General features: G+C 39.2%; 3 protein-coding genes across 4 annotated transcripts; 1 reads left to right on the top strand and 2 right to left on the bottom strand.

Moving 5' to 3' along the window:
• The first annotated feature begins 821 nt into the window (after positions 1-821).
• gltpd2b (glycolipid transfer protein domain containing 2b) lies at positions 822-7,773 on the top strand. Its single transcript, XM_047378836.1, has 4 exons — positions 822-1,383; positions 4,726-4,784; positions 4,953-5,137; positions 6,576-7,773. Exons 1-4 carry the CDS (start codon positions 1,314-1,316, stop codon positions 7,192-7,194), a joined length of 933 nt encoding a protein of 310 aa, XP_047234792.1. The 5' UTR covers positions 822-1,313; the 3' UTR covers positions 7,195-7,773.
• Positions 7,774-10,704: 2,931 nt separating this feature from the next.
• atp1b2b (ATPase Na+/K+ transporting subunit beta 2b) lies at positions 10,705-25,992 on the bottom strand. 2 transcript variants are annotated; one of them, XM_047378837.1, is made up of 8 exons: positions 25,588-25,992; positions 18,474-18,602; positions 18,274-18,381; positions 17,876-18,081; positions 17,573-17,632; positions 16,838-16,864; positions 15,112-15,207; positions 10,705-15,003 (listed from the first exon to the last, which is right to left on the bottom strand). In XM_047378837.1, the coding sequence occupies exons 1-8, from the start codon at positions 25,676-25,678 to the stop codon at positions 14,836-14,838; spliced, it is 885 nt and encodes a 294-aa protein (XP_047234793.1). In that variant the 5' UTR covers positions 25,679-25,992; the 3' UTR covers positions 10,705-14,835. The 2 variants fall into 2 exon arrangements, with proteins under 2 accessions (XP_047234793.1, XP_047234794.1); XM_047378838.1 differs by lacking the exon at positions 16,838-16,864 and having other exon boundaries at positions 25,588-25,987.
• Positions 25,993-27,655: 1,663 nt separating this feature from the next.
• Positions 27,656-51,133, bottom strand: LOC124876849 (neuronal tyrosine-phosphorylated phosphoinositide-3-kinase adapter 1). Its single transcript, XM_047379869.1, is given in 7 exon segments — positions 27,656-30,317; positions 30,865-30,971; positions 32,094-32,336; positions 33,089-34,891; positions 34,970-35,337; positions 44,530-44,769; positions 50,928-51,133. Coding segments are annotated over 7 exon segments (3,402 nt in total). The 3' UTR covers positions 27,656-29,882.
• Between the last annotated feature and the right edge of the window lie 9,815 nt (positions 51,134-60,948).

Genomic DNA, 60,948 nt, shown 5'->3' with positions numbered 1-60,948 from the left:
TAAATGTAAAAAAAAACACAGTGAACACAACAAAGAAGGTCTTCCACTTCAGCCTCTTCAAAATGGTCTCTTCTGTTTAAGTTTATACTTGCAGAGGCTTCACAATGGTTACAAAGTAATGCTGTGGAATCTGAAGCTTGTGAATGAGTGCTTTCAGCTCCTTTTCATCAGGTTAGTGCCTGTTGAGATCGGATCCTCCATTGGCTGAACTGAATAAAAGCCCAGTAATAAGCCCCCACACAGTCTTGTAATGAATGCCCCCTGCTTTCATTTTTTTCCCGCTCCTTTGGAGGAAAACACAATTGTTAAGCCCTTCTTCATGAGCAGACATGTGGTTCAGCTTGAGCGTAGAGTTCAATGTCTGTTTAGCTCCCTGTGGATTGCACTGATTGAACCATTGGAGGCGATACTCTTGTGAACACCATTAATGAGTCACATTAGTCAGTTTATCAACATAATTTATAGACTTTAGACTTTAGTTAAATTAAATAATGTTCATAGGTAACATTTTTATTTAATACAAGACAAGTAGAGTTAGATTTACACTATTAACATCATCAGCCTCCAAAGGGAGATTTTGCTAAGCTGTAAATACATGTACACCCCTAACCCTAACCCTACACTTTTCTAACCCAAGTTGGCATGACCTTAAGACACGGCTTGACTATTCATGCTATATTATCATAAACCGCGATGTTTTGCAGATCTGTGTTTGTGTGGTTCAGTGTTATTGTGGCTGGTGTCAATTATTTTTGAAGCAACAAGGAAGAGAAAGCAGGGGGGAGGGAGGAGGTAGCATGGTGGTGGGAGGAGAAGTGGGGGAGTGAGCATTTTTCTGCTCACCAGGAATATAAAGCTGCACAGAAGATGAATCCGGAGGAGGAAGGTCACTGTCAGACAAGCTGAGCTTGCTCTGCTTTATCAGCTACAGGCTGCTCCCGGCTGATCTCTGGACCCTCAGATTGAGCAACTCGCCAAGAGACTGGCAGCTAAAACAAAATCAAACAGAAACAGAGCCTAGACAGAGCAAGGGAGCAATTTCAACAGAGGGGATAACGGCTGCTTGAAAATGCAGGAAAAGTAAATGGAGCATGCAAAGAGTTTTTGAAGGTGCGATGACTGATGGAGGTTTTCATTAGAGGTTTTGAGGAAGAGTATGATAGTTTTCAGAGGACAAGGGGGGATCAGACGAAGGGGTCTGGGGACAGCCAGTGAAAGGGCACAAGCCCTCGTGAAACACGGAAGAATTAAAAGGTAAACAGCAGAGAAAAAGCTACAGAGGCAGACTGGCAGGCCCCAAACTGAATGTCAGGATGGGTGTGAAGCGTAAGGCAGCTGCTGCTATCTTGCTCCTGCTGCTGTGCCTTGGTTCACTGTGGTTACGTGAGTATATTTCTCAGCTTGTGGTGTCAGCATGTTGCTATTAGTTTTATTCATTCTGCTGAGTTTGAAACTAATCTGGTTCAGATCAGAAGTATTTCACAGGCACAATAATCAAGCCTATTATTTTTGTCTAAAAAGGGACTACCTTTTTCAGAAAATTTAAATGTACGATCTGATGTACCTTTTTAAATTAAATTGTAAGGGTTTTGACTGTAATACACTCAGATTTCTTCCAATCTTCAGTGTTACAGGTGAAATAAAGAAATTCTTTAAGCTTCTTCATAGTAGTTTCTAATGTTAAAACAAAAACAAACTATGAGAGATTTTATGACTTCTTCCCTAAAAAACAAATGTTCAGAGTAATGTTTTTCAGGAAGGTCTAAGCTGAGACCATGTGACATCTACTCCAGTATGGATTAAGAGCTGATCCTGGTTTTCTGATGGAAACTGGAACAGCCACCTCCACACATTCATATTAACCCACTTAAATAGGTTCAGAGCTGATTTGGTTCTAGGTTCCAAAAATGACTTGGCAATGGTTTTATATTAACTCAGGCACCATGTTTCATGTGAGCACTTTTTTCACATAAATTGAGTCATACTGATAACTGCCCTTTGACACAGAGGAACTAACAGGCTCAAACTATATCAAAAAGTACAGTGCCCTTCAAAAGTATTTACTTATTCACATTTCATCACATAACAACAACATTTTATTTTCTTTATTGGGAATTTATATAACAGACCAACTCTTTGACTTTTGAATGCTGGTTTAAATAAATGGGGGGAATCAGATTAAACTGGGCTGAATACATGCAAGCCACACCTTTTAGAAAAAAAAACGTTTCTTTCCACTTCACAACTATGCAATACTTTGCATTGGTCTGTCACATTAAACTCCAATAAAATACCATGGAGTATGCAACTGTAGCACAGACAAATGTGAAGAAATGTCAAAATGTTTTAGAGGTATGAATATTTTTCCAATGTACCATAAATGCCTTGATTTTACAAATATTATTTTTGGACAGATTTTGTGACCCTATATGTAAGCATGTAGAGTTTGTTACAGTGTTGACTTGATTCAACAGGCAGGATGTACAGTTGTGTTTAAAATAATAGCAGTGTGTTTAAAAACATGAGTAAAGCTCAAAATTATTGGAATAGTTTTTATTTCCATGCCTTGGAAACACTGAAGAAAAATGTAACAATCTCTCAATCACATTACAGAAAAAGAGAAAGAATGAAAGATGGGGTTTTCAATAAAATATCATTGTCTACATTTCTCCTTACAAACTCATATTTACATATTTACTCATATTTACAGCCCTAGCATTTATCATTCCAGTAAATCTTTAAACTAATAAGTTGACCAACTTCTAGCACCTGTGACCAGGTATTCCAGCCAGGATGATTTGACAACATTCCACAATTTTTTGGTTTTGCCTCAGAATCAGCATTTTTGATGTCACCCTACAAGTTTTCAATCGGATTAGGGTCCAGAGATTAGGCTCACCACTCACTAGCTGGAATTTCTTTGTTCTGGAACCAAGATGCTGCTTGCTTACTGATGTGTTTGGGGTCGTCTTGTTGAAACACCCATTTCAAGGACATTTCCTGTTTGGCATAAGGCAACATGATCTCTTCAAGTATTTTGACATATGCAAACGGATCCTTGATCCCTTGTATGCGATAAATAGGCCTGTCACAACAATAAGAAAAACATCCACATATCATGATGCTTGAACCACCATGCTTGACTATCTTTAGAGTGGACTGTGGCTTCAGTTCAGTGTTTAGGGGTCGTTTGACAAACTGTCTGCAGCCCTTTGACCCAAAAAGAACAATCTTACTTTCATCAGTCCACAAAATGTTTCTTTATTTCTCTGGAGGCCAGCTGATGTGATATTTGGCAAATTGTATCCTCTTCAGCACGTCCTTTTTTTAACAGTGGGACTTGGTGAGAGTTTTCTGGCCATAGATTGGGTTTACACAGACATCTTCTAATTTTCACATTACTCACCGTTAACTTCAGACCCTCTTTGATCACCCTTGGAGCTGATTATTTGGTGGCTGAGTCTTTGCCATTGTGATTATTTTTTAATTCATTTGTATTGGTTTGTATTGGTTTGTTCTCTTCCACTTCTCCCTGTTTTTTTGCTATATATTCTAAAGCACTGGAGATCATTTGAGTTGAACAGCCTATTATTTTCTGCACTTTATTATATGTTTTCCCCTCTCTGATCAATGTCTTAATCAAAGTACACTGTTCCTCTGTAAAATGCCTGGAACATAATTGAACTCCACACTGTTATTATTTTGAACATGCCTCTCTCACTCAGTTATTCAGTTACACAAACTTAGGAGCATGTATGTAATGAATGTTGGTTCTGTTGGTTTTCTATGACGTATTTGAAGTATTTGTCACGTGGTAATATGATTTCTACCAAAAACCATGATTGATCTGGTTAGTCTAGTTGGACTGCTATTAGTCTAAACACAACTGTATGCAGATTTTGTTAGGTGGCGTCACTGGGTTTGCTGACTCACAGACAGACTGAGGGAGCTAGAATAAAATGTGGCACTGTGTTTGCTTGATAATATAATATAATATAATATATAATATAATATAATATAATATAATATAATATAATATATTATAATATAATATAATATAATATAATATAATGCTTGCCTTACATAGTATAAAATTAAAACTTAAACCTAGAGTACATTGTAAAAATATTCATACTCTTTAATAATTTTCTGAATTCACATTTAAAACATTTGTTACAAAAAAATCTACAACTTGGTGTGTATTTCAGTACATTGCTTGCTTAAAATAATGAGCAATGTTTGAGAGGCCAGCTGTTTCCTACTTTGTTTCTTGGTAATAGAATTGCTGCAGCACATGGGAACAAAAGCAAGCTACTCTTAAGTAATTTAAAATAGTTAGAGTCATTACTACAACAGCAGGATTTAACAAATTAATGCATTGCTCACTTGATCACCTCTTTGCAGATTTATTCCACTATAACCTGTCTATGCTTGTTAATCTTGGCACCAGCAGCCACCTTTTTTCTTGGATAAACTCATCCTTAAAAAAAGCACCTAACAGCAGCCAAAAGCTAATGTCACGAGCTGCTGACCATGGTAAAAGATCTCCCCTCCTGGGAGTTCAGAAAGACTTGAAGCAGAGCAACAATAACTGCACTTGTTATAACTGAGGCTTGAAAAAATGCTACATCAACACAATGTGAATTTTTCTTTTAAATGATACTTTAGATGACGTCATTGCCAATATTGTATAACATGTTCATGTTTTTCTAATGCTTTGTGCAGATGGAGGTTTGGATTACCAATGGGATTCATGTTTAAAAGGTTACAATCAGATTAACAAGGTAAAGTACACAGGTTATGTGGAAATAATTAAACTGCTAACCCAATACATGGTGGATTTTGTGAAGCAGACAGGCAATGAATGAATAAATCAGATGACCTTTTTCTTTCTTTGTTCCCTGTTGATTAATCCCTGACCATAAACCATAAACTCCCACCCCCTACTCTAGGATCAGCTTCACCAGCTGTCCAACAGCAGCGAGGCAGACGGGACTAAGGGCCCGCCTGTCCTCTCTCTGTGCCCCGGCCAGACTTTCCAGGTGTCGGTGTTGGTCTCCCACCTGCTGGCTGCCCGGGCTTACACCTCTGATGTGCTGCTGCAGCCATATCTGTCCAGCTGGGATGAGCTTGTAAAGTAAGAGCTTTAGCTGAAGCTGTGTCATTGAGACAGATACAATGCCTTGCAAAAGTATCCATACCCCTTAAAGTTTTTCACAATTTGTCATGTTACAACCACACACCTCAGTGTATTTAATTAGGATTTTTATGATAGAGTGGCACAAAGTCTGGCATAATTGTGAATTGGAAGGAAACTGATGCATAGTTGTCTAAACTGTTTATAAATTACAATCTGAAATGTCTGGTGTGCATTTGTTCTGTGCTCCCATCTCTCTGATACCCTAAAATCCACAAATTGAAGTCACCTAATTTGTCACCTAAATTGTAAATTGATTCCACTTGTGTGTAGGATTAAATTTAATTTCCCTTTGGGATTAATAAAGTATTTTTGAATTGAATTGAATTGAATTGAAATTGTAGGGAGGTGTAACACAGTGTTGGGTTATAAAACAATATCCCAAGTTTTAACAATCTCAAAGAGCACAGTTCTGTAAATAATTTTACAATGAAACAATTGCAAACTTACCAAGGTGTGGCTGTCCTCCTAAACTGACAGACCAGGCAAAGACAAAGCAACCATGTGGAAGAATGTGATATGACCAGATTCAGCCAAAATTAAATGATTTGGCCTACATGCAAATACTATGTCTGCAGGAAAATTAACACTGCACATCATTCTGAACTCTCCATCCCCACCATCAATGAAATATTGGCATGGCAGCATCATTTTGAACACATTCTTGTCTTCAGCTGGAGCAAGAAGCTAGTCAGGGTTGATTGCAAAATATATGGAGCTAGATAGCGAGCAGTCCTGGTAGAAAACCTGTTAGAGACTTCGAAAGACCTAAGAAATGGGCAGAGGGTTACCCTCTAATTGGACAATCACCGTAAATATAGAGCCAAGGGTACAATGGAATGTTTTAGTTCAAAGCATATTCATGTGTTAGAGTGGCCCAGTCAAAGTCCAAACCAAAATCCAATGTGAATCTATGGCAAGACTGATGTTCACAGACGTTCTACATCAAGTCTGACTGAGCTTGAGCTATTTTACAAAGAAGAATGGGAAAAAATGTAGACTCTAGATGTACAAAGCTCATAGAAACATGCCCCAAAAGACTTCCAGTTCTAATTGGAGCAATAAATGTTTCGACAAAGTACAGAGGATTGAATACATACATGCATGCAACAGCTTTTAGATTTACATTTCTAACATTTTTTAAACCATGTAACACTTTCCTTCCATTTTATAGCTATGTAACAGTTTTATTTTAATCTATCACCTAAAATTCCAATAAAATGCATAGAAGTTTCTGGTTTTTAAAGACAGAAAACATTAAAAATGTCAAGAGACATGAGAACTTCTAGAAGGCGATGTACATTTGTTATGGTAGAGGGGAATGAAACCATTTCTGTCTCTGTAAGCTGACTCTTTCTGTTCTTTGTCACTGTTCCAGGTTCATGGAGTCTCTGGGCCCTATGGTTAGTCTGATATCAAACGAGATAGAGACTAAAACCACTATAATACGCCAACTGGCCCTGCTATCTGAGAGGAGCCCCGAAGCAGAGGTTGGCCCAGACATGCACTTACGAAACTCTGAAAACTCACAAACTGAGGAAAAAAATTTTGTTAGGGTTTCACAGGGTAGAGGGGCCTACAACTCCGTGCGCTCAATGATTTGGATGGAACTGAAGCAAGGCATAGTTGATTTCAACCAACAGACGGACTCTGGGTGCAGAACTCTTCTGCGACTGCACCGGGCTCTGCTCTGGTTGAAGCTCTTCCTGCAGAAGCTGGCTGAGACACCAACTTCCGGACGGCTCAGGAGCCCCTCTGATCTGTGTCGAGAAGCCTACCAGAGCACCCTCTCTCACCACCACACTTGGTTTGTCCGCAGGGCTGCTGAGTTGGCCTTCATTGCCCTTCCGGAGAGGGGATTTTTCTTCAGGCTGGTGTGTGTGCACAACCAGGAGGAGCTGAGTGAGGTGTTGACCAGAGTAGTTGTTGCCATTGGGGAAATCTATGACAGGACTCAGAAAGCACTAGAGGAAAATAAAATGCTGGACCTACCCTAAAAATGGGAATCATCTTGTATGCCTTTGGTATCGCCATGAACTTTCGAGTTCAACCCAATTGAAGTACACCTATCAAAAACAACTGAGCAGACTATTTTTGCAGTCAAAAGATAAATGTTTAAAGCTTAAGATCAAGCTGCTGTATTTTTTACAACTTATAGATACTTCAATGCAGCAGATGACATATGGAAACATTGACTCACGTAATCTGGTGAAAACACCACTATAAAAGCATCAACGCCACAGAATTCCCAAAGGAAGTAGTGTTCTGTGACTGAATCAGATTTAATACTTCTTGTATCTTCCTCTGCTGGTTATGGTATTTTTATATGGGTTAGATAATTACTTCCTGGTTAAGTGCAAACAAATTCATGCTCATGGATTTTGCATGCTACCTCATAACTGGCCAGATGCCTAGAAATTGTTGTAGGACCAATCTCGCTTGATTAAAGAGGTCTCATATATGTTGCACTTGGTACTACATGCTGCATTTTAGAGTCTAAATTTGTCCGTTTAACAAAAGTTTGAACATTTTGTATCATGTTTAGGAAAATAATGAAAAAATTAGATAAGAATGAAGTGTGTGTACCTATTTTTTAAAATACATTCCTAGATTCCAGCACTGTTTGGAAAGGTATGAAATTGTATCTATTATAAAGAATGATCCAGGTCTGGGTGAGTATGGAAAAAAAGTTCCTTCCTTCTGGTTTGTTTCTTTTTCTTTTGAGGTTGCAGATTAAAAGCATTGTTAAAATATAGACAGAAGTTTAGTATTTAAACTTAAACTGGGCTATAAAAAGAGAAGAGAGGCAATCTGAATCTGAAAATTTTTGAATCATTATGGTGATCAACTGTTGTGATGTTATCATCCATCCAGCAGAGGCTCCAGTTCTCAATTCCTGACTAATCTTTCCTATTCTAACCACTTGGTGGTCTAAACTCTGACACTTGTCTGACATAAGTTATGCTGTAGATAAAAAAAAAACTTTAAAATGTAAAATAGGCTTTATGAATAGAGCTTTCTTAAAGAAAATGGCATGCAACTAACATCCTCAGGTTTTCATCAAACTATTTTAAAACCCCTAAATACCTCAATGCTTCATAATCCTGTCCGCCTGCCTTCCACAGCATTACTCTCTTTCTCTTTTGAAGCGAGAAAAGAAACGAGGGATAAAGACGCAGATTGAAGCCGTGGAGGAGAAACAAGCAGTACACTTTGATTTTAGCTGTAAGAAACCAGTTTTAGAAGAAAAACAGCCATTACCAGGATTTACATGAAAAACGTGTAGGCTGCTTTTACTACAACCTTATATCAGAATGTATTTCTGAGTTTAAGCTGTTTTCTATGAAAAAAAACAAGCCAGTGAGTGAACTTTGACTTCTGCTGTAAACACTTGAAAAAGTATATATATCAAGATTTTCTTTCTCGATTTAAGGAATGTTTCAGTATTTTTTGAGTGAGGTTCTGTTGAGAGGTTATAATCAGTCAACATCTTATCTGCAGTAGATTAGCATCTTGACGTCATCATTTAGTATAGATTCAGATTGTTTGGTGCAGGAAGCTGAAGCTAGTCCAAGAGGGGCCGAGACCAAAGCAGACTTCTGACTTCTTAAAACAACTCTAATCTTAAAAATGTCACAGTGGTTTATGTGAAGGCAATTTTATGAACCTTTAAAATGTTGCACTGGACTGTTATTTACAGAATCCATGATAATTATTTACATGAGAAAAGTAAGTAAGAGTCGGTGCATCGCCAATGATGTTTTTGTTTGAAACACATACTGAAAAAGGAACATGTAAAGCATTCTGGACAGAGTAACTTCCTGATTTAAAGATAAAGGTGTGTATAAAGGAAAATTTCAGAGGTGTAGGTCAACTCTGTTTTATTTATTTTTACACTAACTTATCTATTTTGTCTTTTATTACATGACTTGAAACACTTTGTGTTCTGTTCTTAGTATGCGTTCACATAGGAAGCTCATTTTTGGTGCACCGCCTCCAACCTTTATTTCCCATTAAAGTAACCATCATCTTCTAAATAAGTTAACACCCAATGTAAAAATGATGACAGATTGAAGGTACAACAAACAACATAGCGTAAACTGCTATGACGTTTTTGGTCTTGGTCCCTCGGATATGACATTAGGTTTAGTGTCCAGATCAACTATTCTGAATTTCTACTACATGAAGACTAACTAATACAACTACTGCAGTTAAGGTATATAATACTTTCAAACACTTAACAGAATCTAACATTAAAACTTTTGAACTATTGCTTTTAAAACAAACTCTAATCCCAAAACTAACTGCAGTGAATGCAAACAAGACTTTCTGAACCTTTAAACAGCTGTCACATCTGTGTTGGACAATTATATAAACAGAAGCTGATGTGTTTTATAAAGGAAATGGACAAAGGTGTGCCCCACTTATTTTTTATTTGTGAAACAGAGACCTAGAAGTGAAAACCTCTGGTTGGAGTAACTGTATGAAATAAACGTAAAGTGATCAGAAAAGCAAAAATATTATAGCAGTTTAAGTAAACAAAGTAAAATATTGAGTTTACTCTTCTTGTTCCTGCAGTTATCCGGCCTCAAGAAGAATATTGGTGTTGCACCACTCTCTCTTTTCTTTTCCTGTGTATATATCCATCGGCTTCTTTGTAAGCAGCCATCAAATGAAAATGAGACATCGGTTTAAAGGTTCATGAAATCCCTCACTCCCAAGTGGTGGTAATGGCCCGCTCTCAGAACAGCCAGTAAATTGAGCCTCTGGGACTAACTATCCAGTCAACATGTCTATGTGGGCCCTATAAGAATTTTGCTCAGTCTGGATGTCTACTCAGTGCTCACTATGGATATTTTTGTATGGACCTTTTTGGGTTGATTAACTACAACCCACATAGTACATACATAAGACCACTGTAGGTTTCACTTTTTACCCAAAGTAAGGCATCAAACCTGTATAGGCAGCAAACTTTATGTAATCTATGGACAACCCCATATGGGGCCAATTTTTCATCCCAATTCCAACCCAAATGAACTCCAAAAGTAAATGTTGTTTGGGTAATCTGAATTTGCACTAAATAAAGACATCAAGAGAGTTGTCTACAGGAGGTAAGATAATAAATGCTTATAATCCTTTAACAAAACCTTACTTCAGAAATTCCTTACCACGTCTTTAACAGTAAATAAGAAAGGGTAACTCCTGGTATCCACTAGATCTATACACAACTGAGACTATGTTGAGTGACATTACAAATTATACTTACCTGAAGTCAAATTGAACATTTGCTGACTCCCTCTTCCTTTACTTGCAAATATGTTATCATATCATATAAAATCAGTTGATCATTTTACAAAAAAACTAAACACTGAAGTCAAAATAAGGCTGAGATGCAAGAAATAAAATCAAGTTTTAAACTTTAAAACTTGCCCTTAAATTACATGTATTTATATTTTTTACCTTGATTTAAACATGAGCAAAAATAGACATAGGGTAAGAGCCAAAAATGAGGATCCAGGATATTTAATTTATTTGTTTAGGTAGGTATTTTTAACAAGTTTCATAAATGTATATTTTAGGACAGTCCTTTGAAACACAATCATAAGTAACAGTGCAACGTTAAGAAGATATGTCTGGGTAATGATATTTCCTGTATTTATTCACTGTTTGAAGCATGAATTTCTCTCCAACACAGCGCTGTGCAGCGTTGTAGTATCTGAAAGTGCTTTGGTTAAAGTCCTGTTAGAACTTTGATTTCAAGCTTTAAAATGTCCTTCTTATTAAATAAACAGAAAAAAGAACAGACTCAAGTGATGTTAAAAACATTACAGCATAATGCAGACCTAAACAAATTACTAGCATTTTGCTTTTTTGATAAACTAAATTAGAAAATCACACCATTTAGCTTTCATGTCACAATGCAGTTCAATCCTTACATTCTCTTCTCTTTTCAGCAAAAATAGTCTTTTATACACAAAACATTTTATTGTTTACTTTTTTTTAATATCACACATAATTGTGTGGATGTCGTTCCTTTTTCTCCTTTCTTTTTTTTCCCTATAACGAATTTTGCTATGGCCTGTCTTCTACACAACCACACATCTGCACAGGAGATAAATATATATTTCTCTATAACATCTTTAAATTAGCACAGAAAAATAAAGGGATAAACTGAGATAGCAGGAAAAAACATTCTGTGACCGGAGAACAAAGATGTCTGTCCACCAGGAGGCACTGTTATGGTGCGGGGAAACATTTTCCACTTTTGCGCGTTTTTATTATTGTGTAAACAGGAGGCCTTTATGATTCTGTGAGATTTTTGTTAAGAACTGCAGAAAAGGATCTATCGGAGCTCCAAAACTGAATGTGTAAATTACCATTAATATCACTAGCAGAAGAAACTATTTTCAAGTATATATGACAAGAAAAGAAAATGAAATAAATGGATGTGGCCAAACATTTGACTAGATAGGTTGCAGTATTGAGGGAATGTGGGTTTAAATGTGGGGAAAGCTGGACTGAGAATGACGTTTTGAAGCAGTGAACAGGGCATTTGATGCTTGGAGCATGAACGACAAAGTAGGGTAAAGAAGTTCAGCGTGCCTGCTTTGGATTAGTTGACCAGATTAAGAGATTACAATGAAATTAAGTAAGCACTGAAAGCAGGCCAGAAGAGGAGTGTACATGTGAAACCGTCAGAGAAGTCCCAAAAAGCTAAAAGGGAAGAGCCCGTTAAAGCACATCATTTTGAATTACGAACTTAGATAAAGATGAGGTGATCATGTTCATTCTGCTTGTCCTTCTAGGATCAGATCAAAGGTCCTGTTTGGTTGTTTTACACGTTTTCTTTCTACCAGCTGCCCCTGGTAAAGATTAGTAAAGAGCCTTAAAACAAATTAATTTTTAATTACAGTAGCATAATCTAATACAATTTTTTTTTTGGAAAATTCAACCTTTCATTTGAACACATTTATACACTGGGTGGAAAAACACACCTATGAAAAATCATGATTTTTGTAAAAAAAACTTTTTACACAAATCATGGGGCTGATTCAGCAATGTAGTAAACATTTGAACTAACTTAGATCAATTAAGATCTATAATACTTAAACAAATCTCAACTGGAAATAAAATAAAATCTATAAATCACAGTTTTTGAAACTCAGTTTCATAAAATAAAAAAATAGGCAATACCATTGCCTTGTCTGGCAAACCATTTTAAAACACAGAATTCAAATAATCGAAATGCCAAAAATGAATGAAATGCCTTTTGAATTTCAGAATAAGTGCATTATTATCTGTTAGTAACTCAAAAACCAAAATGATAACATGTGTAAAACTATAAATAAAGGTCATCATTTAAATATAAATAATTAAAAGGGATTAATTATTTGACCAGATTGTTATCTTTTAGACAAAGAAATAGGAAAAAAAATCTGTAACTCAGTTTTCATTTTTCTATACGTATCATAGAAACTGATCAAATCAGATTCCTTACACCGTCATCAGAAGTATTTTAAGTTGATCATATTATCAAGAAACATGTATTCAGTAATCCATTACCCCTTGTTTCCTAGGGTATAAATATGACGTGACACAGAGGTCAATTCCTCTAAGCCACTATTCAAAATGGGAAATACAGTCCATGCTATTCAAGTAAGGCAGATGATGTATTGATCTACAAAAGCCAGGAAATAGCTACAAGACACTAGAAACCCTCCTAAACATACCCATATCTACAGTTTAAACAAGGATAAGTGAGACATCATATGGTCACCAAGTCTATATAGCAATATCCCCTTTTTAAAGGCCAAAAATTGTGGAGGGTGCTGTATATGGCTGGAAAATATTACAACTGAGTGAAACAGTTTACAGTGTTACAGACTCATCAGCCTTAAAGTAGATCTTTCAGGCAGGTTTATGGAACAACACAGCACAGTGAATGTATATCCAGCACCAAACTCAGGAGTGATTTATGACTTTAATGGTAGTGATAATGGTTAGATATTCATCATGGTTGTTTTTCTTTCAAACAGTTGAGAATAAAACAAGAACAACAAAACAAATAAATAACTTATTGGTCAGTGAAGTACATCTAAATGCTTATTGGGCAATTTTAAGTTCAGGAAGATAAACACTACACACTGATATTCCAGTCCAGATGAATACTTTAAAGGGTGACCATGATAATAAAAGAGAAGTAGGGAACAAAAGAAAAAAACATCTACAACTTCCTCCTCCTCCAAAAACTCCAAGTGGTTTTATTAAATTGACTCTGCTTCACAAAAGAAGGAATAAAAAGCACACTTCCAGTGCAAAACAATAAAAAATTTGACAATGAAATCTATTCCTGGTATAAAGGAAATAGATGCAAAACACTCAACAACAAAAAAGAGAAAGAAAACTACATATTTAAGTTTAAATAAATAAATGTAAAATGTATACACAAGACATATAGCTTTTGGTTTACGTTTAGGAATGACAGTGTACAAAGAGAGAATATGAAGCTAAAAACTGAATAAATGGTGTTAACAAATAAAATTCATTTGGGTGACTTGGATAGAAAAATACCCTACATGATGGGAACCAGTGAGCTAATTCTTTTTATCTATTGAACATGTCTATAGCCTTAGAACGTGTTTTCCAATGATTAGTCTTATTATAACGGATTCAGTGTTAAAACCATACCAGATATGCTTTCTGTTTGTTTTATTAGCAGCTGCTCTGAGATCAAAGCTGAACCATCCAGAGTGACTGTACTGTAATAAGAGTCATCTGATGAATGGATGCACACATTCATTATGTATGCCTGTTAATGAATATTGCACATTGCATGCAACTTCCCGACCTACAATAAGAGATGGGATCGGAAAATGAAAAGCACACACTCATACACACTGGCAAAAAAAAACATCCATTCACGCATTTTTTTGGAGATATGCTTCCAAGTACACATACGCATAGTGCATGAGGGTTAAAGCTTGTATGGTGGTCCCTCCTGGTGGTGAGTCACTTAACCTGTCTTTAATTAACAAGAGCTGAGAGGTGGGACACAGTGTGCCTTTAAAGCACACTTAAGAGAGCACACACATGCAAATGGCTTCATCTCTGGATCCATCGATCGAGAGAAAAGCAGGTTTGTTGGAATATTTTTTTAAGTGCAATAAAATAGACAGACCTATATAAGGTTATGATGCTGTATAAATACTGTCGATATACACTTTTTGTATTGTAGTTTGTGTATATTCAGATACATAGAGGGACACTGTTGAACGAGGCAGCGGGAGGTGTGCAGCAACTGTGTAACATGGTAAAGTTGCTGGCAAATTTTGAAAACACATCCTGTTTATATTCCCTAGTTTATCATGCAGTATAAATAGAGGTCACCTCAAATTAATTTACAGAAAATCATTTGTCAGAACGTTTACCGACAGAAACAATGACATTACCATCTTCTCGTGCTCGATTTACCCTGTCGCACAATCCCCTTCCCCTTTAAAAAAAATTGGAGCAGGGGCAACCAAGTCACGCCAAGGGTGTAAATGCTGCGGTTTTACTTTTCTGTGTATGTGCAGTGGTGCAGAAGATGGGGTGAGGACGGAGGGGTCGGGGGAGAAGAGTTTTCAGTTGGGGTCAGGCTAGTTGTCAGAGTTGATCCTCAGCTTGAAAGACACTCTACCGGCAAACTTGTCTCTTTCACTTCCAGTGGGGATGTTGTTTGCGTTGATCTTGCACTCAATGTTGATGTCTTGATTGACAGTGATGTTAAGGAACTTGACAGCGACCAAAGGCTGAGAGTAGTTCACCTGCAATAACAGACCAGAGGCTATCTTTGAAAGCACATTTTCTAGAAATCTAAAAAAGCTGAAACTGTTTGAGTTTAGACTGTCCATTGATTAGAAATACTCTCCTACCTGAGCTTTCTTGCCATAGTAAGGGTAGTACATTAGATCGAAAGTGGCATTTGAAGGGAAGTAAGCCATATCTCCAATTTTGTCAGAGTCGTCTCTCTAAGAGGGGGAAACAGCTCTGTCAGTTATAAAAATACTTTAGTTATCTACTTCTTTTTCTAAACTTTTTCAAAAGCATTGCCTGCCAGCTATCTACTATGCCCCAACCCCCGGTACTAGGGGATAAATTCAACTTTTTTTTCTACTTTTCTACAAGCAGTTGAATCGGAAAGTAAACTCCACAAAATTGCATCACCACAAAACTCGGTCTCAGCTGTTCACCACACAGCTTCTGCTGAAAGCACAGATCCCATAGATTATAAAAATATAAATTTTGCCACAAAGCACCACAATCCACCCAGTTTTTAGTCAACCAGCATTATTAACATCATGATTATTTAAATAGAGTTTGTATTTGCTGAGAAAAACTAGATTTTAGCTTGTTATTTTGAGCACAATTTCTATGAAAACCTCTTGAGGCTTAATAGCAAATTACAAATGTTCTAAATTCTTTACACATTAACTCTCAAAAATGTAGATGTCGTAGAACCACAATTTCCTGAAATTACACCTGCAGTAGTATTTTGAAGGAATTTTAGGAAATGTCTCTAACAGCTTTGCAGACTGATTTTTTTGGCTAATCTTTCTTTATAAAATATCTCAAGTTCAATCAGATTGGATAGATGATGCATCTATGAACATCAATATTCAAGTCTTACAGATTGTCAATTGGATTTATGTCTGGACTTTCATTGGACCATGCTAACACCTGAAAATACTTTGATTTAACTAAACTAAACCATTCCATTGTAGCTCTGGCTATATGTTTAGGGTCATTGTCCTCCTGGAAGATGAACTTCCACCACAGTCTCAAGGCCTTTTCAGTCTTTTGCTGTTTTATTTAAAAGATTTTCCTGTACTTAGCTTTATCTATCTTCCCGTCGACTCTGACTAGCTTCCGTTTCACTTCAGCAGAATACCATATTTCATTATGGAGATGGTGTTTTCAAAATGATAAGCAATGTTAGTTTTCCATTAGATTTGGTCTCATTTGACCAGAGCACCTTCTTCATGTTTGCTGGGTACCCTAAATGTCGTGGGACCCTGTCCCTGCTAAAAAGAAGCTTTCCAACAGCAACCACGTCATTTTCCCGCTGCAGTTGGTTGTAGGCTGCGAAGCTGCTTTGGTCACATCTGACCAGAGCACCGTCTTTCAAGCTTGGGATATTGCTTTATAAACTAACTCTGGTTTAAACTTCTCCACAACTTTCTCCCTGACCTGGGTCTTCATGATGCAGTTTGTTCACTTATGTTCTCTAACAAACCTCTGAGGCCTTCACAGAACAGCTGGATTTATACTGAGATTAAATCCCACGTGGACTCCACTACTTGGTTACTACTAATGGTAACTGGATTCGATTTTATTTAGGCGTATCAGAGTAAAGGGGGCTGACTGCATTTGGATGCCATAGTGTTCGGCCTTTTATTTTCTCAAAAAAATCAAAACTATGTACCATTTTTCTTCCAGTTTACAATTATGTACTACTTTGTGCTGCTTTGTAACAAGAGAAAATGTGGAAAAGTTTGATGGGTATATATTTTTTTGCAAGACACTGTAGTTTATCACTACATTCTAAGCCACTTCTAAGCATCTACATTTCACTATATGGAACTTCACTGCTGATCTTACCCATTCATCTTTGCCAACTTTGTATTTCTGAGAGGGAAAATAATATTATGGAGCACAATGAGGAAAAAAAAAACGTCAGCAAATGTGCAAATGAACAAACAGTACAGACCAAACGTTTGGACACACCTTCTCATTCAAAGAGTTTTCTTTATTTTCATGACTTTGAATATTGTAGCTTCACACTGAAGGCATCAAAACTATGAATTAACACATGTGGAATTATATACTGAACAAAAAAAGTGTGAAACAACTGAAAAAATGTCTTATATTCTAGGTTCTTCAAAGTAGCCACCTTTTGCTTTGATTACTGCTACACACACTCTTGGCATTCTGTTGATGAGCTTCAAGAGGTAGTTACCTGAAATGGTTTTCACTTCACAGGTGTGCCCTGTCAGGTTTAATAAGTGGGGTTTCAAGCCTTGTAAATGGGGTTGGGACCATCAGTTGTGTTTTGCAGGAGGTGGATACAGTACACAGCTGATAGTCCTACTGAATAGACTGTTAGAATTTGTATTATGGCAAGAAAAAAGCAGCTAAGTAAAGAAAAACGGGTGGCCATCAAGGTGCTCCAAACTTTTGGTCTGTACTGTATATATTGCTGAAACAATGGAGTCATTAAGAGGAAAATAAAGGGGAACAATAGGTAGGCATACTGCAGGTGAGAGTAGCTATGAATGGGCTGGACTCCAATTTGTCATGTTAAGCCCTTCATTGTGAAGGAAAAAAAGGGATTACCTTTGCACCACAGGTGACAGACGGTGCCTGCCCATCCTTTCCTGGCAGCAATCCAATTACCTGGCGTGATAGAAAAAAAAGAACCAATTTTTGTTTCACTCTCACACCACAGAGAAAAAAAAGTAATCTTTTATGTTGCTATGAGGCATAATGGATGCTACTGATAAGTGCCACTGTAATCCTAACCCAGACCTTTCAGGGATATTTTTCTGTTTCCCAGCCTGCTTTTTTTAATATCCTGTGCTCAATGTCTCTTAGCAACAGCATCCATTTTCCTTGCCTTATTTTTCCTTTCTTTCATACCCGATTCAGCTTGATGATGATGCACGGCTGGCCCATCTGGTATCCATAGTAACGGTCATCGAGTCCGGAGCATGCGTCCAGAATGGTGCGGTTGAACTGGCAGGAGCGCTTCGGGTTGTTCTTCACATCACCACTGTCCTCCTGCAGAAAATACTGGTCCGGGGTGCACTCGTGGTTTTTCTGGGCCTGGAGGGTGTTGTTGTAAGCTGCAGGCGGAGAGGAGCGCGGGGGTGGGGGTTACTTAGTTTGTGAAGGCTCATGACTCAAAAACTCTGCCGCAAGGCAACCTCCTACTCACTGACTCTAAAGGAATGATCCATTGTTAGAAAAAGCAATTGGATAATCCACAGCTGTACATCTGTTGAGTAAGACCAGCAAAGGACAGGAGTCTGACTTACGTGACAGGAACTTGTCCAGAGCCTGGGCGTACAGGTCCCAGCTCTCAGTGTTCTGGATGTTGTAAACAATCTCAAATGCTTCATCCGCATGGGGTCTAATCACCAAACCTGTGAAAGACAAAGAGGCAGCACGAAGGTCATGACGGCTCACAAAGAGTTGGCTCTGCACCCAAATTGTTTGAACTTGCAATATCTGGCACCTGGTGTGGAAAGGCGGTCCTGCCAGGTGGGTTTGTGGTCATCCAGGGTCTGCAGCATGATGTACATGGTGAGAGCAAACAGGCCCCCCAGGAAGAGGTAGAAAACTATATAGAAGAGAATAATGAGACCTACAAAAAAAAAAAAGAAAAGAGCATTATATTATATATATACTATTTTGTTTAAAAAAAACTCCAAGAACTTTGTCACAAAAAAAAAGTTTATGTGCTAAAATTTACTGTTTTTTTAGGGAAAGCAAACACACTAATTTATAGTGCAAGTCAGTAGTTTAATATTTAGTTACACTGTATGTGTATCTGACCAAAAACACATTGATTTGAACAATTCGAAATTTATAAACAATACAATTTTAATCAACATTTACTCACTCTTTAGGAAACTGGTAATTCTTAATTTTTAGCAATAAAATGCTACAATGGCTTTGGTCTAAGACTCTTTTTAAATTTTCCCAGTATTTTTTTTTTTTGCACTTTTGTTATTTTATACTGTTGTATTTGGTTCTATTAATGTATGTTTTGCATATTGGTTTAGTCACAGTTCGTAATATACTTGTCTACTTTTGTCTTTTTTTCTATTCAATTTTCCCAACTTAACTTTACTTAAATCCTAAAGCACCAAATAAAGGCTGTTTAAACAACATCTCTGTCTTAAATGTTATTTTGGAAACAATACAGACAGCTTAATTATCATCACTTTTTTTATTTATTTACTTTATTTTTGTTATTTTACAAAAGAAGGCATACAGGATGTGGTGTGGAGAGAGGCGGACGACACACAGAACCCCAAAAATTTCCTTTTTGCAAGCTTTTTTTTTTTAAAGACATTTGTTTGGCACTAGTGGCCTTTTTATTTTATTTTTTTGACAGTAGGCAGACAGGAAAGAGGGGTAGAGAGAGGGGGAGACATTCGGCAAATGCCACCGGGTCCGGGACTTGAGCCTGGAACAGCCGCTTTGAGGACTGCAGCCTCTGCATATGGTCGTGTGCTTTAACCCCTATACCATCAGCCCCACACTTTTTGCAAGCTGTTAAACTCCACATGAACGCTACAACTTCTCTTACTCTCTTAAGTCTTCATAATTTTGTAATGCAATAATCGCTCCAAGTAATAATAATCTCAGACCTGAATGAAACATAAGACTGGTTAATTTTGTCCCTGCGGAGACAATCTAAACTGAATTCAAACTAGTTTGTTCAATTCTTGCCCTTAAAACTGCTAATGTCTATACCATTATTGTACAAACCTCTATTTTTCAGTGAACTGGACCCCTTACTGCAGAACGTCTATTTTTTATTCCTCTCTGATGTTTAACTTAGCAACTGCCCACCATTATCTCAATAAAATATATTTTGCCAAAGAATGAAACAAATTGAACCATGCTTTATGCTCCCTTGCATATTTGCTTTTTTCCCTAGTCTGTAATCTGGTCCTCTATATTTCAGCATATGTTGACTGAGAAATAAAATTCAACGGGACGATACCACAGATGTCCAGTCTCAAGTCTAAGTCAGGTTTTAAGTATCTAAAAGCTGAAGGAAATACTTTCTTATTAATGTAATTTTATCTAGTCAGTCTATGAAACAATATGGCCATAGCCAGGATTTCATATGGTGTACAGTGTATTAGTTATTTTCCTTTGCAAAAAACTGTTAAATTATTTTCAATGTGAAGATAATAACAAGTGTAATAATTAACCCCATGGAAATACAAAAACACATTTATGTTTCAAGAAGAGAAAAGAAATAGAAATAAATCAACAACTCTCAGTGTTGAATCAAAGTTCCTTTATTTTGTCCTCATACTGATACATTTAACACCTGCTATTTTGTTTATATTATCCACTCTTTCACTGTATACTGCACTGTAGTATTTGAAGGTTTTTGTTCTCCTCACACTGAGTCTGGGAAATTTGAACAATATTAAGAACCATGTTTCATTATAAATTTTAAAACTGTCTTGTCAAAAATGAAAATTAAATATATTTTAGGGTAAGCTATACATTATAAAATTTTTGAACGAACAGAACAGGAAGTGGTTTCATTTTGATAAGCAGGAGGTTTGTAATGATGCAGTTCAACAATGAGAGATTTTTGAAGGTTGTGTTTAAGTTGTTTATTTTGTTTTGAAATCGGTTCACTTAGAAAGACAACAGGAAATAATTCTTATGATCCCAATAATTATTTAGATCCCATAGCTGACGTACCAGCTGTTTTAATTCCTGATAACGTGACTTACAGATAATGTTGATAAGACTCAATGCTTAGACTTCCTCTCTAAGTCACCTTGAGTCTTCAGAGCACAAGTCTAACTCGAATCCAAAGTTAGTTGTTGTGACTTCAGCTCATCTTGAGTCCAAGTCTACAGTTAAGTCACCATCTGTGCACCATAGTGATATTGTTGTATGTGGCTCAAAGAATAAAGATTTTACCTGACCTGTAATCTATTAATGCTAAGTTTCCTGTGTGGCTTTAAGAGATAGTTTTAAAAATCTCTTGCTAAGTATTTTTCTGTTCTTGCAATGACCCAGACAGCAGAAATAGCATTTTCTGTGACGCATAAGCACCTGAGGCCAGCACTAGGAAGCAGCTGAGTACCCTGACCCTGTGCTTCTGCTGGAAGCCTCCAGCGAAGCGCTCCATCAGCAGCAGTGTTGTATCTGCCTCCCTGCACAAAATAACATTGGCAGTAATCCATGACAAAATGTCAAGGGGAAGCTGATCCAAGGGAGGGCAATTACACAAGGGTTCCTTAATGATTCAAAGCCCATGTGGGTGTGTTTTTCATCCAATTGTTTCCAGAAATATTAACCTGTTTGTTAAATTAAATCAAAATAAAGTTGACTTGTTTGTTGAGGAAGACGCTACAAGTCACTGAGGAGATTAGGAGACATTTAGAAGAAACAGTGACAAAACAAAGTGCTGAGGCATTTTTCTTTGTCTCCCCTGAGGCAGATTGTGCTGACTACAATATGACACCACCCAGGGGAGATTGGAGGGCCACAATGCTACATACAGCTAAGCATGCGGGCATCCCTGACCAACGTAAAGAGGGTGTTAGGTTCACAATGTGTCCTCTGAGTACGCACTGATGATGGACAGTGAAACATCTCTCTTTCAGCCTTTTGCAAGCGGCAAAAAAAAGCAGTCAAGTGGTTTGCACCTCAGTTGTTTTTCAGGATTGAAAGCAGGAAGTGTGTGGTTTTCTTTCAGAAAAAGCTGGACAATCATGCTGGGTAATTGCTTTGTAACTTGATATCAGTCTTCGGAACTCAAATTTAAAAAGCCTAAGGAAAGACATTAGAAACTAAAATCAGGGCTTGTTATTTACAAAATTAACCTTGTATAAATCTTCAAGTCTCACTATAAAAGAAACAGAATAAGTATTTTAACTTTTCTGACCTTGCATACAGTGTCCTACCCGCTTTTGTTTTCAGAAACTGGATGTGCAGAGGACCAAATTAGCCTTGTTTTCAGGCCAGGCTCAAACCTGTTTCATCAGCTGGTGGTCCTGTGTTTTATCAAACCTCTATCAAGGCTGTTTTTATTTCTCTGCAGCCCTGTGCACAAAGAAGAACACGCAATGGTGTGCATTATGTTTAATCCTCAAAGAAGGCTTTGATCCAGTGCTCTGAAGCAACATTACACAGCTTCACGGGCCCATACGACAAGATGAAGAACAAATTCAGCTTCTAAAGGAGCCGACAACCTAAATAACATGTTAAAAAACATTCTCCTGAATTGGGTGAAAAATAAATAATGTGCCTTCTACCAATTGTTGTTTAAATTGGGAAACAAATTGAGAATGCGTCTATATATTTTCACAATCCTAATGCCGTAACTCTATTCCCAGTGTGGCTCTCCGAAATACCAAACGTAGCCGACCTATAATAACTCACAACTGAAATAGACTAATTACTGAGCCTTAGAGAGAGCACAGATTAAAAAGGCCATCGGACCTTGGCGCAACGGGAACAAACTGAGCTGGATTAAATTTGCTCTGTGGGAGAAAGAGCTGGCCCAAGGCACCAGCAAATTTAACTTCTCAAGGCCTCCAGGCCAGCAGGGTGTGCTCAGGAGCAATCGCTGATTTTTCTGAATTAGCCAAAAATCTTTTAAATATGACTTTTTCAGAACTGACAGATGTAACAGCTGTAATAACACAGAGAAAAAGTTATAACAGTCATAATTAATTTATTGTCAATTTTATCATTTTGGCTGCCTGTGTCTGAATTGAAAGTCTTTCATGCTGTGTCAATTAATCAATGCATAAATTATGACACAACAAAAGAAGGCCATGACTACTGATTCTTTACTCTGTTCCAGTAGAACAAGCCAAATGAGCAACAATTCAAAAGTAAATTTATTGTTGAATACATATGAATTTATTCCATAGTGGGCCACAGGGGAGCAGGTGCAGGGTTTAAGGCTGCACGGTGGTGCAGTTGGTAGCACTGTTGCCTGATAGGAGGAAGGTCCTGGGTTCAACTCCCAGCCGGTGGTCCTTCTGCATGGAGTTTGCTTGTTCCACCTGTGCATGTGTGGGTTCTCACTGGGAACTCTGGCTTCCTCCCACAGTCCAAAAACATGACTGTTAGGTTAACTGGTCTCTCTAAATTGCCCTTAGGTGTGAATGAGTGTGTGCTTGGTTGTTTGTCCTGTATGTCTCTGTGTTGCCCTGCGATGGATTGTCCAGGGTGTACCCCACCGCTTGCCTGTAGACTGCTGGAGATAGGCACTAGCTCGCCCATGACCCACTATGGAATAAGTGGTTAAAAATGACTATATGTTTTTTTTCCAATTTTATCAAATTGTCACATCTATAAATATTTATTTAACATATTATTTATTTATCGGACTGTGGCACTTTTAACTTTCTACATCAGAGTTGACTATAATATTGTTTGTTCTCTATATATATATAAGTTATAAGATTTTAACATTCTATTATAACCTGATGGGTGACACTGAGACCTATGCAGTCCAAAGATCAAAAATGATAGTAGAGACTTTGAGTCTCTTGCTTTGCCAGAATGTCCTGAATTGATACCGTTTTCATCAGCCAGTGAAGTCATTAGATTAGGATTAAATCCCTTTGCTGAACTACACAGACCGGGAGGGGCCAGGTTGAGGGGGATACAAATAGCATTTGGTCCTCAGCTTTACCCAGATTAAAATGCCCCCAGTGTCATTAGAACAGAGCCATATGCGTCCTGCTGTTTCATGAATCTTTATAATAGTAGCAAGGTCTCTGTATGCTGGGGCGCCTTTTCAAAGTTTAAAAAAGGTGGGTCTGGGGCTAGGGTGGGGTGGGTTAGGGGTTTCACTGATAATCTAGTGGTAAGCAGACTAAAAATCGAAAGCAAGAGATGAATTTCAAGGGTTTTTCTATCCTGTGGCCCTATGTAGTGGGTGGGGAATGGGATATGCAAAAGTGGCATGCTATAAAACAGTAGAAAATTGACACATATAAATAAATGCTGCAACAGCTATTGGTCAAATTGCTCCTTGGTCAGTTCGCACCCCAGTTTCCTACTGCCATGTTACCCATAAATAAACAATTTTGTACCAATGTACAACTGCATATCAGTTTATTTCTCTTGGTGGTTAAACATTTAGATATTTTACAGAGATTAATTATTATTGGGTTTTTTTATGAAAACATTTAAATCAATGGAAATACATCCTACGTCCTTTGGTTGTGGAACTGAACCCATTCGCACCAATTAATTTTATGTAATTTACAAGATTATGACACTTTATCAAACTAAAATAACTCCTACTGGTCGATATTATTAGTCGGAGTTATAAAACTATTATTTTAAACAGGATGTATAGTTTTCCTATCTCTTTCATTTAATATCTTAGAAACCTTTTTATATACTTAATCAAAGCTTATTTATTTTTCTAGCTACTGAAGTATTTTGAGCAATTATGGAGAGTTATCATAAAAATGCTTAAATCTCGTGTATGATTTAATTCAGTTGCATAATATTTTCTGCTATACTGTAAAATGTATTTATAAATTACAATAATTGTAAACTGCATATCACACCATATTTGGTTTATTGTGGTTACGAACATCCTTTAGACCAATTTACCTCTATGAAATATAACAGATTATGACGCGCATCAAAGCAAAGCCCTGAACCACCTCCTGAGAATTGGAGCTGGAGATGTTTTGGGTACAGGAGACTATAATTGGAATATTAAAAAAATTGCTTTCAACCATTGCTTGTCAAGGACGGGGACAAAACATATTCTGAGTTTGTACAACTCACGCGTGGCTTTCAGGAAATAACCCACAGCAGAGGACTCCATTTTGAAAATGTCTGGTACAACATGATCAAAACTTTAAAAGTAAATTACCAGAACCCACTGAAACTCGTTAGACTTTAAATTCTCCTCTTTTGAGTTCATATTCATAAATAACATTAGACACGTAAGGCTGACAGAGGGCAGCGAGTTCATGGGGGAGGGGGGCCACTTTGCCTCCCCTTGCTCCCACACTGGCAGAACCCCTGTCTAAATGGCATTAAATGAAGTTGAGGGAGAAGTTTGAAAAAAATGAATCAGGCTGCATTATGGTGAAAGCACATCTAACAAAGATACATGTATGGAAAGCAGTGTCTGCACAAATTAAAACAATTCAATTCCCAGAAAAGGGCTTATCTGCAGCAGGGTTCAGAGTAAACCAATGACAAGCACTTTGCCTACAGAGTAGAGCTGCTCTAATCTGGACAAATCACATGTAAAATGGAAGGACAGAGCATGACTTCACCCTTATGAGCGGCGCATTAGCCAGGAAAAGCTCTGTCCTACATTAGTAATAACCCGCCATGGGGGGAATATTGTACCGGCTTCTGCATGAGCGGTGCCGCAGTCACATTTCAGCACCACGGCATTGAAGAGCGAAAGTCTCCTCATTACCTGAACACTGTCAAGGATAAACTTCTGCAAAGGTAGCATTCTAACGCTGTCACATAGATTTGGGATATTTTAAAACACTCCATGTCGCCTGAGGGATGTACTCCATAAGAACGACCTGTTACAGAGAGCTTGTTTGCTGCATTGCTGTAAGCTGGACAGACTTACTCACCCCAGCTGCTCGCCGTTCTGCCCAGAAACTCCCTGGTCCTCGGGTTCCACACAAAGTCCTTCCACTCGCTTTTTTCCCCATCCTTTGCCATTCTGTCCTAAATTTATGTTTGCTTGTTTGTTTGTTTTTTACCTCCTAAAGTTGCGAAAAAATTGCTCTACAGTAGAGATTGCAACAATTGACCTGGCACCGGTGAAACAAAAATAAGGAAATAATCGACCTAAACGCTCACTGCAAAACGGATGGTTGGAAATGAAAGTAAAAAACTGTACAGTGGCCTGTCTGATAAGAGAGCACCCAGGACAGACCTAATAATAAGTGCCCTCCCCCCAAGCTCTAGCCTGCATGCCGCAGAGTTTTGATGAGTGGTGCAGAAATGTAGTGATACTGCGGTAAAGCGCTCCCTCCGCCTCTCTCTGTACGCTTCTCACACTCATCCACACACTCACAGACAGACACACACACACACACACACACACACACACGCGCGAGTCTCGTCCTCCCTCCCTCCTCCTGCAGGCTTAGCCAATCATCTGTCCTCCATCCTCGCTCCTCGCTGTCCCAAATCATGAGAGACAAGCCTAAAAGCAAATTGTATGACCAATATGACCAGCGCTTCCTTTTGTCGGATTCGATGCAAGAAGCATCATGTCTCCGCACAACAATCAACAAATAATATCCATCTGATATTCCCACAAGGCTTACTTTAAGAGGGGGGTCTACTCTAAGATAATCAGATTCTGGCTGCTGCTGTCACAACGTTAAAGAATAGTTTACACATATTTACGAACTAAATTAAATTTAGAGGTTCTAGGCTTAATAAATGAAAATGAATGTCAGATTAGTGCTGTATTTTTAAAAGTATTACATACACTCTTATCGACCGGTTAAATAGACCGTTTCAAGCCTTGTGTGTTGAAATCTAAGACATTATGTCAGAACAAAATTAGCTATTTATAAAAAGAAAACAATATTAGGTTGAAACTACTATCATCCTATGTGACAATTTAACGTTGTAGTTTGCATAGAGCCACAAACATGAGGAGTGAAGGTAGCGCCCTCATTTGGAAATAGTACGTAATGCAGGAGTGCAGAAGGAACACAGTGTCCCCTTCTCCTCTTGCTGCTGCTGCTGCTGCAGTGTAAAGCCTGATTCAAGAACAATTTTCCAACAGTCGGTCAAACGTTGTACGGGACCCTAAACATAAATTGTTTTGGGTGACTCCCAACTACAATTAGGCAATACAGCTCAATCAATACTCCTTTTTATAATAATTATTGTAATTTATACATTAATTTTACAGTATAGCAGAAAAGTGATGTTAGCCACTCAATAACAAAAATGTGTTGCTTGAATCAAATCTACCTCACTGTATTTTTGTGTGGTAGCACTTGGGATAGTATGTGCATGCTTAAAAAATAAGAAAACCTTGTTCTTGTTTATTCTTAAATACATTCTGTTGTGGTATAGGAATTGAAATTATCTAACACAATGCAGGTTATTCTGTTTTTTGAAACAGAAAAAATGAAACAGCCCTTTAACTTAAGTTGAATCTGAAGCTGTGATAAAACTTTTAGATTAATCAAGAGCAATCAAGAGCAAAGGTTTTGTGCAGTGCTTACATGGTGCACAACAAACTCTATTTCTTATTGAACTGACATGCAAAATAAGCCGCAGAACATTTGTTTTTATTATTGCATCTAGCATCCCTAGATTATGCCACCCTGGCAATGCTGTCCTTGTCAAAATCTCCCATTGGTGGGATCTAAAAATGACCCCTGTTCAAGAAATGTGGGCTTTGTTTAAAACCCTGATCTCACAGGGTCTATATGGGAGAAGAACTGTGAAATGGCTCATCCTTGATGTCAGTAGGAGTGTGCCTTTAACTGTGAGTTTTATCAGTGAATCAAAAAACAATGTGTTGGACTAACATCTAAGTTGATGTCAAAAAACAAAGATTAGGGTGTTCTCTAAATATAAATCAACATAATCGACCCATCCATCCTTCCTTCCATTCATGCCTATCCTTGGATCACTCGAAGCATATAGGAACATGGACCACTTTTGTTTGTTGTGTAAAGTTCATTATATAAAATTTATTTCCAATGACAATATCAATGCAAATATAGCACTACAGTGATTTCCAAGGTACACCGTATCTTACCATATCAATATAGTATGGCACTCATATAATGGCCACTGTTTTAGAAGACACACAAAACCAACAGCCTCTGTAAACTATTCTGGAAAAATGGTAGCCTGTACCTCAGGTTTCACATCAGTCTGTGACATAGTAAGGTGATTACTTGGTATTTAAAATCAGACTGGGCACAATAGGAAGTATCATTTGGAGCATTTCAGTGTAAGGAATCTCTGCATGCATTGCACTTGCCCATTTCCTCCAACTTGGCCTGTGTTTTTATGAAAATGGATCCAAAAGGCTTAGAAAAAATAAAGTCCCTCAAACACGAGCAGGTGGACATAAACAAAACAAAACTGGCCAAAAAGTAAGTCTTAAACATTTTAAATAGGTCTTTTTTCACTTGATGTACTGCACTGTACAGTTTGGTACTATAACTATTATTAAAAAAACAACAACCAAGAGACATTCAAGTGCCTTAATACTAGTACAGGAGAGCTGACTCGTCAAGGTACAAACTTCATTCCATGTGGCTTTCTGAAAAAAAAAAAAAGCCCCGCCCCCCCCCCAAAAGGAAATTATTATGTAACAATAAGCATCATTTTAATAACGTTTATCATGGCAACACTATGTAGTCCAATGAACAACATGGGTATTCAAATAGCAGCAAAGTATTAAAAATGTTAAGACCAAAAAAAGCAGTTGAAATCTGTACACAAACAAAAGTGAATGTAGAAAAAGGGGGTTGAATAAATAACAGAGCTTAAAGGGATTCTTGCATAAAATTATATAAATAACTGTTTCTGGGTTGTATTTTTTTTTTAGAGGGCTCATTGTTTATGAATCGAACAATAAGTTATGCATGGGCTGTCTGCAGCAGGTACTTAATTCTCTTAGAAAAAAAAAACAAATGAAGGAAGTTATGTTTATACAGTATATGCTACATAATATGTATTGAGTACAAGTATGAAAATGGAGATAATTGCTACATTTTCAATACACTTGTACATGTCTATATACAGTACATCAGGGTTTGAATTTCTCCTCTAAGTGATGCTTTGTGCAGATTGTTCCAGCATTGAGTTTGAGATGATCGATGCTCACAGTCTCATGAGCTGCACCGTGTTGCGCAGTCTTTCAGCCGATGGGTGTCAGTGCTCGGTGGAACGAACGCTAATGTGCAACTATGCAAAAAGCATGAGCGATGACTGAGGTTTTTTTTCCGTACCACTGATCTGTATCTGAGTATACTCAGCTGGACTAACACCCCCCCATCCTCCACAAACACCTCTCTTAAGCAGTAAATTCATATTTTTCCTACAACCACACAGGAACATAGTGAAGATCTGTCAGACAAGATCAGGTTTTTTTTCTTTTTTTGTCTCAAGCTTACAGCACTGCATGTCTATTGGTGACATGCAGAGTATGACACAGTAAATATGACTTATTCAAGTCTTAGATATGTATGTTAGGCTAGTTGACACAAGTTTTTGAAATATGTTGCTCAAGCTTGTTTTCTTCCAGAGCGTATTGCTGTAAAATTGCTGAAAGGTTGAGAAAGTAAAAGAGATTTACATTACAAATATGCAAACGGACACAGTAGGTAGCTTTTACTTTTCGGTGATGATTATTTGCATCCACAATGACAATCTATTGATATCAAGACATCTCAAATACATTCACTATTTTCAAGAAACACTTCGATAACTTATCTACGAATCTTGTCTGCTCTCCTCTGCAGAGTAGTTTTGATGCTTTGTTGGCGAAGGTACATGATTCCCTAGTGTCTCAAGTAGTCAGGAGGATATTTGGCAACACCAATCTAGGAACCCGACCCACTCTGTATTAACAATAATACTGGTGTTTTGTGACAAAAAAAAAAAAACTTGTTGGCAATTGGAACACATCAGTGCAGTACATAGTACAGAGAAAATACTAATCAGCTGGATAGAAATTAATTTAGTCTGATTGTAATAACTATATTTCTTCACCTCTTTTTGCTGTTCAAGTTCAACATCTCCACAAACCATGTTTGGAGACCAGTCTCTAACACAATAATAATAAAGATGGTATTTTGTATGCAAGTCTTTTTTAAGTAATTTCTTTCACCAGGCCATTGGAAAAGTCATGTTATGTAATCCACTTCTCCTGGGGTCAGATAGCTGTGTCCCACACAACGGCCTGCGGCCTCTGGCAGGGTGGCGTGCCAGTCTTCCGAGGCTCAGGTGTCCGTCTCCAGCTAGGGAGGATGGGCATGCTGTCCTGTTTGCACAAGCTTTTGTCAGGGCGCCGGTGGGCCTTGATCTCCTTGCACAGACAGCGTTTACGCTCAATGACTTCCAGCAGCTTGCCGTCTCTCTGGGTCTGCGCCGTAGATGGCGTGGTGCCCCCGCCGCTTGGAGTCTGTCCCTGTGCCAGCTGGGCGAGCTGCTGGAACTGCAGCTGCAGGTGGTGCTGCTGCTGGAGCTGCTGGAGCTGCTGCTTCAGCTGCAGCTGCTGCTGCTGGAGCTGCGCCTGCTGCTGCTGCTGCCGGGAGACGCTGGGGCTGCTGGGGCTGCAAGGAGCTTGAGCTAGGGCCATACTGTGCAGCTGCATGTGAAGTAAAAGGATCAACCATTCAATCATTGTCTAAACTTACATTATTATCACAATGTATTAAATGGATATAGTCTTCGCACAGGTCAAAGAGTGTTTCACTTCCCACAGACAGCCACCAGGATGTGCTGTGGCTGCATGTTGTACAGTTTGTGGTTCAAACGCATGCAGATAGTCTCTGCAGCACAGTCAAACTGCGTCAGCACTTGTAATAGAGCCCGAAACTGGGCAAAAACGTGATGCTAGGAGAATGCAGTTCACACTCCTGAAACAGCTAAGCGTTATCTCCCATCCACAATATATGCCTTTCCGTATGATTCCATATTTTCTATAGTCAAATACCCCTTTTTTTCTGCACAGACAAACCAGACCCTTATTCTGCTCAGTGGGCATAACTACCAGCTATAAATAGATCTGGAGGAGCAGTGTCACCAGCAGAAGGGGGAAGTCGTAATGAGAAAAATATTAATGTTGACTTCAAAATAAAGTGTTGGAAATGTTTTAGCATCTGCAGCTGTAAGGCCAGATGTATTATAATCACCTGATTCAGGGCTTCTCGTACTGGTAGACTGCTCTGTCGGTGGACGTCTCCTCCGCCCACCTGTCTGACTCCAGCAGCAGAGGAGGAGCGGCCCAGCCGCCCCACTTCTGCAAAGGAAACAAATGTTACAATGAATACCGACTCATCAGAATATCAGAACGAGGCAATAATGTATAACATGCACTCTATTTGCTTTGAGATCTCATATTTTATACTCCTTTACTATCTATGCAATATTTATTTTTCATCCCAAACGGAAGATCAGAATCAAAATCGACTTTATTGCCTTGTTTCTGCACACTAACAAGGAATTTGACTCTGGTACAAATTTAACCATTAATGTTTTAACCACAAAAGGGATAAAAACACTTTATATTTTCAACAGAAGTATCTGCAGTAGCTATCTAAAATAAACCTAATTGTAAAATGATAATATATGTCAAGTAACAATCAACTTCTCCAATGAAAATTAATTTGTTTTATTTCACAGAATGTTAGTAGACTTATGTTGAATGAAGTCCAACAGTAAAATTTAAACAACATAAATAATCTTTCTAGTGAGCAAGTTTTACACAACTAAGACAGAACAGAATTCCTACAGCCAAGTGTCTTGCAAACGTTTTTATACCCCTTGAGGTTTTCTACATTTTATCATGTTACATTTTAATGTATTCTGCTCGGATTTTATGTTATAGACCAACACATTGTTTTTATTATTTTTTCACAAGTAAAAAACTAAAAAGCGCGGGACACATTTGAATTCGATTACCCTTACTCTGACACTGTTTAAGCCGTTGTCTGAAAATGGAAAGAATATAGCACTGCTGCAAACCAACAGAGACATGACTGTCCAACGAAACTGACAGGATAGGCAAAGGGAGATTTATTGGAGAAACAGCCAAGGTGCCCATTGTACATTTGGGAAAGCTGCAGATACCCACTGCTCAGGTGGGAGAATCTATTGACAGGACAACTACTGGTGGAGCATTTGACAAGCCTGTTCTTCATGTGAGCAGGACAAGGAGAAAGCGACTGTTGAAAGAAAACCATTAGAGTCTGCCCATTAAAATACGTTAAAGTTTTTGCTAGTTTGATCAAATCTAGTAATGTTCAAGTGGTATATATACTGTACATTTGCAAGTCACCGCAGACCCTAAACCTATTATAGTACAGTACAGAATTCTGCAACTGAAAAATAAAAACATTAGTTTTGATATTAGGTTGCTTACCTCCATTACGACAGGCAGGAAAAGTCTGGCAGGGAAGAGGGAGTCCTCCTCTGGGCAGCGCTCTGAATCCTGGGCTGCCATCCACTCCTGCCAAAGACTCGCTGTGACCCAGAGCCCTGCTGGTGGCACTACTAAAGTGAACTGGGATGCCTGACTGGCCTCCTCGAGAGCTGATACCGAGATCCTCTTTGTCCATTCTTAACAGTGCATCAGCACTGCCGTTCCAGGCTCGCCCTTCATCCTCTGAATCAGGGAAAGTTACATAGGAATTTGTTTGGAAACACCTACAAATTATTTTCCATTAACTGAAAGGGGTTGTTCAAAATGTTTTAAGGAATGTTGCGCTAAAAGGTTATAAGCAGTTAATATTTTACCCGCTGTAGGTAATTCTTGTTTTGTTTTCAAAAACTAGACTAGTTGATTTAGTCAGAGAAGGGCCAAAACCAAAGTGGACTGAAATCACCTTAAAAGAAGTCAAGTCATTGTAGCAGTTCACGGAACACTATTTTGTGAACTTGTAAACATTTTAAGGTTTGCATTGCAATGCGTCTTTATAACTGAATCAGTTATTTTTACAGACAGGTAGGAGGTGGTGTGTCACCAATAATCCTCCTGTATGAAACGTTTACTGAGAACTGAACATGTAAAGTGTTTCCGGCCAAAGTGGTTGTCTGATTTAGAGATAAGGGCAGTGTAAAAATGCATGAAAACGGTTTCACTTATAAAACTTTGGTTTTTTACAGCATTTACATTTGTTTTAGAAAATAGACTAAAATGCTCTACATGTTCTGTTCTCAGGGTCTGTTCCATACAGGAAGATCATGATAGGAGCTCCACTTCCTACCCTCCTCCCATAATCCACCATGACATTTTTGAATTTGGAGTTTTAAGATGGTGTATGTCTTTGGTCTTGGCCTGTCTGTTAACGTTTAACAAAACCTTATTTAAAAAGTTTGTACTATCCCTTTAAGTATGAGTTTAAAATGATGACTTACTCTCTGCCTCTCTGCTTCCATGGCTAAAGGACAGCTTCCTCTGCATAGGCCAGTAAAACCCCTCATCCGCAGCTAAGCTGGCGCTGCTGTCCCAGGGCATGAAGCCAACTTTTGAGTTCGATGAGGACCCACTGTTGCTCTTGGACACCCCCTCACCCACACCGGTAAGGCTTGAAGGCTGTTGTAGAGATGGTGTCTGAGAGCTGGCTCTCAAGCTCTCATATGCTGGTGGCCTCCGAAAGCCACCAGACGGGTAGGTCCACAGCAGCGGGCTGTCTGAGGAGGGCGGCTTGTATGCTGGCAGGCCATGAGGTGTGTGAGAGCGGAGGTGTGGGCGAGAATGGGGACGCTGGGAAGAGGATAATGGCGTGGGAGTGGAGCTGGTGCTGCTTAGAGGTGTTTGGCTGCTAGTGGTGATAATGCTCTCCATAGGTAATGAGTGTGGCCCTCCTTCTCTGTCTCTATCTCTATCTCTGTCTCTATCTCTGTCTCTGTCTCTATCTCTGTCTCTGTCTCTATCTCTATCTCTAGCCCTGTCCCTTTCTCGGTCTCGTTCTCTGTCTTTATCCCTATCTCTGTCCCTGTCCTTGTCCTTGTCTCTGTCTCGCTCCTTGTCCCTGTCTCTACCCCTGTCCCGGTCTTTATCCCTCTCTCCTTTGTCAGACTTCAGAAGGAAGCTGACGGACTTGCCCTCCTTGCCTGTCCCCGAGGTCTGCGTCTGGACCGTGGCCTGGTTCGAACTCTGAGAGCTGCTCTTGGTCGGAGCCGGGGAGTCCCCTCGATCCGGCTTCCGGTAGTGGTGGTAGTGCGAGGGGCGATGATGAGGATGGTGATGGTGGTGAGAGAAAGGGGAGGTGGACTTGGAAGAGGGAGGTAGTGGTGTGGAGTGACTCCTGGCTCTCAGTCCAGGAGCAGGGCCTAACTGGGAGTCTCGACTATATTTGTCCTGCTGTGACGTGCCTCCTGATAATTCCTTGGACCCTGACAGGGAGGTGGGAACATTAGAAGAAGCCGAGGAGGAGGTGCTAGCTTGAGTTGTTGCACTGGATGTTTGAGTTTTAGCAGTGGTGGATGTCTTGTTTTGAACTCCTACCCCGCTGGATGCAGCTGCAGGCTGGGGAAAGGCAAGAAGCGGGGGACGGTGCTGCAGGAGATTGGGGAAGGGGGCCGGGATTTTTGTGTTGGACTCTGACTCAGATTTACCTCCTTGCAACAGATAGGGAGTTGGAGCTCGTGGTGTGTGGGGACTGGTGGACAGGACCTGGGGTACAGGAGTGGAGGATGCAGAGGAAGGCAGTGGAGAAGAATGGGAGATGGAAACTGTAGCTTTGGGTTTGGAGTAGGACGGGGAAGAAGATGAAGGGCGAGGGAGAGAAGAAGAACTGCTGGAGGAGGAAGTGGTGACGTGGAAGTGCTTTGATGCTTTCAGTTTGTCATGCTTTGGAGGGAGATGCCTCTGGGACTCTCTGTTTTCCTGCTGCGGGTATTTCATCTCCTCGTAGATCGCTTCACTCTGATCAGAGTCGGAGTCTGGCGTGGTGGCCACGGGGGTGACCGGGTGGGATGTGGTCGTCTGACTGTCTCTGGTGAACACTTGGCCCACCATTTCTATATAGACTGGCTCATCCTCCCCATCTCCTGTCTGTATCTGGGAGTCTGCAGACTGGAAGGGCAAGGGGGTGGCAGAAGGAGGCACACGTGGAGGAAGGGGGTCAAAGGTGAGCTGGGTACTGGGACTTCTTTTGGGTTTCAAAGGAGGAACCTTCTTTGCTCCAATCTCCCCGGAGTCTGACTTTTTCATGGCTGCAAAACATAAAAAGTCTTGTCAAGAAATATAAAAAACATTGCAGGGAATATGACAAAAAACACATCTATACTTACAGTTTTTCTTCTCTGAGTGTTTGGCCTGTGAGTGGGAACTCGAAGGGGGCGGTGGGGTCTCAGGAGGTCCTCTGCTGTCAGCAGACGAGGAGCTGAGGCGGGTACTCGGATGGCGTTTGGGTTTGGCCGGGGGGCAGCGGCCGCCGTGCTGAGACTGCGTGTCGGAGTAGTCGCCGTTCTCCAGGCTTGTATCTCCCGCACCGACAGCGTGGCAGGACTGCGAGCGTGGCGCCATGGCAGAGGCACAAGTGTGAGGGGACAGGTCCTGGGAGGCGGGCATGGTCATGAAACCCATCCGGAAGTGCCGTCGGAAAGACGCCAAGTCTCTGACTTTTCCCACAGTAGCCGATGGGTCATTTTGGGTGGAGCTGAAGAACGAGGTATGGGATAATGAAACATTATTGTATCAAGAAAAAAATCTAAGTTAAATAACATAAAAACTTCTATTAGTACTGGCTTGTCTCTTATGTTACTCTCCCTTGCTCTCTTTGCCCCTTAAAAATTGAAAAAAATGCCTGCAGGTGTTTCACTGAAAAAGGAAAGCTGTGCTACTCACATGCCTTTCCTATTGGTTGGTCTTAGACCACACCGACTTACAACATCTGTTCCCTTAGCTGAAGCAATTTAGAAGTGCACGCTGCTCCTGGAATCCCCGTTTTCTTTACATGTTTACATCCAATACACAAACCTGTAACCTGAGCAAAGGATCCCCTAAATCATTTCATCTGTTACCATGAGAACAGTTGTGATTCTGGTATTTGGTCTTTGAAACAATCATTGACAAAGACTCAAACATAAATCATAAATGAAGCAGATAAAGAAGATCAATCAGACAAGGTATTGTGTATTTCAAATGACAATGAGCAGCAGCTGGATCTGCAGTCCCTATATTTATTTATTCGTAAGAATATAATAATGATCATAATAAGTTGACACATATGAGACACAGCCTTTGCTTGCATTAAGGTTTGTACTTTGGATTCTGGTTTTAAAAAAAAGCTAAATATCTTATTTGAAAAAAAATGATACAATAAAATATAAAATAATAATGTATGGTGAGGAGGGATTTCAAATTAGTTTGTCAGGTCAGCGGCTCAAACTGCGGAAACAAAACTGTGAAGACTGGTGTCCTGCTGAGCTAACCAAAGGATTACAAATGTGTTCTGACAAGCCTCTGCTTGCTTTTTTGTTTCATAAACAGCCACTACAGTTGAGCAGTGTGCCCTTCAGAGGGGGTGTTACACTGCTTCAACCCCATCAGCATAAGATAAGTCCCTTAAGTCATTATCGACAGGGTTACTGTGAATACTCTGAAGCTTAGGAGAGAAAGACTTTGTTTTTTAGAGTTGATCGCAAACAATGCCTTGCAAAATGGTAAAAAAAAAAAACTTAAACCTTTTTACATTTTGTCTTGTTACAACTTCAAGCTTCAATGTGTTTTATGTTTTAAGTGATAGATCAACAGAAGTAAATAATTGGGATGTGAAAACCAATGGATATATGGTTTACCTTTTTACTTTTTACTTTTTTCTTCTTTTTGTTTTTTACAAAAACAAGAAATCTGAAAAGTGTTATGTGTTTATGCATTAACCTGCTTTAATCTGATACTCCTAAATAAAATACAATGTAATCAACTGCCTTTAGAAGAAACCTAATTAGTAAATAGAGTCCACCTGTGTGTAATTTAATCTCAGTGTAAATTCAGATTAAGGTTTCAGAGGTTTTTTAGAAAGCCTTTGTGAACAACGTGCATCCCGAAAATCAAGGAACACAGCAGAGAGGTCAGAGATAAAGTTGTAGAGAAAACAGTTTGGGTATAAAACAAAATCCCTGCCTTTCTCTTACGGAACACTATTCAAGCCGTCATCTGAAAATGGCACAACTGCAAAACTACTGAGGCATGACCTAAACTGACAGGCCAGGCAAACAGAGCATTAATCAGAGAAACTGCCCAGAGCCCCATGGTAACTCTGGAGGAGCTGCAGAGATCAGTTGGAAAGAAATCTTCACAGCATAACTATCAGTTGTTAACTCCAAAAATATGTTTTTTATTCCAATATCAAGAGAAGAAGCAATTGTTGAGAAAAAAGTCTGAACAAGTCCAGTCTGCAGGTTGTCGCAGGCATGTAGGAAAAACTGTAAATGTGGAAAAAGGTGCTCTGGTCAAATTAGACCAAAATTGAACTTTTGTCTATGTGCAACACTTTAGGTCCCTCGACGGCAAAAGCTGGTAGAGACATAGCCCAAAAGACTCGCAGCCATAACGGCATTGGAAGATGGTTCTACAAACTATTGATTCAGTGGGGCTGAATACAAATTCATGCTACACTTTCCATATTTTTAGTTGTAAAACATTTAAAAAACCATGTATACATTTGACATTTTTAACTACTTTGTGTTGATCTCTCACATATAATGAAAACCTTAAAAAAGTTCAAAAGGTGTGAATACTTGTGCAAGACACAAAATAAGAAAAATAGACACAGCACATTTGGTTAATTTTATCCATGCCAACACAGTTAGGAACAAAATACCAGGCACAGAGGAAAACAACTGGAGCTTATAATTGGTAAGAAACTTGATGAGCACCAACAGAAGGAGTGCTGAGGCTGCTCCTCACCAAGGTAATACACAGGCTCTTATTTTCTCCTCGTGTGTGAAATGGTGTATGTATATGTTCTAATGTGTGTGGTGAAGCGTCAAAGTTCATTTGCATCTCTTCAAGAATGTTTGTGCCCTTGAATGCCTGTGGAGATGTTCTAGTGACTCCTTGTAATCGACATAGATACTAGAAGGCCAAATTTAGCTCAGGACAGAGGCTGAGCATCTCCCTTCTCGCAGCTTGAAGAGCTCTTTTTTTTTTTCTCCCCTTGTTTCCTCTAACAGCTGGAGCTCTGAACAGCTTCAAAGCGAGACCAAAGATGACTCTTCAAGAGCATCAGGACTCGCCCCTTTTTATTTGCTCTCTCTTTCTTGCAGCTTAAACCAATAATCTGTGATAGCTAAGGTAGAGATAAATCAATAGCCCCCTCATATGTGCTGTTTCAATAAGAAGCCAGTAGCATGCTAGAATAGCCTGATGTACATCCTGAAAATGCTAAAATTTAGATTGGGGGTCTTTTGCATTGCTCTGATAAAGAGGAAAAATGTGTATCTAAATTGTTTGCTAACTGAAGATGTCTTCTTGACATTGAATTGAATTGCTGTTTTAGGGCAACATAGCGCCCTAATAGCGCTCGTTTTACTTACTGTGATCTGACTGCTGTGTAGAAACTAGTTTTAAATCAAAAACAAAACTGAATCATATGACCAGATAAATCAAATCCATTTGAAAAGAAATTCCAATTAAGTACTAATATGTAACAGGGCACACAAGAACCTTTACAAATGAGAGAAAATTATGTAAAGTGCCAAGCAAACATATTCCCCTTGAAAACACAAAGGTTTGTGGTTGTAATCTGACAAAATGTAGAAATGTGAAAAGGTATGAATTCTTTTGCTATGCATTGTACACCATCCTAGTCCAGGGGTCACTGCAATCTTTAAATCCAAAGAGTCATTTTGATCCTTACGTCTACTAAATTAATTTTGTCTTGAGGCTTCTAAATTCCTACTTGGCACTTTGAAAAAAATGTTTGCTTGTCAAGTTTTATAAATACCTACTACATAAAATTAGCTTGTTCATTGGTAAAAGATCACGGTTCAGTATGTTTTTTTTTTGGTTTGCTTTAATCATGAGAAACAAATAGAAAGTGGCCACTATAGAACTGACTGGAAATGTGGTATAGCAACTTACTGGATGGACAGACGGACGGACAGACAGACAGACAGATGGACGGATACAAGATGTACTTGAATGCACCATAAACGTGCAGCTGTTGGGAAATCTCCTTTGATCAGAGGAACTTGTCACAACAGTACCAGTGTGTTTTCGCATCTCATATGCTGTGCAGTGTTTTGGACTGACTGAATGCTGCAGCAGCTGGATTTGGACTTTAGCTGATGTTTTTAGTACCAGAGAATCATCGAGAAACTTTCATGTTCCCAAATACCAGAGTTTAGTGATAGCTGGGAGTTCTCTATGTTTTGTTTTGGTGTCACTTTTTAAAATTGCACTGCACAATGTTGCTTTGCATGCTTAGTTCAGCACAAAAACAATCTTCATGTGTTTGGGTAGTAAACATTGCTACATGTGTTTGCTACATGTACCTGCCGTATACCAAATACGTGTACCATTACACCCCTAATTCTTTGACTTTGGAACAAAGAAAAACCTCAACTTAGAAAAAATATTACATTTATAGAAAATTATGCAGAAAAAAGCCCCACTATTCGCCCTGATATTTATTTATAAAGCCTTTGCTTTTTAAGTTTAGTGCATATATGGTAGGAAAACACAGAAAAACTAATTACTAAAACTAGCATTTTTATGGCCTTCATATGTAAAAACACAGTTCAGTTCTGTATTGTTAAAACTATTAAGAGCCAACCTGCAAGGCCTAAAGAGCCACATGCAGCTCAAGAGCCACTGGTTGAAGACCCCTGAGTTAGTCATACCATATGGCCTCTGCTGCTACTTTCACTATTGTTTTTTTTTTTTATATTTGCACAGATATTTTGAATACTACATCTACTTTAGAGAAACTGTTTTTGATCAAAAAAAATCTAAATGAGATGATTCTGCCTGTAGCAGCTAAAGTCCCGTTTAAAATTTACTTTTCTAGGCCAAAGTTTAAGTGTGTTTAAGCAGTGAAAGGTAAAAAAAAAAATGTTGCTTAGAACATCCAATCTGATTTCAGGTCAAATTGGACCAGTAACGTTGACTCTTGTCAAATGCTAAGGTTGAACTCCGACATCAACTCTGTAAGTGTCCCTACTCTGTTAGACGTTACTGACACAGTACATGATGCTTATTTGCCTTAAGTTATGGGTTGTACCATTTTTCTTATCTGTTTTTTTTTTTGGTTTCCTCTTACACTGCTGGAGTATTGTTTGGTAGCATGTGATCCTCAGCTGGAGACAAATCCAGAAGCAACAAACAACTAAAATAAATGTCCCTATTCATGAATGAATAACCACATAGAGTAATTTATTGAAACTACCAAGAAAAAATAAACTTTAGACATCATCCTTAGCTTAACATTTGTTTGAATGGGTGAATATTACTTATTTCTTCTGATCATGTTCTAAGCTGTTTATTGGAAGTCTTTTATATGTCTGTGGTTAATCCTTGCTTCCCAGGTTGTCTGCTTCAGTCTTTTAAAAGGGAATAGAAATTTCCTACACTTGCTCATATTTCTATGCTGGGATTAATAAAGCTTTGGCTCGTAGCAAGGTTTTCTCCCACCATTCGTCACTACTGGGAATAGTCTGTCTGCCTGTATTAGCGCCATAAGAAATCGACTCTATTTTTAAAACTCATACTGAAACTCACCTTTTTACCATCCTGGAGCCCTCTGTTGTATAATGTGATTTCTCTCCAGAGGAACCTAAGGATCTCAGACTTTGCACCGTTCCCGTCTAGTCTTCAGAATGTTACATTTGTCCATCCACGCCTCCTACATCTGTTATTCCCACTTTCTGTCCCTGCAGCTTCATGTCCTCCTCCCTACAAGGCTCTGCTTTAATCGTTCATCATGTTCTGATTGTCCCACTTGCTGCACTGCACCTCGGCTGACCCCATTCGAGCCATGGCGGTGATCTCTGCTGCTAACCTTTGGACCTCTGCCGTACCATTCTGAGTCAGAAAGCACTCGCTGGGTCTTCTTTATTCCCCTCCACAAACAGTCATGAACACAGTGCGTGCTTTGCTGAGCTGTAGGTGACTCACATTTGAACGTCACATTTCTCCTTTGACGGTCAGATAAACAAGATACACTCATTCGCTGTGAAGCATTCGGTTTTCAACACAATAATGTCATGTGCAAACTGTCATGTGAGTGTGATGACACCCTCTGCAGGATGTTTGGCTTTACTGGTTTGTTTTTGTGACAGTGCATTTGTTGGCATGTTATGAGCTTACATTTGACTCAAAAAAGCCATTTGTAAAAGTATAGCACTGTATGAGCTTTAAACCCTGGTAATTCTGAATGTTAATAGATATTTAAGAAGAAGTTGCTTTAGGTAAAGTATCCTGAATCACGTCTTGCCTACTAGAAGAACAAAACTGGTCTCAAGATACCCTAAATGTATATAGTGCTTTGCAAAAGTAGTCATGGCTCTTGAACTTTTCCTAATTTTGTCACGTTACAAACATAAATTTCTATGTATTTTATAGGAATTGTATGTGATAGATCAACATAAAGAAGCACATAACTGTAAAGTGGGAGGAAAATGATTCATGATCTTGGATATAAATGATTACTCTGATACCGTTAAATAAGATAAGCAAAATACTTTGAATTAGTATCAGTATCACAATAACTCTACAACACTGGCAAAAACAGTAAAGAAAACTCCAGGGAAAACATTTGTACACATATCAATTAATACAGATCAAACTAAAATTACAAAGCAATCACAACCAATCACATCTTAAATTTCTCTGGATACCAGTCTGTGTAATAAAAGAGTTTTTCCATCGACTGGTCCTTTATTTAGACCGTCTAAATCTCTTTCCAGATGGTAGGAACTCTTTTCACCATAAAGTGGATGGTAATGGGAGTGGAGAATGTCTTTTGCCTTTTGTCTGTATTTAAAAATGTTTCTAGATCAAGTAACTTACTAACAATAATTTGCCGGCCACTTCTACTATTTGTTTGATTCTGTGTTTGTCTCCTACTGACAGGTTGCTGAACCAGGTGGTAAAAGCAAATATAAGGACTGATTCTATCATAGAGTTGTAGAAAATGTTCTTCAACTTTTTACACAAACCAATTTGATTTCATTGCAACCTGATGATGTTTTTTGCTGACCTTCTCAGAATTTTCACTGAACGTCAGCTTTTTGTCCATGGCAACACGCAGATACTTATAATACTGGTTCTCCTTTAATAACAACTAAAGTTGGTGGACTAGACGTCTATACACAAATCTTTAGTTTTTGTGACATTTAGTATTAAGTGGGCATTGTCACACCCCATGATAAAATCCACCACCTGACTGTGTCATCTACAAACTTTAAAATGTGTCGTCCTGTGGAATGACAGCTGCAATCATCGGCTGTCATTATAGAAGAAAGAAGTCTAGAAACAGCAAGTGAGAATGGAGGCCATTGGTGTATTTAAAAAAAAATCAGTTCAGACATGTTAAAACTGCACCTTCAAACCCTCTATTATATCTGTAGGCAAATTGTAGAGGGTCTAATTTGCCCTTGATGAATTTTACTGACTTCCTGTTGATTAGTTTATCAAAAGCCTTCATGAGTAAGGAAGTTGGAATCACAGGTCTAAAATCGCCTATGTCCTTGAAGGACTTGTTTTTCGGCAGAGGAACAATTATGGATTTTTTTTCCACAATGCAGGAGCCCTTTGCTGCTCTAAAGACTGCTCAATAATGTAATAAATACACCAGAGAGTTGGTCTGCAAAATCCTTGAGGAGGCTTCCAGAGATATTGTCTGGACCAGGACTCATTACTTTTAGTTCTACGGAGCACACTTCTGACATCCTGTTACTTAAAGACAAGATCAGACAGTGGAGAAGAGCAAATCTCCTGTTTCATCTGGTTAATTTAATCTTTAAAATCCTTACTATCAAACCTAAGATATTGGTTTTGGTAACCTAAAGTACTGGACATGTCATTCCAGACTGTTTTTAAATTGTTGCTCTTCAAATGTTGCTCACGTTTGACTTTCTTATTTCTGTTTTACCCAGCTATTTGGCGTTTATTCCCTCTCAGAATTACCCTTTTTAAAACATTTGCATGTCTCTATCATTAATTTCCTCAGGGACTTATTTATTCATGTTTTTTTGTTAGGGCAAGAATTTACCTGAAGAACAGAAATACATTACTCTTCACAAAAGTTTATTTGACTACATTTAGTTGATTTAGGTCCATTTCACCTGTGAGGGAATCTTGCTGAGTGAACACAGAGCAGTCAGTGCACTTCAAACTGTTCTGCAGATACTGGACGGCATCCCTTGACCACTGTTTTACAGTCTTTGTTTAGACAGCCTCTCTTCAATAAACAGTCTTGTAGCTAAGTTCCAGGTGAACGGTGGTATGATCCAAGGATCCCAAAGGAGGCAGCGACAATGATCTTTAATGGATCCATAACAGAGATCATGCGCTTTGTTGAAATGGGTTGGGCAGGTAGAAGTGAGTGGTTGTTATAACAAAATGCATTTTTAGGGATATTAATATTTTTGGAACACAATAATTTCATATCTAGGTGTAAAATATGCTATTTTTATTTAATCAATCTTTCCGTATATTGAACTATATACAATATTTCTCTTTTCTTTCATGTGTTCTGTCGCAGCATTACAGGCGTACCATATGGAGAAGCTGAATGCCTACATGCTCCAGGGCAGATTTATTCTACATTAAGCATCTCTCAACATAGAACCCACATGATTGACTTTATAAAATCAGGATTGGATCCAGCATGAAAGTAGACAGACCAAATTGAAGTAATGGTAACCTGTGTTTGTATGACCTCCAACCCTTTGTATTATTTGTGTGAGTGAGTGAGTGAGTGAGTGAGTGAGTGTGTGTTGTCCAAATTGTTCCATACATAATTTTGCTTCGATAAATTGCAGCTGCCTGTCGTTCAATGAATATACTGAACAGTGAAGGGGGGCCTGTCTGGTGCGTCTTTCCAGATTGAAACTCTAAGAAATCCAGTGGTTTGTTTTCACACAAGCATTGGTGTTGTCTGGTCCATGGCAAAAAAATACTCCAAATCCATATTTATCTAAGGTTGCAAGTAGAAATTTCTAATTAACCCTGTCAAAACTTTCTCTGCATCTAATGAAACAATTCAAACATTTTCATTTTGGATGTTGCAATAGTCTATTAGATTGATGAGTCTTCTTGTAATATTTATAGAATAAAGATTTTCAATAAACTCGGTCTAATCAGGACGTATAATATGAGGGGTTATCTTTTCAAGCCTTCAGGCAGATGATTTTATGATCTGCATTTATAAGCAATATTGGGCATTACAGAGATGGAAGTGTAGATCTTTATCTGGCTTGAGGATAACATTTACATTAGCACAATTCATTTTGGAGAGAGTATCGAGGCTTCTTGGATTTCTGTGACCACCTGTTGGAAGGTGGGGGCCAGCAGAGGCCAGAACTCTTTGTAGAATTCTGCAGGGAAACCATCAGGTCCTAGAGCTTTGCCATTAGGCATACTCTTATCTGCTCCATGGAGTTCACTTGCTGCTAAAGGTAAGTCTAGAATATATACGGTATATTTCTCACCTATATAACATATTAACTTCCGTGTGAAGTACCACTATGCAAATTCACATGAATCCTCTTTGACTTTATGAACTGCATTTTGAATAAGGATTCTGAAATTAAACTCTTTCACACTAAGAGGTCTAAATGTCTTCAACTGAGTCTTGGTGAAAGCCTGTACATGCAGTGCTTCTGTCCTCTCATCCACTCACCTCTTCTTATTTCCCTCATGCTCTCTCTGCCTCCAGTCCAAGCGACTCTTACGATACAGCAGGTTCATGTCGCTGCAGGATCGCTCCTCCTCACAGCCTATCACAGCGCAGTGCAGCCACTTGCTTCGCCGCTCTATGTCACGCAGGAAATGCTCGACTGCCACATCCTGGGCAGAGCCAGAGCTCATGGTACAAGAGAAGACTCAGGAGGAGCGGATGTATGCCAAAGGCAGCTTCCCTCTTGAAGAGAAGGAAACAAGAACAATGTATGAGCACATGAATCATTTAAAGAACATATTTAATTGCTTCCCAGGCTAACTGTTGCTGGCAAGACTGACAGCTGTTTTACACAGTGTGGAAACAACAAATGAAACCCAAGTGAAACCAAATAATTGGCAGAACTTGAAGAGAGATAGTTGAATGTAATGCTTATTGTGTCATAAAAATCTATCCTGTCCATTACTGCAACTGGCAGCCGTCACAACGGAGACACAGTGATGCATGCATGATGAAAGTGGCGGTTTTGTTTACCCCGTGCGCAAGTGTATTTATACTTTCATTATCTAGTTATGAATATTTGAGTAAGCATGGTAACTCAGCTGCAGAGCTGCTTTGGCTGTAGGCCCTGGGATGGCCTATCTAAGCTTGCCTGCTAAGCAGACAGTAATGCGGTTTGTCATATGTAACGCACGCACAGCTTTCCGTTCATACTAACCCTATGAGAAAACAGGCTTGTTGTGGGGCAGATATTTGAGAGTCCTACCATGTTTTCATGTCAGAGGATGTGAGTTTAGAGCGCAGTTGGTGGAGAAAAGAACAGCTGTCAGCTGATGCAGCACGATGCCAGTGTTTTTCCATCAGATATAGAAAAAGGGTTCAGATGTGTTTTAGTGGAGGACAACAATGTGTTATGACTGGTTTTCCTTTCTTGAACTGTGCAGAATTTATTACAAGCAAATCCGAATATGTTACTGGATGTGGAAGCTTATGTATAATAATGTTGGTTAGAAGGCTTGGCAACACAAAGCCTTTTCTAGGCAAACTTTAAAGATTACTGAACATTTGAAACCCTCAATTTAATAAATTCTGAAATCACAGCTGATGTTATTTAATTACAGACTCTTACAAAAGACTTTTTCACATCTTGTCACATCATAACCATGTCGAATACTTAAGGGATTTTATGTGGATAGGTGTACACAAAGGGGTGCATAATTGTGAAATTGATTGAAAAATTATATATGGTTTTCAAAATTTTAAAAAACTATCTGAAAAATATGCTTTGCGTTTCAGCCATCCTAAGTCAGCACTTGGTAGAAAGCCCTTTTTGATGCAGTTATAGCTGCAATGTCTGTTCTTTGCTAAAAAGCACAAGCTCAGTCAGACTGGATGGAGTAACCATCAATTTTCAAGTGCTGTCACAGATTCTTGGATTTACACCTGGACTTTGACTGGGCCATTAATATACATCGATCTAAACTCTTCTGTAAGCTGAATGTTTAGTGTTGTTGAAAGGTGAGCCTTTGCCGCGGTCTCAAATGTTTTGCAATCTCTTCTAGATTTTCCTCCAGGATTGTCTTGTAATTAGCTTCATCCATCTCTTCATCAACTCTGGCAAACTTCCCTGTCCTTGCTGAAGAGCATTCCCATAGCATAATGCTGCCCCCTCTGTGTTCTGTGTGGGGATATAGTCTTCAGGGTGATCTCCAGTGTTTTTTTCCCACCACACATAGCTTTTTGCATGTCAGTTTAGTTAGACAGCAATGTCTTGGTAGGTTTGCAGTTGAGGCACACCCTTTCCATTCTCAGATAATGGATTGAACAGTGCTGCCTTGGAAATTGTTTAATAACCTACCCCTGGTTTAGACTTTTGCACAACTTTTGCACACCCTGACCTGGCTGCTGCATGTGTTCCTTGATCTTTGTGATGAATTTTATTCACTAATGTTCTTTAACAAACCCTTGAGGCCTTCATGAAACAGCTGTTATTATACAGATTTAAAGTACACACAGCTAGGCTCTATTTCCTACCTAGGTGACGTCTGAACACAATTGGCTGTGCTACATTTTATTTATGGTATAAGAGTAAAGGGAGTGAAAACTATTTTTTAAAATCCCACTTTCAGGCTTTTTTGTAAAAATAATTGGAAAAGCTCTTCATAATAATGCATCACTTTCAATCGGTTCTAAAACAATAAAACAAGAGGATATGAATACTTTTGCAAGGCAATCTATGCTAAAGCAGTGGCTGAATTATAACTTCATGCTCCCTCAAGGATAAATGTAAACAACATGGAAAGACCATAAAAACTAGAGGATATTTACACGTTCCAGGAGTGCAGTTGCTTCTCTAATTCTGTAGATCATCAGGACCGTTTAACTTATATTAACCACCAGCTGCTTGCCATCTTAAAAATTCATTAACTGTCAACCATGTCTTACTATAAAGACAGAAGTTAAACAGTGGACGCAGTAGGCGTTGTCAACTGGGCCAGGCAGTAAGCTTATCTTTGTAAATGCGCATGATTTTTTTGTCATGGTCCCATTGTGTCATCCAGTGTTTCAGTGTTGCTTCTGCTTTTCCTGTATCCCACAGTCCTGACCACAACCTCGACCACTGCTGCTGCCATGCTTGCTCTCTCAATGTTAATTAGGTTAGGAAGCAGCGACTGGAGGTTGGGCTTGCGCTAAGTGTGGCTTTGATTTTGGTTTCTGGGATCTGGCAGCTGAGCCAGCAGCCCTACAATTGCTGCATTATACACTGTGGGTTGGTGTACAATTAACTAGTCTGATGGAACACGAATAACTCCATGTTTTTCAGACAGTTTTGTATTAACACGTTAACTTGGTATAAAACCTCCAAAATGCCCGAGCTGCACTAAGTCCCTTCATGAGACAACTAAACTTATAGCATTTAGCAAGTCATTTCAGGAGCATCTGTGGGGTCAGGAGTCACTTGAATTCCTCGTTAGGACCAGAAGCCAGATGGAGCCATGATTCACACAATTCAATCTGTAGGCAAGGCTGCAGACTACTCATTCATGAACATAAGCAAATACACACACACACCTACAGCCCCCCACCCCCTCGCATGCTAAACACACACATGCACAAGTGGTGTGAAGCAAATGTTGGTAAATGTTAACAGAGAAAATAATTACCCCACAGTGCCTTGCAAAAGTCTGCATACCTCCTTAACTTGTCACATCACTACAAACCTCAACATAACCCACCAACAAAGGAAAAGGTTATATGGTTTTAAATTGTTTGCAAAGACAAAATCTGAAAAGTGTGGGGTGCATTTGCATCCAGTCCCCCTGAGTCAATACTTTGTAGAATCACCAATTAAAACAGTTAGTTTTCTAGAGTTGCACATCTAGAGAATTTTCTATCTATTTTTTATTACAGAATAAGTCATAGTCACATTGGAGGGACAGCATCTACAAATGTCAATTTTCAAGCCTTCCCTTCATCCTCAATTGGATTTAGATCTAGAGTTGGCCTGGATCATTCTAACACATGCTTTGGTCTAAACCATTCCATTGTGGATCTGGCTATATATTTGGGTTTTATTGCTGGAATGTAAACTATCTCCCCAGTTTCAAGTCTTTTGGAGCTTCGAACAGGTTTTCTTTTAGGATTGCCCTTAGCTACATCTTTCTTTTCATAAACTCTGACCTACCTTCCTATCCCTGCTGAAGAACAGCAGCCCCACAGCATGATGTTCCTATCACCTGCTTCCCTGATTAATTCGGAAGGTTAGGTGCACAGCCATGTCTGCTTTTACCGACTCTTTACATTTGGATTGAACAGTGCTCTGTGAGATGTTCAAATGTTGGGATATTTTTATTTAACCCTAACCGTACTTTTAACGTCTATATAACTTTATCCCTGACATGTCTATTGTCCTCCTTGGTCTTCAACATGCTTCTTCTTCACTGATGTTCTCTAACAAAGTCTGAGAGCTTCACAGTACAGTTGTATTTATACTGAGATTAAATTACACTCAGACCTACACTCACCGGCCACTTTATCAGGTACACCTGTCCAAGTGCTCGTTAACACAAATTTCTAATCAGCCAATCACATGGCAGCAACTCAATGCATTTAGGCATGTAGATGTGGTCAAGACGATCTGCTGGAGTTCAAACTGAGCATCAGAATTGGGAAGATCTACTGGGATTTTCTTGCACTATCATCTCTAGGGTTTACAGAGAATGGTCCGAAAAAGAGAAAATATCCAGTGAGCAGCAGGTCTGTCGGCGCAAATGCCTTGTTGATGCCAGAGGTCAGAGGAGAATGGCCAGACTGGTTCGAGCTGATAGAAAGGCAACAGTAACTCAAATAACCACTTGTTACAACCAAGGCATGCAGAAGAGCATCTCTGAACACACAACACGTTGAACCTTGAGGCGGATGGGCTACAGCCACAGAAGACCACACCGAGTGCCACTCCTGTCAGCTAAGAACAGGAAACTGAGGCTACAATTTGCACAGGCTCACCAAAATTGGACAATAGAAGATTGGAAAAACGTTGCCTGGTCTGATGAGTCTCGATTTCTGCTGTGACATTCGGATGGTAGGGTCAGAATCTGGCGTCAACAACATGAAAGCATGGATCCATCCTGCCTTGTATCAACGGTTCAGGCTGTTGGTAGTGGTGTAATGGTGTGGGGGATATTTTCTTGGCACACTTTGGGCCCCTTAGTACCAATTGAGAATCGTGTCAACGCCACAGCCTACCTGAGTATTGTTGCCGACCATGCCCATCCCTTTATGATCACAGTGTACCCATCTTCTGATGGTTACTTCCAGCAGGATAACGCGCCATGTCATAAAGCACAAATCATCTCAGACTGGTTTCTTGAACATGTCAATGAGTTCACTTTACTCAAATGGCCTCCACAGTTACCAGATCTCAATCCAATAGAGCACCTTTGAGATGTGATGGAACAGGAGATTCACATCATGGATGTGCAGCCGACAAATCTGCAGCATCTGTGTGATGCTATCATGTTAATATGGACCAAACTCTCTGGGGAATGTTTCCAGTACCTTGTTGAATCTATTTCACGAAGGATTAAGGCAGTTGTGAAGGCAAAAGGGGGTCCAACTCGGTACTAGCAAGTGTACCTAATTAAGTGTACCTAATAAACGGTGAGTGTATGGTTTTAATTTACGGGTATTTTTATTCGTGCAAAAATGTAAAAAGGTCTATAATTTAGTTTCTATTTCACAATTAGGCACTACTTTACATTAGTGTATCACCAAAAACCCCCACAAAATACAAAGGTTTGCATTTTTAATTGGACAAAATGTGGAAACATGTAATTCTTTTGAAAGGTACTGTATCATAAAAAAATAATGGAAGGTCATGTCCAATAGTGAGAAATGTGGGCAAATAATATGTTCCTGCATTTATGATATTAGTTTTTATCTTTCACAAATAATGAACTTAAAACTTTGTGAAGGTTTTATGGTGTGGACCTCTGCCCTCCAGCCGTCAACACAGCTGTTGGTCCAGTAGTGCTGCAATACCACGCTGTGAGTAACACAGCAATACTGCTGTGCAGATGGACATGCCATACCACCATCCTGACCTTAAACAGGCCACACCATATTCAAAATAAACACTTAATTTCATTGGGCTTCAATGTGTACATATTTGTGCAAATTTGACCATTTTTGAATGCCTTTCTTTTATATTCCACAATCTTTTCCTATTCAACGGTTAGCTTTAGAGGGCTAGTAAACAGTACAGAACATGTTGTTCCAGGATCAGCATGTTCATTTATCAGCACAACTGTTTCTCCAAGAGTTGATTAGGTCTGCATCTCTCAATTCTTAAATTGATAATTACCGCAATTTAATTTTGCAAATCACTAAATGATAAAAAATACAGTACGTTTGAAAAAACTCATCAATATGTGGCAGAGCTTGTTTAGTTGGACTTAAATATCGCAGCCATTTCTGTCTGGCAATTCCAGCATCTAAACCTGTCAGTCAAAAGTGGTATAGTTTGCCACAAGCTAAAATAAACTGGGAAAAATGAAGAGCAGAGGAGAGCGAAGCAGTCAGCAGGAGAATGAGCAGCCTAAAACACACAGCTAGAGAGCAGGGGACACTGAGGCAGCACAAAAGCGATGGGAGGGGTGTGTGGTAAAAAATGGGGAAAGCCAGCAAATGGAGAGTAGAATAAGATTAATATACTCTGGTGAAAACCATATTATATCCATAGATTGACGGGGGGGGGTATTTAAGTGGGAGACTAATAAAACAGAGGGAGCTATGAGGAAGAGAAGATAAAGAAAGACTGAAAAGTAGTCAGACTAAGAATGGGGGGTAGGGAGGTGAAATCAAGCCGCTCACATTGTGTGTGGTCTCCTAGCAACACTTGCATTTCTTCCTCTGCTGCTGAATATGTACGAAGCGGGACGTAAGCCTCGTCGTACCAGATGATCCCTTGGTTAAACTTTGCAGTAGCTTTAATTGTACCTGATCCTCCAGCATCAATGCCCCATGTGTCTCTGAAGTGATGACAACATCTGTATTCATCAGCCACATTAATGCAAACTGTGGTGATGCACTGACCTTCGTTCGCCATATAGGCTGTAAACATGTGGACATACAGGGGTTGGACACTGAAACTGAAACACCTGGTTTTAGACCACAATAATTTATTAGCATGGTGTAGGGCCTCCTTTTGTGGCCAATACAGCGTCAATTCATCTTGGGAATGACATATACAAGTCCTGCACAGTTGTCAAAGGGATTTTAAGCCATTCTTCTTGCAGGATAGTGGCCAGGTCACTACGTGATACTGGTGGAGGAAAACGTTTCCTGACTCGCTCCTCCAAAACACCCCAAAGTGGCTCAATAATATTTAGATCTGGTGACTGTGCAGGCCATGGGAGATGTTCAACTTCACTTTTATGTTCATCAAACCAATCTTTCACCAGTCTTGCTGTATGTATTGGTGCATTGTCATCCTGATACACGGCACCACCTTCAGGATACAATGTTTGAACCATTGGATGCACATGGTCCTCAAGAATGGTTCGGTAGTCCTTGGCAGTGACGCGCCCATCTAGCACAAGTATTGGGCCAAGGGAATGCCATGATATAGCAGCCCAAACCATCACTGATCCACCCCCATGCTTTACTCTGGGCATGCAACAGTCTGGGTGGTACGCTTCTTTGGGTCTTCTCCACACCGTAACTCTCCCTGATGTGGGGAAAACAGTAAAGGTGGACTCATCAGAGAACAATACATGTTTCACATTGTCCACAGCCCAAGATCTGCGCTCCTTGCACCATTGAAACCGACGTTTGGCATTGGCATGAGTGACCAAAGGTTTGGCTATTTAGCCCAGCCGTGTATATTGACCCTGTGGAGCTCCCGACGGACAGTTCTGGTGGAAACAGGAGAGTTGAGGTGCACATTTAATTCTGCTGTGATTTGGGCAGCCGTGGTTTTATGTTTTTTGGATACAATCCGGGTTAGCACCCGAACATCTTTTTCAGACAGCTTCCTCTTGCGTCCACAGTTAATCCTGTTGGATGTGGTTCGTCCTTCTTGGTGGTATGCTGACATTACCCTGGATACCGTGGCTCTTGATACATCATAAAGACTTGCTGTCTTGGTCACAGATGCGCCAGCAAGACGTGCACCAACAATTTGTCCTCTTTTGAACTCTGGTATGTCACCCATAATGTGTGCATTTCAATATTCTGAGCAAAACTGTGCTCTTACCCTGCTAATTGAACCTTCATACTCTGCTCTTACTGGTGCAATGTGCAATCAATGAAGACTGGCTACCAGGCTGGTCCAATTTAGCCATGAAACCTCCCACACTAAAATGACAGGTGTTTCAGTTTCATTGTCCAACCCCTGTATCTAAGTAATACAGAATAATTAAAATGTCTCTCAGTGCTTTGATCCCTTTGTGTACACTATTATTCAAACGTCAGCTAAATCCTGACCTCAGCTCTATATTTAGAGAGGTATAAAACATGCCAATTATTCAGCAGGTGTAGGTGTTCAAATAACTTTTAATTAGCCAGAACAACAGTCCTGGAGTGAAATGCATATTAAACATGGGACTATGTGTAAAAAAGTGAAGCACTTTATTTGGAACCTAAAGTCTTGTCACATCTATGAAAATGTGTTTTGCCCAAGTTGTCTCCCTCTTTTGTTTATAGGGCATGTTTAATGGGATGAGTGAATGACTTGATATCATCATCTATCTTTATTTCCATACCCAATAATCACGATTTTGGGCTCACAACTCCTCACCATCAGAGCAGGATAACTTACGCCAAAAAAGATTCTTTAAAACAAAGTTTGAGATTCACAAAAGCTTTGTTCTGCAGGTGATAACACAAAAAGAATGTTTACAATACTTTTTTTCTGCATTAGGAACACCTTACAATTAGTCAAGTATAAAACCCATTATATATGAGCTATTCAAACCTGTAGTGAGTCATTTTACACTGACTACAGATTCTTTAAAATGTAGTTTGTGATTAGTGAAACCTTCACTCCACACAATTCTCCCTGAAAAATATTGCTAAAGTCTTATTCTTGTTCTCATGGGTGAAAAAATGTTTGTCATGTGAGCTGAATGTACAATTAACCTCCTACTAAGTTGTCATAACTTAATGATCAAATGTCAGCATTCTAAATGTTAAAGCAAGATTTGTTATTTCTCTGTTAGTCAATCTATCTTTCAGACATTGGTTTGCTTCTATCAATGTTTGTCAAGTACATTCATCCAAGTACATTCATGCAAGTACATTCATCGATAGAATAACCTAAATGCCGATGATGAGTGCTAAGAATTAAAGCTTCAAATTCTTCCTAATTGTGGTTAAAATCTTCTATTTCAGAAAGCTCTTGCCTGAGCTCAAATATCATTATTGTATGGTAGCACCAACATTTAAAATGGTAAATATCAGTGAACAACAGGTTCAGAAGCTCCACTCCACTGAAATGAGAGATGAATGAGAAGATGATTGATATTTTGCTATTTTTATCATAAAAGAGTATTTTTAGATTAGGCACACCAGCTTTTTAGGTCTCTATGCCTTGTAATGACCACACCTTTCTTAAGTGCTGGTTCGGATGTTACAAGATTCAGCGGGTGTGCCTGGGCTGCATGTCAGGGCATACTGGGATCACCTGAGCCCAGTGTTCCCTCTATAAAAGCACACTCAGCTCACTCTTTGAATCCCACTGCACCACACAACTTATCTCTGAGTCTTCGTGTCTGTGTGTGAAAATTCAGTCACCACAAGTTCATTCATGCCAGCATTCCCACACAATTAGGTCAAAAATACAAGTTAAATTACTTTTGCTATAACTTGTTGTTCTCACTCCCTTCATTTGTTGTGGTTTCTAGCCAGCCCTAACAGACTTGTTCCAAACATTTCCCACACCCTGTGTGACTCTATATCTGTTATGGCTTGATGTTCCTAACACTTGACTTGTATCCAGTGGCTGGGAAGAGAGATGAGAAGGTTCTCATCAAAGGCAATGTATTTAATGCCAATCAAACTCTGCAGTTTTGTTTTGGGGAAATTCAAGAAAAACAAAAAATCCCACATCCACTTGTCGAGAAGATTATATAAAAATAAACAGTTAAGAGATCCAAGCAGATACTTTACCAATGATTACAGTAAGACATTATTCTGCATTTTTTTCTAAATTATTTAAAAAACTCCGGATGTCAAGCTAGCTATTATGCCATTAAGCTCATGGTCAAACAAAATACCCTGCCACCTTCTAGTTGCTGAAGAGAGGCGATTCACCAAAGGCGTGGTGTACAGAGCTAAAAGGTATTAATTGAGCACAGCTTGTTAATGGGAGAAGTTGACATTGGTAGACAATTGAAGGAAAATAATTTGATTCTAATTTAAAAACTTAACTTTTTCTGTATTAAAAAAAAATGTATTTGTTGGTTCTCAGAGCAAAACCCTTACCAGACAAACCACATGTGAAATGGTGACACATAGTTCATGCTTACTTTTTGTAATAATATAAAAGCTCGTAAAATGTTAATGGGCAGATTTCTCACACTTTCTGTTTACAGCGGCTAGGCTTGCAATTGGAAAATGTTGTTCTTAACATTTGGTCAGTGGGATAATTTATGCTCCATCATTTGAGATCAGTTTTATTGCTCATAGTTTGTCCACAAAAACAAATACAGCACACATTTATATTCAGCCCCATTTATCTTCTACAAGCGATTTGTGTTTATCCATTAATGAATGCGAATACTTTTGCAAGCACTGTTACTATACTTAGAAGCATTTCATTAATATACAATTTAGGCTTTACAGGCTGAAAAAAAATCTGTACTTACAAATATATTAAGAGGAATATCATTTTTGTTTAAAAACTAACAGTAAAAACAAACAAAAAATGTGGTGGTGTTTAACAACATACAAAACAAAAGGAAGAGCCAAGTACTTTCACTCAAATATATATGTGTTTGGATTCTCTTCCGTCTGCATTGTACAAATTGAGTGGTGTTTAAATCTTTCATGGACTGCAACTAAAAATATCCTCCAAAAAGCTTTCCCTGATCATGCATGCCCCTGTGCAACCAATACAAAGACTTGAAAACTCTCTAAAATGCTTAGTATTTGTCGCAGGCATGCACATATTACTCCCACTGTGTGGGTGCATAAGTAAACACCTGTACCAAGTGTGGGTCAACAATAGTGCATAACTCGAAAAGCTGCGGCAGGCAGCTATGCCTGGTTGTCATACAAGTTAAATTAAAAGGAAAAAAACGTAATGAGCTCTTGGAATGAAAGTAATAAATATGAAATCTCTGAATTTGGTCAAGAGTTTAGGAGTGTCAGTGACCTCTCAATCTCTGTTTCCCACCTCGGCTTGCCCTCACCTTCATCCCCTTGTGCTGGAAGCTGCATTAACCAAGGTGACCTACTGCATTTAGCACGCATGAGCACAGAGCAGCTTTAGGATGCCTAACCTCCTCTTTATTCAGTTGTTCATCATATCACAGTAAAAAAAGAATCAGGCTTGACAGGAGAATGGCATGAAATGACATGAGAGCAGAAAAAAGATAAATGAAAAAATCTGGAATAGTAAAGCTGGAAAAAAGCCACGTGTCAGGATGTTTAGTATGTGTGCAGCATCCACTTTGTCTCTGTAAGACAACAAAGTACAAATTGCCAGGAGTCCCTCTTAGAGAAAAATAACAAAGATGTCACGTGATACAGAAAGACGCGGCCCATCTTTGTCTTTGTTGTTTGTTTTTTTTTTTTTTTTTTTAATCTGGCAGCTGAAACCCAGACAAAGCGACGTATATGGTGCTGCAGGGAAAAGCGTGAGGGATGAAAAACTCCTTAATGCTCACGTTTGTGCATGAGGGGAAAAGCTCCTCTCTGCAGCTGCACACGCTTCACTGAGCCAGCATCCTTCTCTTGACCAAGATCTGATTTTTTTTCTGAAGTGAAATACCCTTCAGTGCTTCCTGTCTGCCTTTGCTCACTTTGAAGTTTTACTTTATTTACATTTGCCATTGCAGTACCATGTGAAAGTTCTTCTTCTGCTTTTGTTTTTCTGTAACATTTATTAATGCAGATCAAAATTCAAATTTTAATATGATACAAAGATGACCTGACTAATACTAAAATGCGGTTTTGTAATGGTTTCATTTATTAAGGGAAAAAAGCTATCCAAAAAAACCTAGCTTTATGTGAAATAGTAACAACTACAATGAGTCTTTCCCATTGTTGTGGAAAAATTTTGATCCCCCTTCTTCTTTGTAGAATTATAATTAAGCCACATTAGAAGCTTTTAGAGCTTTAAGAGCCAATCTAAGGGTGTATTCACACCAGGAAAGTCCTTTGGTCCGCTTGTTGGTCCGGACCAAAAGCAAACTTTATTTTTTTTCATTTGGTGCGGTTTGTTTTCACGTTATACTTTTTGCAAGTGAACTATTACTTGTAAATAAAGCCACGCGGGTGACAATCATTGTTCCCATTGGACAGAAAGGATGGGGGCGGGACAGAGCGCAGACCCGGAAATTTAGGAAAACATCTGTAGACGTGCTGCGTGCAGCACCTCTGTTCTGCATATTTGTGCCGTTATTAAAGCTGCAATATTATTGTGAGAGTGGAGAGCAGCTCATTCAACACAGACTTTGAGACGTTCCATTTATAAGTTTAGAACCCCGTCGGAGAATGCGTGCTGAACGCCGACGTTCTCTACGTGCCTTGTCCCACAACAAGCCAGTAGCGTTGCTAAGCAACAAACAGCTTATCAGGTATGATTACCTTACAACACACACCTTTGCTACCGGCTACGGTGGCTTTTTATATCCAAAGAGACGTACGCTTTTTGTAGTTGGTTCGGATCGGGGCCGGTTTGTATTCAGACCATAAGCGAACCGCACCAAAGTCCGTTTGGAAGCGGACCGAGACCACCTCAAAAAGTGGGTCTCGGTCCGGTTGTTTGGTCCGGACCAGGGTTCGCTTGAGTGTATTCACACCTGCACAAAAGGTCCAGACCAAGGGGGGAAACGAACTCTGGTCCATTTAAAGAGGACCAAAAGCGGCAAGTGTGAATTCAATTCAATTCAATTCAAAAATACTTTATTAATACACCTTAAGGTCATGCCACAGATTTTAATCAGAGTTAAATCAAGACTTTGACTAGACCTTGTGATTAGGTGGACTTGCTGGTGTGCTTTGGCTCATTGTCCTGCTGCATAACCCAACTGTGCTTCAGCTTAAGTTCACAAATGGATGGCTGGATATCCTCCTTCAGAAATGTCTGGTAGAGAGAAGAATTTGGGCTTCCAGCATTTATGGGAAGTCAACCAGGACCTGAAGCAGTAAAGTAGCTCAACACCATCACACTACCACCTCCGTTTTTACCTGTACGTACGATGATCTTTTTCTGAAACTCTGTGTTGGTTTTATGTTGGATGCAATGGAACACACAACATCCAAAAAATTTTAATTTTGTCTCATCAGTCCACAATATATTTCACTGTGTTCTTTGCAGTCAGCTGTGGATTTTGTCTTGGAACTCTCATGATGATACAATTTTGTCCACCTTATTAATGTTGAAACACGAACACTGACCTTAGGCAAGTGAGGCCGGCAGTGCTTTAAATGTTGTTCTTGTTCTTGGTTCTTACCTACCTCCTGGATGGGCCGTCGATGTGTTCTTGGAGTAATGTTGGTAGGTTGGCCACTACTGGGAAGGTTCACCACAGTTACATGTTTTCTGCATTTGTGGATTATGATTCTCACAGTGGTTCACTGGAGTCTGAAACCCTTGGATGGCTTTGTAACCCTTTACAAACTGATAGATCTCAATCACTTTGTTTTTCATTTTTTTTCAATTTCTTTAGATTAGGGAATAATGTGTTGCTTTTTTGGATAATTTTGCCTATTTCATGTTGTTTAATATGATCTATTAAGTTATTTCTTGATTCCGCAGGCCAGGCACCAATCCGGCCAAGGTGTGGCTAATGAAAGTGAATTCATCTTTCTAAATAACAGTTGGGGCATAATTTAACTAGGGTGGCAATTATATTATCACACAGGATAAGGCAGGTTTAGTTTTTCCACTTTTTAATTGCATTTTATCATTTAAAAAGTGCATTTTTGTTTACTCAGGTTATCTTTGTCTGATGTTAACTTGTTTGATGATCTGTAACATTTACATGTAGCAAAAACTAAGGAAATCTGTAAGGCGGCAAAAACATTTTTACAGTACTATAAATCTTATATTAAAACAATCCAGGCAGATACAAATGGATATGAACCTACATGATGTTTTAATACATCTATAAGAAGCCAAAAGCACAATATCGTGTAGCACCAGGCGGCCCCTGCCACAACATGACAAACCTCATAAACTATTCAGCAACAATTAGGCAAAGTCCAATAGCCCAAAGCGAAACAGGAATCAGATGAACATCACAGTGCGCTTAACATCTGATTTGCCTCACAGCTGTTCTTTGTGGACTTGACTCACATCTTCCCAGAGATGGTTCCAACAAAACAAAACAAACCATAACATGCTTTGAAAGCTTTATTTGGAGGGTTATAATCAGTTATCTGTGTTTGAAAGGGACAGAATACACAAAATACACAAAATAACAAAAAATGTTTTTAGGTCTGTTGAATGATTGGATGGTTGTTAACTTAAAATAACTACCCAAATTAAGATTTTCTTTTAAATCTATTCAACAAATATACACAGTTATATGGTTTCTTCATGAATTATTATATTCTGTTATTAACCATATATGGGTTTGGCTGAAATAATCTAACATGGCTGATTGAACTTATTTATTTATGGTGTAATCCAGGACATGTTACTGTGAAGTGTCATCTCTGCAGTCCAGATATTGAACTGTTGGCATATTATTTACCCAGAGAGTTCACCAGTGTTATTTTGGTAACAGTTTACGTTCCACCTTCCGCTGTTGCTGACACTGCATGTGATGCCATCAGCTCAGTTGTTGCTAAGCTACAGACACAAAACCCCAATGCTTTTGTGGCAATTTCTGGTTATTTTAACCATGCTTCACTCTCTGCTACACTTCCAACGTTTCAACAGTTTGTCAGCTGCTCTACCAGAGAAAACAAAACATTGGATTTGTTTTATGCAAATGTCAAGGACTCATACATCTCTACAGCACGACCTCCTCTAGGCAAATCAGATCACAATCTTGTTTTTCTCTGCTCGAAATATAAGCCCCTTGTTCAGAGACAACCTGTAATAAAGAGGACTGTGAGAAAATGGTCACAGAAAGCTGAAGAAGCTCTGCAAGGTTGCTTTGAGGCTACAGACTGGGACGCACTGTGCCAGCCACATGGAGAGGACATCAATGCCATGACTGAGTGTGTAACCAACTATATAAACTTCTGTGTGGATAACATCATACCCACCAGAACCGTGAGATGCTTCCCCAATAACAAACCTTGGATCACCAGTGACCTGAAGGACCTGCTTAACAAGAAAAAAAGAGCCTTCAGAGAGGGAGACAGAGAATTATTGAGGATTATACAGAAGCAACTTAAAGTCAAGATAAGAGACAGCAAGGAGGTGTACAAGAAGAAGCTGGAGAGCAAGCTCCAGCAAAACAATATCAGAGATGTGTGGACAGGGATGAAGAAGATCACAGGCTTCAAGCAGAAAGAAGATCAGACCGATGGAGGTCTGTACAGAGCCAATGAACTGAACACATTCTTCAATAGGTTCAGTTCAGAAACCAGCTTCGCATCCTCCTCTCCTGCTCACAGCCAAACAGACATTCCACCTTCCTTTGACCCACAAGACCCACAGCTGTCCAGTAACACCTCACATTTTTTATCTTCCACCTCAGCCCTAGACCCTTCTGCTTCTACATGATTGCCTTCAACCATATCAGAAGATGCTGATGCTTCCTTTGCTTCCCCCTTCCACCTGTGTGTCTCAAGAAGTCAGGTGAAGAGACAACTGGAAAGACTGAATAGGAATAAGGCTGCAAGTCCAGATCATGTCAGCCCTAGAGTCCTGAAGGCCTGTGCAGAGCAGCTCTGTGGGATTCTGCAGCACCTCTTCAACCTTAGCCTGGCCCAGAAGAAGGTTCCGGTGTTGTGGAAGACCTCCTGTCTTGTTCCAGTACCAAAGAAAACTCACCCATCAGTCCTCAATGACTATAGACCTGTTGCCCTGACATCTCACATCATGAAGGTCCTAGATAGACTCCTGTTGGCTCACCTGAGTAAGCAAACAGTAAACCATCAGGACCCCCTTCAGTTTGCTTATCGCTGTGGAGTTGGAGTTGAAGATGCCATCATACACCTGCTTCAACAAACCCACTGTCATCTGGACAAAGCCAGTAGCACTGTGAGGATCATGTTCTTTGATTTCTCCAGGGCATTTAATACAATCCAACCTGATTTGCTTTGTCAGAAACTCCAGAAGACTCAGGTGGAGGCCTCAACAATCTCCTGGATTAAAGACTACCTGACAAACAGACCACAGTTTGTGAGACTGAAGGGTTGTGAGTCTAACCAGGTAGTCAGCAGCACAGGAGCACCACAGGGGACTGTACTCTCACCATTCCTTTTCACTCTGTACACCTCAGACTTCCAGTACAAGACAGACTCTTGTCATCTGCAGAAATACTCGGATGATTCTGCAGTCGTGGGGTGGATCAGAGATGGACAAGAAGCTGAGTACGGGAAGGTGGTGGACCGCTTTGTGGCATGGTGTGGAAACAATCATCTCATTTTGAACGTGACTAAAACAAAGGAGATGATTGTAGATTTTAAGAGAAACAGGAATAAGTCAAAAACTATTTCTATCATGGGAGAAGAAGTGGAGGTGGTGGAGGAGTATAAATACCTCGGTGTTCACCTGGACAACAGACTAGAGTG

Source organism: Girardinichthys multiradiatus, chromosome 11 (genome assembly GCF_021462225.1).
Source record: "Girardinichthys multiradiatus isolate DD_20200921_A chromosome 11, DD_fGirMul_XY1, whole genome shotgun sequence".
Classification (NCBI taxonomy): Eukaryota; Metazoa; Chordata; class Actinopteri; order Cyprinodontiformes; family Goodeidae; genus Girardinichthys; species Girardinichthys multiradiatus.
Note: the sequence above shows the minus strand (reverse complement) of the source record. Positions and strands in the feature narration are given on the sequence as shown.

Excerpts from the sequence above, each read along its gene's own strand:
- gltpd2b (XM_047378836.1), top strand. The coding sequence starts at position 1,314 with ATGGGTGTGAAGCGTAAGGCAGCTGCTGCTATCTTGCTCCTGCTGCTG. Across the intron at positions 4,785-4,952 it reads GTTACAATCAGATTAACAAG|GATCAGCTTCACCAGCTGTC; the intron begins GTAAAGTACACA and ends CCCCTACTCTAG. Across the intron at positions 5,138-6,575 it reads AGCTGGGATGAGCTTGTAAA|GTTCATGGAGTCTCTGGGCC; the intron begins GTAAGAGCTTTA and ends TCACTGTTCCAG.
- atp1b2b (XM_047378837.1), bottom strand. The coding sequence starts at position 25,678 with ATGGCAAAGGATGGGGAAAAAAGCGAGTGGAAGGACTTTGTGTGGAAC. Across the intron at positions 15,208-16,837 it reads AAGTTGGCAAAGATGAATGG|AGAGACGACTCTGACAAAAT; the intron begins GTAAGATCAGCA and ends TCCCCCTCTTAG. Across the intron at positions 15,004-15,111 it reads ACTATGGCAAGAAAGCTCAG|GTGAACTACTCTCAGCCTTT; the intron begins GTAGGAGAGTAT and ends CTGTTATTGCAG.